The sequence below is a fragment of the Simochromis diagramma genome, unplaced genomic scaffold (assembly GCF_900408965.1).
Source record: "Simochromis diagramma unplaced genomic scaffold, fSimDia1.1 OVJJ01000343.1, whole genome shotgun sequence".
In the NCBI taxonomy this organism is placed as follows: Eukaryota; Metazoa; Chordata; class Actinopteri; order Cichliformes; family Cichlidae; genus Simochromis; species Simochromis diagramma.
The window spans coordinates 7,101,332-7,158,881 of NW_024386831.1; the positions used below are offsets into that span (position 1 = coordinate 7,101,332).

At 43.5% G+C, this 57,550-nt stretch overlaps 1 protein-coding gene across 3 annotated transcripts; it reads left to right on the top strand.

Annotated features, from left to right (window-relative positions):
* The first annotated feature begins 1,053 nt into the window (after positions 1-1,053).
* Positions 1,054-35,158, top strand: epb41l5 (erythrocyte membrane protein band 4.1 like 5). 3 transcript variants are annotated; one of them, XM_040027746.1, is made up of 26 exons: positions 1,054-1,326; positions 2,713-2,924; positions 10,847-10,951; positions 11,877-11,919; positions 12,147-12,225; positions 12,361-12,405; positions 13,357-13,409; positions 15,818-15,938; positions 16,244-16,331; positions 16,533-16,621; positions 16,714-16,783; positions 18,813-18,982; positions 19,628-19,734; positions 20,600-20,618; positions 21,371-21,416; positions 21,611-21,729; positions 27,683-27,834; positions 28,203-28,300; positions 28,451-28,585; positions 28,866-28,933; positions 29,615-29,689; positions 30,311-30,392; positions 31,406-31,486; positions 31,601-31,663; positions 31,869-32,026; positions 33,561-35,158. In XM_040027746.1, exons 2-26 carry the CDS (start codon positions 2,745-2,747, stop codon positions 33,628-33,630), a joined length of 2,316 nt encoding a protein of 771 aa, XP_039883680.1. In that variant the 5' UTR covers positions 1,054-1,326; positions 2,713-2,744; the 3' UTR covers positions 33,631-35,158. The 3 variants fall into 3 exon arrangements, with proteins under 3 accessions (XP_039883680.1, XP_039883682.1, XP_039883681.1); XM_040027748.1 differs by having other exon boundaries at positions 1,055-1,326; positions 31,869-32,014; positions 33,558-35,158; XM_040027747.1 differs by having other exon boundaries at positions 1,055-1,326; positions 29,618-29,689.
* The last annotated feature ends 22,392 nt before the right edge of the window (positions 35,159-57,550 follow it).

Genomic DNA, 57,550 nt, shown 5'->3' on the forward strand with positions numbered 1-57,550 from the left:
GTCTTAGCATCTTCATCTTTGCCTCCTCGCCTGCATCACTGCCGATCTCGCTGCCTTCTCTTTCACTCTCGCTGCCACCAATCCACTTCTGTCACTCACAGTTTTCTGGGGTATAAAAATCTGTTTGGGTTCCAGATGCAAACATGTGGTCAGTGTGCTGCATTAGGATGCAGTGCAGCAGTGCATGTGCACAATTTCAAAGGCACACATGGTGCATATGCACTTAGTTTAGTGATATTCATCCATTTTTAACGTGCAGGGGGATCAGATTTGAGTGGCAAAGCTTTAAAGCTGTAAAACTTTGAACATTAATGTGCAAAAATCTGAAGACAGCTGAATCTTTTCAGATCTTAATCACAATAATATAGAAATGAATCGGGATAAGGCATTGTTTTAGCATTTTAAAGGCCTTTTGACAGAAGTCTGCCTGTGTACCTGTGTACCTGGCCACAAAACCTCAAAGATGGGCTAAATTTAAAGGCACAGCTGTATTCATATGTGCAGGAAACAAAACTCTAATTTCAAATGAAACTGCATCAGTTTCTCAGAGGAGATGTTTGCTTTCCAAGTGCCTCTTTAGGTCTAGGGGCCAAGAAAGTTAAACCTATTTACTTCCAGAGTAATTTCTCGTGATATTTTTCTTTTTCTTAAAAAGGTCATTTTCCGTTTTTCCACAGCGTTCATTACTTTCTGTCTAGATATAGTAATAATGTTTGGGCACACCAATTCCCTTAAATTGTAGCAGTTCCTACAGCAACCAGTAGGGGGTGCTGCTGTTAAACAGTGGCCATACTTTATAATTCGAGTTCAGAAAAATTAAATGAGTGGTTAAATCCTTAAGCGCTGCAGCTTTTCAAAGGCATGCAAGCTGTTGCCAGTTACACGTTTACACATATTTGATTTTACGTGTACCAGCTCAGCAGCCCCTTTCTCTTCTCTCATAAATAAATGAAGTAGAAACTGAAATAAAGTAAATATAAATTGCAAAGAAAATGACCGCTTAATGACTTTTTTTGTTCGTTCGTTCCTTCCAAGTGAGTAGAAAAGTTTAAAAAAGAAAAGGTGTGTCGCTTTAAAAATGCTAATCAAGTCCCTTTCTTCGGGATTTGTCGTGACGTCACTTCCTGAGGAGCGCTTGCCTCCTACTTTTTGTTGGGACCTGGGAGAGAAAATTATCCCGCAGAGGCACCGAGGCGGAATAAAACAAGGAAAAGGAAGATTAGAAAACCAGAAGTCACAAAGTGCGGAAATGTCCGAGGCTTCTGTTTAGCCGACTGCGATGCAGGCGGGCGTCCTTTCACCGTGAATTCCCGCGAGGAGGTTTTTGTAAGTAGCCCATCATTCAGACGTCCTCGGATCCACAAGTGTCTGCTGGAGCAAGTGTACGTCGGCTCTGGGCGCTAAACGCGGCGTTCGTTTTGCTGTGCGGGGCGCGCCTGCCCGGTCGGAGTCGTACTTCTTAAACACGTTCGTGGCTAACGGTTAGCCCGCGATGTATAACGAACGCACACCTGTTGCTTTTGCTTACACCAGGTACTTGGGGCCTTAACTGGGTAAGGTTACCGATAAAGCTAGGGCTAATTTGATTAATTAATGTTGATCCAGTGGATTTTTTAAATTATTTTAGGTCTGTTTCGGACTTTTTTTTAGGAACTTTGGTTTACCGGGTGACCTGAAGTCACAGGAAAAAATAAAATATACTAAAAATACGCACACTTAAGGTCGATTACCATTAGCAGCTGTTTCAGACCAAGTTAAAACGTAAACTCTAACTCTGTTTTGGCGTGTTTAACGTTACTTTGCCTTCTTGATGTCAAATAACATCGCACATATTTATTTTCTAGATTTATTGTTATATAAAAAAAAAAGCCTTATCGATGAAATCCTCCCATCAGTCTTTATAATCTATTTGGGGATTCTGTTAGATGGAAAGAAAATCATCTGTTTGACACCAGGTACACGGTTACCTGCCGTCAGTAATTACAGCCCCACCTTATCAGTTCTGTTTTCTTGACTAAATGAGCAGCATAACTTCATACAAAGTGACATAAGCTGTATTTGAATATCAGATTTTTGACAGCTTAGCATAAAATGTGTCACCTGTGCAGCTGTACACCCTAACCAGAGGACACACCTGTGTTCCTGTGGTGTAAAACTGTGACATCCATCCATGATCTGCTGTTTATCCCAGCCTAGATCACAGATGTCTGCCAGCTGTCTAAGCAGAACTCTCCACACATGTTAGCCAGCCCTCCTGGGATGGCATTTAGTATTTCCTAGTTCAGTGGAGCACTTTACGTGGGTCAGTCACAGGGTTTCCCCCCAGTTAGCTAAAAACCACTCAGGAGGCATCCTAGTCAGATGTCTGAAACACGTCAGCTGACTCCTTTCAGGTTGGAAGAGCAGTCATTCTACTTTGAGCTCCTCCCAACCCTGAAGTGACAGAGTTCCTCACCCGATCTCTACGGGAGAGCCCAAGCACCGTTCAGAGGAAGCTCATTTCCACTGATTCTACCCTGCCATCTCATTCTTTCAACAGCTACTGGAAGTTGTGGCCATAGGGTGAGGTGTACGAACGTAGGTTGAAATGTGGGCACGCCACCGTGGTTAGGCTGACGGCCATGGCTCGACTACAGACCAACTGCACACAAAACTAATACATTTTTACCTTAATTATTAAAAAAAACAAATCTATACACTCTTCGATTTCAGGTGCGTACAGGTGCTCTTCCTCTCCCCCCGTCATGTTAAGTTTCCTGCGCAGGACGCTGGGGCGACGCTCCATCCGGAAACATGCAGAGAAAGCCCGGCTACGAGAAGCCCAGCGGGCCACAACGCACATCCCTGCAGCTGGGGATGCAACGTCTATCATCACCTGCCGTGTGTCTCTGCTGGATGGGACAGATGTCAGTGTTGACTTACCGGTAAGGAGTTTTTAAAGATACTTCCCATTGTGCCAGGAAAAGCCTGTCAGCTCCACATCGCACTCTCTTTTATAATTATGATCCTCATTAGAGCCTTTACGTCTTAGAGAATTTCGCTCGCTCTGCGCTCAGTCTTCTGTGAAACTATCAGAAAGTGGTGGATGTTAAGTTTTGGGAACATATGCAGGCTTTCTCTGGGCTCCACACCGGCTCCCGGTTTGTGGACTAGTTCAGGTACAGAGTCCTGATTTGTTCATGCAGGTTCCTGTTATTTCTGGCCTTTATGATCAATAAAAATATGGTTTAAAAAAAACAAAAAAATTATGCACCAATGCAAATCCTTACAAAGTAATTAACAACTTAACTGTTTAGATACAGGAAAACTTGCTGCTCTGCTACATGTGCTGCACACAGTGCTGAGTATATTATAAAACAGACTGAGAGCTACTCTGCTGGACAAACTATAATATAACACCATTTCTAAATTACTAAAAGTATATTTTTCTGCATTATTCTTCAGGGATGAGGAAAACTGGCAGCTTACAAGAGAAAATAGACAAATTCCCTGGGGGAAAAAGAGCAAATTTACCAAAAAAAGAACTCAAGTTTCAAGAAAATAAGTGGTACTATTATTATTAATTTTTTTTAATTAACCCTCTGATGGTCATAGTCAAAGGGACCCTTTTGGGTCCCTTTTTTGACTATGACCATCAGAGGGTTAAGTCAAGTAATATTTAATTTTTGATATTGAGTCGTATAGAAATTCATAAAACTTTGATCTTCTCGGATTATTGACTCATAAGAAATATTAGAAACAATGTTATAAAACCAACCAACTTTTACAGATGTGACAGAACAAAATAAAACTGTCCTGAACTAACAACACTGCTCACTATGTCGTTGTACACTGTTGAAGAAGACAAGTGTGCGTCTGTGATAGGACAGATATTTAGGTTGATATCAGCGCTCTAAAAATGTACTTAGCAAGGCTGAATAGCACGTTACAAAAATAAAAAATGACCCATTAACCAGCGCGCATGTGAGAGAGTCTTGTTTTTGGACGCGTCCCGATCCTTGCTCATCCTTGAAATCGACACATTGTTAATAATAGCATAAACGCTCCGAGTGAATCATTCTTTGTGACTAATTGCCTTCAGATGGGCTCTTGACATAAACGGTGTTCTTATGTGGTTATGAGCTGGAAAGTGAAAGCAGTGTACCAGTGACCACAGTGTGCCTGTGTCAGTGGAGCAGTCCTGTTAATCCTATGAAGCGCCTGCTCTCGTGCTCCTGATCACCTGTAATTCCATGATCCTCTCTGGAGAACACGCTCGGTCACATGACATGCTGGTCACCACTCCAGAGCTCACTCCTCCCCTTTTTTCTCTTTATTCGTTTCACTTTATTGCCTCACAGACGAGCGCCTTGCTGCACAGTGATAGTGATTGCACTTCTAGGACAGTTTCCCCCTCGTGTGATTATTATTTTCCTGTCGCTTCATGTTCTTCCTCCCGTGAGCCAAAACTCCAGTGAAGCCAGAAGCTTATCTCGAAATCTGTCTTGTATAAATTCCAAGGAAAATGTGCTCGGGAGAAATCCTCCTCACTGTTACTGCCTGATTTCGCTCTCCCCGTTGTAGATGTTGTGGCTCAAACTGCCTGCTGCCAGCAGCAGTGCAGACCTCATTACAGGAATTTCTCATTTGCGAGCAGGAATGTGTTTTACTCAGCATATCTCACAGGTGATGTCACACATCTGAGCCCGTCCTCAGCCTGACCTGCCAAATCCTTAACGTGTAATCCCTCCTACCAGCTCAGTATTGTGCACATGAAGAGAGAGTGCCATTGTTTTCTTACTCGGTCCCTTAGAGGAATGTTATCTGCTTGGACGCGCTCTCTTGGCCTCTTGTTTCTGCTTGGGAATTGATGATTACAGGAATGTTACTACTCCAGCCTGTGCTTGCATTCATACATCTAGAAACTCAGACGTTTGGTGTGTGTGGAAAACTTCTACAAATGCATTCCAGCAGGACCTTTTTCTTTATGTTGGGACTCTTTGTTTTTCCCTCCCCAAGATATGCTTGTATGTAGCTTCTGCAAACACTCCCATCTTATCTTGGCGCACTCTCAATGATTGGGCAGCAGCAGACACACACTTGTTAACAGCCTTACTCAGTACTCCCCTCACTCGTTTAACTTTAGTTTGCAGTTACGGTAATGTCCCCAGTTAGCTGAAATAGTTGTTTTTCAAAACAAGCAGCTCAATCTTGGTCTTGTTTGACTGTCAAACTTTTCTCCAGAAGGCGTTTGACTCGTCCTGTGTTCTTCTTGAACATCCTAATCCCTTTCCTGTCATCTGAGGGTGATTGTTTGGGTCTTCCTCCAGACTTTGTGGTCACACATCCAAATAAACTTGTACTTAAGTGCAGTTGTTTGAACTGATGATCGTGGAATCTGCAGTTGTGCAGAAATGGCTTCAAGGGATCTTCCCAATGTGTAAATGCACAATTCTCATCCTTAGATTTTAGGCTACGTTCACTCTGCAGGTCTTGATGCTCAATTCTGATTTTTTTATTTTTTTGTCTGCTCGTTCACACTACAAATAAAATGCGACAGCAAACGCGCTCTAGTGTGAACGCTCAAAGCGGCGCATGCGCAAAAGAAGACGTCACACACAACGCGCTCTGTTTAGACCCAGAACAAACAGTATTGTTTGATTGATGCACATTAATATAAAGACTTGTTTCGGACTTTACGTTTCCCAATTTTGCTTTAAGTTATAAAGTTTTGTTATTTACATTTGGCCTAATAATGATCCTTATTGCTGTTTTAGAGGAGCGGTGCTTCAAAGGATAGCTGCAGATTTCTGTCAGAATCTGCAGATTATACAGTACAAAGAAAATGTTCACGTTTCTCCAACGTTGTCTTCTCAACAGTTTCACTGGATGGACAGGAAGCGTTCACGTCGTCTTCTCCGGCGCTGATAATTGACGTCTGTCTTGTGTCAGTGACGTAAAAGACAGATTTAATGCGACCTGACCGTTCAAACAGCAGTCGCTTTCTAAAACATCGGATATTTATCGGATTCAGGACCACATACGAAAGTGACTCAGATCAGATTTGAAAATATCGGATTTGTGCCGTTCAAACTGTCATAGCATGATCGGATATGGGTCGCACAGGGTCAGAAAAGTGGGATTTGAAGCGCTTTCGCCTGCAGTGTGAACGTAGCCTTAGAGTTCCTTAGACTTTCCTGTTGTACGGGAAGGTCCAAGGTCAATCTAATGACCACACTCATCGGATTGGTCAGTCCAGTAAGTGCTGTCAAACAAATCCTCTTCATTATGTTGACAAAGAGAAGCTGCCAGTTGTCGTCAGTCACAATATTAACTTCTCATCAACTTAAAAACACTGTAGAAAGTTCAGCACTGCTTATTAATATACATTATTGTGGAATAGAGAAAAATAAAAATGTTTGTGTTTTGTTTATTTAAGATGTATGCTGCACAATAATTTCACCCAGAGAATGAACAGTTAAAAGAAATGATTGTAGCCTCAAACGTCTGTAAACGTCTGGTCACAGCTGTAGTGGATGACTCTGGCAGCTTTGCTAGCAATCCAGCTTAGCCTTCTGTGGTACTCGTGACACAGATCTGCTGCTGATTAATTTTCAGAGTCAAACTTTTTTTTTTTAATCATCAATTTTTATCATTGAAGTTGGAACATTTGTTTACAAAGCAAGCACAGACGCAGGCTATCAGCATGTTAGTCCCAGCAGTCTTTTCTTTCGTGTCTGCTTCATATCTCATCCTGCTTTAATTAGATGTCATAGACGTCTCCCCTCTGTGCTCTGTCAGTGGTCCTGCCCTTCACTACTTTAAAGCCTGCCTAGTGTAGAGCAGTACCTGTTGACAGACGCTGAGGTGCTGCTGAAACTGCGGTCTTTCTGATAACCTCATAATAAGCTGTGTCTCACCGGTGGGTTTGTCACTACAAAGTTATGCAGTTTTTCTCAGTGTAGTCATCAGAAAGATTAGTAAAGATTTGGAATAACAGGGATTTTCCAGTTAATCAGTTTGAGACACAGTCTGTGTTACCTTCTGTGACTGAACTCGAGTCCTGTGATTTTTTTTTGATCATTTGGATCACACAAATATCCGCTACGTTGGAGCTCATTACTCCCCAATAAAATTAAAAATAATTTCATTACAGTGCTGGTAATTTTATTTTGACTCTGACTAAAGCCTCGTTGGGGGATGCCCAGTGTACTGTGTATGAAAAACTGAATAATAATGAAAGTTACTAAGAATACAAAAGTGTCTTTTAAGGGGTTACGGAAGCACAATTAAAACGTTGTGATGTTCAGGGAAGACCTTTTTGTATTTGCCAGAAGCTCTGTGTGTGTGTGTGTGTGTGTGTGTGTGTGTGTGTGTGTGTGTGTGTGTGTGTGTGTGAATGCAGAGTTTATTTATCAGTTTTAATTTGACGGGTTCAAGATGAAAGAGAATTTTCCCGCCTTGCAGCAGAGCCCTTCTGGGAAGTGTTGGCACAATGTTTAGTTAAAAGAACTTAAAGAAAACTTGTTTCCTGTCGCTTTGGGAAGCCTTGATGGTTTGGAGAGGCTGTTGTTTTCCTTTGTTGTTCTATGCTGTTTGAACCGTTTCTCCTACGCTGCCAGCAGCACAGGGAGCTGGACTTTCATTATATTTCATACCAACAGTGTGAGCGCACAGAGTGAAGCAGAGCGAGGTTTAGGAGCAAACGCTTCAGCTTTCGGCCTCCAGATGTCTGCGTTTCAGACACTGTTAATAATACGCATGTTACACAGTTCAAGATTCGTTTCTGGAGTTTTATGGTTCAGTAAAACTTAAGTTCTGAAACGAATCGAGATCTGAAATTGGGAATTTAGCACCAGGAGGTGTTGTGTAAGCGCTAAAAATTAACCATGTTGTTGGTGTCGTAACTTTAATGGTTAACTTCAGAAGTGGCTGAATCACAGACAGTTTTTCACTTTGGAGTTTTTACTCTCAAAGAGGAGAACTTTACACTCATAAGCCCACGTGCTCAGAAAGTGTTGGCCGTCTTTGGATCTACCATCATCACATTCTCAATGATGAAGTCTAACAAACCCAGATACACAAACTCTCTCAGTGACCGCACTGAACCTGACTTTCATGCACTTAAAGCCCAAAACAGACCACATTTCTCTCACTGAGTGAGAACTAAAAGGGAAGTAGCTGAAGTAATTAACAAGAAGCAAGACGGCAAATAGCACTTTGTATTTAAAAAGCCTTTGAAATTTTACAAAAGCATGCACGTGCACACAACAGTCCCAGTTTGTCATGTGGAGTCTTGGGGAAAATGAACTGCCCGCCCTGCTGCAGAGGCCTCACTAACAGAACCTGCAGCTGCCCTTTTAACCACTCGGTCAGCTTTCAGGTTTGTGTGACAGGAGTGTTGGTTAGCTGTTGTTGCTCTCTGCATTTATACTGTGCCGGCCATCGAAGCAGCGGCTCCGCTGCCTCCTGGCCCTCTCTTCGTCCCGGTCTGCCTTTGCAGACTTCTCACAGTGAAGGCTCTATGGTAGAGTTTAAAGTTGACCAATTTTGCTATAATTGAGCAGCCCTACTTCACAGCTGAGGATAATAATGACAGAAGACCTTTGGACAAAGAGCGGGCTGGATTGTAAACGGCTTCATCACTCATAATCGTATGATTTTTACGATGCTTGTAAATGAACGTTTATATTAGAAAACTAGCAAAAAAATCCCTTCTTTGCATCTCTAATTTTAATCTGCTCTGTATTTCACTCACAGCTGTTTGTAAGAGGCTCCCTGTGCTCCTGCTGTCAAGTGTCTGTGCTGCACACATTCATTTGCATTGTTTAAAACAGTGATTTTTTTTTTTTTTTAAACATTTTGAGCTTAAGGTGTAAAAAGGGAAACCAAAAATAAAGCTAAGCCTGTATTCATATTAGTCCCCTCTTCTCCTCTCTGCTAGCGTATGCCCTCCATGCATCACCTTAACGTGGCTTTAGGTTCAGACCCAGTCCTCCTTTGAAGTACCCTACATCTCTCTCAGGGTGGTGTTTCAGTGTCGGTCTAGTTTGCTTGGTGACATATTCGCATCCCAAGTCAGACTTAAGCTAGAGCAGACTAACATTTCTACCACCTGAGCAGTGTGGATTGGCTCAGTGGACAGAGGTGCCCTTCGACTCACAGTAAAAAAAAAAAAAAAAACTCAGATCACTATAGTGTGTTTTAACACACCAACTGGGAACCAGTGGTATAAACATCTGGCACCAGGTGTCAGCTTAGACACACAGTAACTTAGGAAATGCTGTGTGTCCCTTCTCAATGCTTCCTGGTTTCCTTTATTCTTGTGAGACGTCAGAGTGGCTGTAAATACACACTGAATAGGATCCACACCTCACGGGTTTACCATCTCTGGTTCTTGTATGTAAGACCACCCCAGGCCAAAGGATCCTTCCCTATTGGACGTTTATTCCCTTCCTTATGTTTCGTTTACACCACTGCCACCAGTTACCCCACCCTATCACCTCCACTGACCTTCTTTTGTGTGTAGCACCAGAGAAAAGGTCAAACCCATGGATGCTTTTTGAATGGAGTATTTAAGAGAAGACTAAATTTACATGCATGCAAACGCTCGAATCGTGTTTTTCTTTCTAAAATAACCCCGTAACCCTTCTACTCATCTTAGATATTGTTTCCTTTTCTTTTATGGACACATCGCTCCCCCGGCTGCTTGGTTGGACTCGTACTGCAGTAGTTGATATCGGTTAAAGACTTTTGTTGTCATTAAACAATCTGAGCGTCTCAGAGGGAGAACTGTGTGCTCACAGGGAGGCAGAAAGACTGCAAAGACTCTAACAATGCCCCACACACACACACACACACACACACACACACACACACACACACACACACAATGAGTCCTTTGTGCTCCCTCTCCCAGGGTACTGTAGGGGTGCGGTATGCCTCGTCAGCTATGCCAGCTAGCATGGGGCCAGCCCCCCTGTGCTGCCCAGGAGCTCTCTTGGGATCTGTGTGTGTGTGTGTGTGTGTGTGAGATCGAGGCAATCCTGCTTAAGCTTTTTACTTAGTTCTTAAACACTTAACCCATTTCTGGAAATAACATTTTGCACATAGTTGTGCCGTTATAGCCTCAGAAAGAATGTCATGTAACTGGTTTGGTTGCATGAAGTGAGATAAATTGGAAACTCTAGGCCTAGTATGTTAGAAACAATGTTACCTGGCACATGGAAAAGTACTGTGGCATCCAGGGAAGGTTTTAACTAAAAAGGCTTGTGCTCCAGTAACCGGGGGTGGTGAAACCTGGTAAACAGCTGAAACTACACCTGTTTGATCAAATAATTCCTACTTTCTTATTATGGACGAACAGATGCTGCCAGCTCGATCAGGCAGTGGTGACCGATTGGTACCGATTTTATAGGCTGATTCTAAACTCCTGAACACTAGAGGACGATGAGAACTGTGGAGCTGCAGATTGATCTCGGATGCACACAAAGCTTCTGTCATGAGATGTGACTGCTCCTCGTGGAAATGTGAGACTGAGAGGAGAGCGGTGTATATTTGAGATATTTCCCAGTCCCAACGTGAACGCAGGCAGTGACTGGTACGGCCTCGTCAGAGAGGGCAACACCTTTTCAGCTTCTGACAGCTTAACATTTTCTCTAATCTCTTCCACACGAGTCAGAATGTATTCCAGGGAATTATATTATTTCCCATAAAAAAGTTTCAGAGCTGCAGGCATTGCAAAGACTGATCAAATAATCAGTTTTATCATTTATAAACTTCATGGAGGCCGAGGCAACCCTAACTTTCATTAATGTGCTGAAACAAGAACACTGAAGTCTTCTCTTTCGTGTGTTTGCCTCTACAGAAAAAAGCCAAAGGCGAGGAGCTGTTTGAACAGATCATGTACCATCTGGACATTGTTGAGAAAGACTACTTTGGAATACGCTTCATGGACTCGGCACAAGTTCCAGTAAGCATGGAGGGTGTCTTGTGACTCTGTACTGGTTGTTTTTTGTTTATTAATAATTTTTTTTTAATGCCTGACTAAATCTGCAGACTTCCTGTTAATACTTAAAGTTAACATTTTTCCCCCCATTACAGATATTGGATTGATGCATAAAAAGTAAATGTTTACACACGGTTTGTTTGCTTCTCTAACTTTTAGCACTTATGTTATGGAGAAATATACATCTTATTGTATTTGTTGGGTAAGGAGTTCATTTTAATTTATGACTGTATTATAGTAAATATCAAAATTTTTAATATCTATTCTTTATCTGTATGTCGCTGCCGTATAATTCTGTGTCATGCTTTTATTTGATATGATACCAAGTGTCTCTGACAGTCGTGTTTTAGCCACACTGGCATCATCCCACATTACTGCTCTCCCAGGAAAGGTTGAGACACAGACTTTCACTTTCAGGGCTTAAAGGCTTGGTCCACTCTGGGAGTCGGGCTGTCCTCTTACACAAACAGTTTGAAGTCATCGGTCTCTCGGGGACTCTGTTCCTTCACTGGGAAACTCAAAGGCAGGCAAACAGGAGGCAGGTTTAGAGCGCTGGGAGAGGGAGGGCTGCAATAAGGAATGTGGGGGAGAGAGATGAGAGAGTGCTGTTCCTCTGTTATCTGTCTCTGACATGGACACAGACACCTCCCTCTCTCTCTAACATAGTTCATGCCTCGCAGAGCCTGAACTTCTAAGAAGAAACCTCGAAGAACAGCGCACTTATTAACCAATTAACTCAACTGGTCGCTTTGTATCAGTTGACCACACCAGTGCTTTGTTTCTATGTTCAATAAAGGCGCATGTATAGTAATGTTGCTGTTGGCTTTCATGTTAGTTTTGCTAAACCTTGCTGTGTTGATTTAATTGTTGTTGCTTTGTATTCTTTCAGCATTGGCTCGATGTCACAAAAAGTATCAAGAAACAAGTGAAAAGTGAGTATTGCAGCCCAAACACATTGATCCCTGTGTGAAGAGCATGTTTACGTTCTTGGAAGAGAAACTCACCAGCTGGGATTCTCCAGCCGACATCACAAATGGATTTCTTTGAAATGTTAGAGGCCAATACGACTGTGTTCATGTGAATAACACGAGGCACATCATTACAGACTATTGTGTTATTAAATTTCATAAATATCTTTTTTTTTAATTCTTCCATTTAGTTGGCCCTCCTTACTGCCTTCACATGAGAGTCAAGTTCTACTCCTCAGAGCCGAACAACCTGCACGAGGAGCTCACCAGGTGGGCTTAGACACCCACACCTGCATTTCTTTCCTCACATTTTAAAATCCCACTGTAGTGAACTTTAAAGGAAGTTTTGCCACGCACCACTCAGAAGCGTAAAATATCTGATAATTTCCTTCTGCTTTCTTTCAGATATCTTTTTGTGTTGCAGCTGAAACAAGACCTCCTCAGTAGCAAGTATGTAACTTCTGTTTCCTGCACACATGAAGCACTTTTAAGCGTTTGCATGTTTTAAGTTGTCAGGTGTTAAGAATGATGCCTGTTCCCGTATTTGTTCTTTACATTCTGAGGTTTCTTCTGCTTGTTCAGAGCAGAAAATGATCAGCATTTTTCAGCCTCTCTGCTCGAGCTCTCAAAGCATTTTTATACAACATGTCTCATTCACGTGGGAACATTTCCCTGACAGCTGTTAATACAGCTGTGCTGTAACTGTTTGGTAACTAAACAATCCTGCACTGTAGCCTTTGAATTTAAGTAAGAAGCTTTATTAGTTACCAAGGCGTGGACAGCTTTTCAGTCAGGAATGAAAGTTGGAACGTTTGGCTTACTGAAAGGACACGGAGACATTTACATAGGACTTAGCTGCATTTATTTAAAGGTCAAACTACGTTAGGTTTTTACTTCTGCTTCAAAAAAAGGCTCAGTGTGCTCTGCAGACTGTCCTCAGTCATAGTTTCTAAACTCTGACTAGTTAAAATGAACTTCTCCTGCTCAGATGTGATCCTTTTATAAATGTTGGGTTTGCAGTTTTTACCTTGTAAGCTTAACGTTGGGTTACCGAGGAGTTTGTTATTAACAACAGCTCGTCAAACAAGTAAATTCACTGAGTAAGAGAGATGTTGGTAGCGTGGGGGGACGTCTACAAATCTCTATAGTTTACACAGATCTGAGGAGACACTCGACTGTTGATCTCTGGCTAATGTGTTTAAATGTGAATCCTTTGTGTTGGTTTTCTTTGCCCTCTAACCTTCAGAGCCTTACAGGATTATATATTGACCTGCTGGTCATTGGAGTGTAGATGCCTTCATTCAGTCATTAAATGGAGATTAAAATATGGAATTCTGATTCCTGCAGGCTTGAGCTTCATGGGTTTCACTACGATTCATTTTTGCACGTCTGTGTTTTTAGGCTCGAATGTCCGTTTGACACAGCGGTGGAGTTGGCCGCCTTCTCACTACAGGGTAAGCACATCGGTGTTTCACACACAGCTTATGTTTTATGTAGCTGGTGATTGTTCTGGTCTGGAGATTCGGCTTAGAAAGTCAGTGCAGCCAGATCTCACAGCAGCTGGAGAACTTTAGTCCATGCAAACTAAACGAGGCTGCAGAGCTGTAGTTTCAAATGCTAACTTGGTGTTCTTGGTGAGGTTGTGTGCAAACGAGGCTCTCACATCACAGATGCGTATCTGGAACCAGTCATGGCAGTCTTTGACTTACACTCTGAGCTCCTACCTTCACACACCTGCAGTAGCTGTTTCATAAGTCCAGTGTTTACCTGCAATGAGCCATTTCAGAGGTGCTGCAGAGGAGCAAAGACTGAGTCGCTGGAGACATTTATGGAATGGGCTTGCGTGCACCAACCCTTGTGTGCTCACACTTACACATGGTCATTGTGGGTAAATGCCAGCTCATTAGTGCTCGATCCTCTTCTGTGGCCCCCTAATCCAGCACCCTTTCTGCCTTCTCCCTGCCCCTCAGCTGAGCTTTCTGCCTTTATCTTCAACTTTTTCACATTTCTGTTGTTGGTCCACGTTTAGGGATAGGCTAAAGTTATATTTTCTCCCCTTTTATCCCGAGGCTTAGCTCACAGCTGGACTAGCTAAACAATGAAGATCACAAACCTGAGCTGCTTCTGTGTATCCAAACACTGCAGCCGTAATCACGACTCTTTCTTTCCCTTCTCTCAATTTTTCTGTGTGATGGTTTATTTCTTATGCTGGCAGCTGGAAATACCCGTTACCTCATTGGAGACTTTTAGGTGGGTGATTCAGTATAAAACCAGTTAAATCTGAGGAATTCATGCACACAGTAGTGTTCAGAAGTCTCGAGCAACCCCTCATTTCTTTATGTTTTGCTTCCATGGAGCCAGACTTTCCTGTAATTTTCAAAGTGCTCTTTCTTTGGACAATGGCTGCTTTTTCTCTCGCTTTCAGTCCAATCCTTGTACCCGACCGTTTTCAGGGAAATGCTTTTGTTTAAGCCGCGTAACTCTGATCTCCAAATCATCCAGGCACTCAAAGACCCCTAACTCAGTGTTGTGTCTACATATAAGAGGATTTTAAATTTGATTATTGTCTTTGTTACAAGCAGCCGGCCACAGAAACTCTGCATTTATTCTCTTCCTCAGTTAAGAAAATGGCAAAGATAACACAGACTGGCATAAAACAGTACTTTTGCACCGTCGATGTGATTTCCAGAGAGCTGTTTGCTGAAAACGTGGCAGCAAACAAAAGATGACGTGAACGTTTCTACAGCACATGAACAGTATCTGAAAGTCAAGTTCTTAAGAAACAGGAAAAGACCTGACACAGGACCTGAGAGATGCATCTGGAACTTCATCTGATCCATGTACGGAAATGGTTTCAGTGGGCGATCAAGCAATTGTGCAAACTCTCTTCATGCCTTAAATACTGTGTTTCCATGTATGTTTGCACATTCTATAAATTGTTGAACCCATTTCCTATTTTTCTAGAAAAATATAAAGAACAGATTTATTTTTATTAATTCATTTAATTTTTTTCTTTAACCCTTCTAAGCCCATCGGAGCGTGCACGCTCTTATTTGTGTAACTATTTTTAATTCCCAGTAGAAGTGCAGCCACATAAGCTAGCGCTATAATTTCTTTTGCATATGAAACCAAAGGAGTTGCACTTGCATATCATGCAATCAACTTGTCAAAGGTGGCAGTTTCCTTCCACATATGGCTTTGCAAAAATTGTGTAAAAAGCGCTGGCAGCAACAACAAAAACACATTCCACAAACACGCTTTGCCGATCCGATCAGCTGTTCATAGCACTCCCTACGTTGGAATAAACATCAGGGCGAACTATCGCATGTCCGCCATTACCTGCCAAAACTGGAAGTGACGTCATTTTTCATGGGAACGTTTTTTTTTCCACTACAGGGCCTTTCAAAGGTTTACTGGTGTTTTTGAAAGTCATGCTTGACTTTATGGCTTTTTGTATAGTTTCTGAGAGGCTTAATTTCACTGGTGGAAATAGTTTATTTTGATGAACATGCTATTATTATATTTATTTTGTTTTTCCTGCAGTTTATAAAAATTGGTGCATCTCAAAAATGAAACTATGAAAACACTCAAAATACATTTCCTGTGGCTGGAAACTATTTTGGGCAACTTTTTTTGCATTTACAGTTTTGATGGATAAACCTGAAATTTCTGTAACTAGAAATGTGTGTTTACAGAAACATGTTTTTATGTAGTTACTATGGACTTCATGCATACATATTATTAAAATTTGGGATGTAATGGTTGTATTGATGTATAGCAACTTGAAATGTTTGGTAAAATGCTGAATGAGGGGGGGGGATATTCCATCATTAACTGTAAAGATGCGTCTGTGTGTTTGCAGCCGAGTTGGGCGACTGTGATCCATTAGAACACAATTTGGATCTCGTGTCAGAGTTTCGCTTCATGCCTGAGCAGACAGAGGAGATGGAGCTGGCTATATATAACACATGGAAGGAGTGCAGGTAAGTGTTTCGTTGTTACTGAGGTAGTGTGTTAATGAGCACAGGTAGAAAGTCATGTAATGGCTGCGCTGCCATAGACGCCAAACATCTTAGGACTGCACTTTCATTTTTTTTATTTAATTTGCACAAAGTTGTTTTAAATCACAACAGAAGGTAAAGACCCGACGATTAAAGAGATCCCCAACAACCAGATGAGTCCACAGCTGGCTTGGGGGATGAGGAGGCAAAGGGAAAGCACATGAAGCGGTGGCAGGGAAGGAGGGGAGTGTAGTCTGATGCATGTGTTTCCTCCTCACCTTTTTCAGAGGTCAGACACCAGCCCAGGCTGAGATCAACTACCTGAATAAAGCCAAGTGGCTCGAAATGTACGGGGTGGACATGCATATGGTGAAGGTAAGTGACACGGTCTTTCTGTACCGTTTACACACACATCAAGCACACGTAGGATCCCAAACAGGAAGTGCCCTCGATGAAAGACAGGAAGAGAAAGGAATGTGCATCGCAACATTAGCATATGATAAGATCATAATGTGAGCTCTTTGATGTGTCTTCTTTCTTCTCCCTTCCTGTCTTTTCATCACTTCTGCCCTGCAGGCTCGAGATGGTAACGAGTACAGCCTGGGCCTGACACCCACTGGAGTTCTGGTGTTTGAAGGACAAACTAAGATCGGCCTTTTCTTCTGGTACGTTTCATTCGGACCTAATTCACTTTTTTTTTTTTTTCATGCTTTATAGACATGATATTTTGTCCTGCCTTCCTGTGTGACTGTCTTAGGCCCAAGATCACTCGCCTGGATTTCAAGAAGAGCAAACTGACGCTTGTGGTCGTGGAGGATGATGATCAGGTGATCACGAGCGCACACACACGACGCACACATGACGGGCAGCAGACCGTGGAGAATACGGAGTAGACGGGCAGTATCTTCTTAATGTTAATAGAAACAAAGTAAAACCAGGTGTAAAAAAAAAAAAAAAATGTTTAACTCCTGTGCTTACAAGACTAAATTCAATTCAAAATATAGATAAAATGTCTTTAACACCTGCAGTGTGATCACATTATTCAGCACATCAGGTGCGAGCAGGTGTTTTTATGTGTGCTGTGGCTGTTCTGAGTTATCCAATTTTTCACTCTGAGTCATAATAAACTCAAATAAAACCGAATTAAAAAATTTTTTTTTAATGAAACTAAACAGAAGGGAAAAAAAAAATCAAAATGAAATGAGAATAAAAGCTAATTTAACAAAATTCAAACCTTTTATTAACTCTAGTTGCTGCACGTTTGCTCCTGTTTGAATGAACTTTTATCATTTTTCTCAGCTGGTCTGGTGGAAGTAAATTACAAAATACCAGATGCTATAAAAGCTAAACTTTACTTTGCAGCTGTAACTCTACACGGTTCGATCTCATGAAAATCACTCAACACATCTAATGTGTCAGCTTCCACAAAGAAACACGAATCAGGATGAATTTCAGCATTTTGAGAAAAGTTCATCTTACAGTGTAAAATCATTTTCTAAGACCTTTCACAAAATTCCAACAAACATTTTTTGTTGTTTCTTATCAAAGAAAAATCACCCCAAAAAACTTTGTTTGATGTTGTTCCCAATCCATATTATAACAGGGAGGTGTGTGTGTGTGTGTGTGTGTGTGTGTGTGTGTGTGTGTGTGTGTGTGTGTGTCTGTCGTCCGTGTCCCTCGGGTCTTTGACTGAGGTTAATAAAGGAGCCTGCCCCCTCTGGTATTTCTGGTATGCGCCCCCCAAACCTCCCAACACACACACATTCTCGTTTTGTTGTCTTAGCAAGGACATGTAATTGACATAATGCAATGCCTGACCCTAAACCTAATCGTAACCCTGACATTAAAACCACATTTTGAGCATCAAAAAGCTTGTGAGGATCAGCGTGTGTGTCCTCACATGTATAGTGGAATGCCAGTTTCTGGTCCTTATAAAGACGTCTAAACAGGTACACACGCACACACAGTTTTCACCTCCTAACTCTGTCCTTTAACAAATGTATGCTGTAGTAATGTGATACACACACACACACACACACACTTTGACAGTAAACCCGTCTGCTCGGGTGGAGGAAGTGAAGCAGTCACTTCCCCTCATCTGTCACTCTAAATTTCAGACCATTTCTTTCTAACAGCTGGCCAGTCTCTGTTAACTCACGTGACTGTTTTTTGCTGAAACCCCTGTTGTGTAAAGGATGTTGTGTTTTTCCCCCTTGGAGTGGGAGGTTGGGGTGTAGCTTCACGCATGTGTGAAATACCAGAAGTACACCTGAGAATAGATGGAAATGCAGGAACAGTGTGACTGGCACTGGACCGGCTCCAGGTCTTGTAACTGGCTGCAGTGCCAGGCGGGCTTTCATCCACGCCTCTCTGAGAAATCAGATTAATGAGGCAGCACCTGCGCTGGTGGTACAGCCGTTCATTCCTCGCATATCAGGCCCCTTCAGTAAGGAAAGCTCTGACTGTACTCCATCGCAGACGCAAAAAGCTGGAGGTTCGATGACCAAGCAGTCATTCCTATTACACTTCAGTAAGTCTATGCATGGCTAAAGTACATGCGTAGTTGGGGCATGTAATGCAGACGTGGAAAAAATAATCAAAACTTGTTATGCAGTTTTTCCTGCCCCAACTAGTTTTTCTGGTAAAATGCAGGGATTTTAAACTATACTTAAAATATTAGATTCATCTTAAAAATTGTAAATAAAAATAAAGACATCACTGGCTTGTTTGAGTCCTTTTTACCTGCCAGATCACTGCTGCACTTTCAAGTTCTACTCCAGCTGCAGAAGTTCACAATTTGCTCTAATGATGTCAAACTGCTTTAATCGAGTCCAACCCTGTCCCGATTCTCCTCAGGGTAAAGAGCAGGAGCACACCTTTGTCTTCAGGATGGACCACCCCAAGGCCTGTAAGCATCTCTGGAAGTGCGCTGTGGAGCACCACGCTTTCTTTAGGCTGAGAGGACCTGTGGAGAAGAACTCTGCACGCTCTGGATTCATACGCATGGGCTCACGCTTCAGATACAGGTGAGAGATGCACAGCCAGGGCTGTGGTTGTTCAGAGTCTTTGTGTGTATGTGGTCTTAGTCAGTTTTACGTAACCTTACATCCCAGATCATAAAAAATATAATTCCCAAGCTTTTTTAAAAAGGAAATCACAGGATAAAATTAGGATTTTTAGCTCTGAGAAATATGGTTGTGGTGGGAAACATGTGCAGTTAGACTCAAACGTAAACTGGGGATTGTGGCAGACTGCTCGAGATTAATATGTCACAAATTAGATGTGTGTGTTTGTCATTGTGCGCCAAGAAGACCGTCTCAGATTGACAAACAGTACTTAATCACTCTCTATACATGCCAAGTAGCCCATGTGTGTACACACAGATACTTGCAGTGGTACTGACAGGCACTCGGTATCAACATGCTGCAGTAGCAAGCTGCTTCCCAACTGTGTGTTTAAACATTACCCAGTTGGATAAGCTCTGCAGTAATGTTGATTTAACACAGGGGTTGAAGGGGTTTGTTGTTAATGAAAGGTTATCGCCTGGATGCTTTCAGGGTTCAGCAGGGGTCATTGCTGCGCCTGTTTTTGTCACAGAGCATCGTTAAGAAAGAAATGTTTGTTGGGAACAGTTTGCAACTGCAAAGAAATTCTTGTGTTTGCACGATCAGCGGCAAGACTGAATACCAGACAACAAAGGCCAGCAAAGCAAGGCGCTCGGCATCGTTTGAGAGGAGACCGAGCAGACGCTACTCGAGAAGAACCATGCACAGCAGAGGTGAGCCTGAAACGTGACAGTCAGCATTAACACTCACGGGAACAAATATTCATGGAAGCATGCATCACAACATCAGGGGAAAATATTTTATAGTAGAAAGTATTCTTGTGACGTTTTTCCTGTCAGTTTAACTTCTGAAAATTAAAACCACTGACTGATTGGCCACAAAGGATTTCACCTGTGAGTTGAATGAATAAGAGCTGAAGTAGTTGGGAAGGCTTGCACCTGTGCACACAAGGTCCCCCTATGTGCACTGCGTGCCGAGCCGTGCAGTCAGGAACACTGTACGCTTGGGACACAAATGAACAGAGCTTTAGAAATCCTCTACTCCTCGTGTAAAAAGCATACGATGACCTGCTTGCCCCACTTAGGCAGAGCTACGAGCACTCCTCATCACCCGAGCAGTGCCCCCTGGATTAGCTATGTGAAGGCTAACGTAGTCTCCAAGATGAGCATCATGCCAGGGGGCCTTTGTGTTGCAGGGTCAGGAAAAACCGGTTCGTACTGGAGGAAGGATGGAAGGAGAGGTCCTTGAAGAAAAGCTGCCCAGAGTACAGAGTAGCTCACCTTTAAGGGGGATCTTACAGAACATAAGTAACCTGCTGTAACCTCACGAGCCCCTCCCTAAACTATAACACAGGCACACCATGCACCAGTGTAAATGCTGGACATAGCCTCGACCCTTCGTGCAGCCTACACTGTAGCTTTACTTGTGTTAAACTCAAAGACGCTTCTGCAAAGAAATGACTTCAGGGTCTAAATGTTGGTTCAGCATGAACAAGAGTAAAAACAGTCATGTCTGCTGTAAACAAACAGCATTATTCACGTGGACACAGTTCTTAATGTGTTTTCTTTGCTTTTCCAGGACCGTTCAACCCACCAGAGTGAGTACAGAGATGTGTAAATGTGTTCTTGTACATTTAAGATACTTTATTTGTCTTTTTTGTGACCATTTTCACATTAATTTATGTAAATGTTATGTCTCATTTATTGATTGTACGGGGGCTTTCGTTCTGAACATCCATACTGGGTCACATGATATAAATTTATCCGAGTATTTTCACAGTTTTCAGGTTAATCATCAGGTTGAGCTATGATCTCGATACAGAGCCTTTTGTTACAGGTGTTTGTTTGTGTGTGTGGGCTAAGACGTGATGTCAGCTGTAGCTTTAAGCTGTCGTGGGAACTGAGCTGCTGAGTCAAAGCATTTATGATGAATGAGACTACATTACAGCTCATTAGACAGGTCTGCAGTGTGACTGCACTTTATTTAAAGCTGTGTCCAAGACTTGCTGTCTTAATTATGTATGAGGGTTTTCAAATTGCCTCAGGGCAGACGTTAAATTAAAACTTTGTCATAATTTAAGACAACTTTTATGTTTTCATTGTTCCAAAATGTGCCGCATGTGTCCTGGCCTGCAGGCTCGAAGCTCCACGAACACTTTGCCACCAATGATGGTCGCTCACCCAAATTTGCAAGACTTGAAAACTTTATTCTTATTTCTTAAATGTTCTTAGCCTTTTTTGTTTTTGTCTGTCATTTCAGTTACTTGCAGTGTAAAACCAAATAACCTGTATTAAGAATGCTTGAGCAGAGCTGTTTGCTCTTCAAATAAAATCAGTGTCTTTCTCTTAGGGCTCTTTCCTCAGGCAACGGAGTCAATTCCAGCAAAGACAGAAAGGTGAGGAGAAAAGCTGCTGTTTGATTTCTCCACTGTTATCTGGGGAAAGAGAAGAGCAGTGAAACACAGCATCAGGTTTAGATGTTATCACTGAGAGAACAAATGAAGTCATTTTAATATCCCCAGGTTTAATCATCCGTTCAGCCATATCTGTGGATGTGTAGCTTTAACTTGTTTGCTCTGTGCTCCTCCAGGTGACCCCCAGCAGGAGTGCATGGGCAGCCATGCCCGTGGTCAGCCCGGTCGCTGCTTCTGCCTGTGGACCGATGGAGATCGAGGCTCTGCCCAGGAGTCCTGGGGGAGAAAAAAGAAGGTTGGTGCCTGCACATTTAAAGACTCCTCTGGATCTTTAATTTTTTGAGCTCGTCTTTCTCCCTGACGAGCATTTTAGGAAAGTGAATCAGGATTTTAAAGTTGATTCCTTATTTTTGAATGTCGCTGACGACTTACAGCTGCTCATTGCTGTATGAAAGAAAGATGCAGGAAGACACACAGCAAAAAGATTTGGGTTAAAAATAAGGGAAGGCCACCCGATTCCTTTTAAATGTTTTAACTGTTTCCTGATTGTTGATTGGATAAAAAAACAGGCCATGATACTGGCCTCAACGTGCTGCGAGTCCCTCTGTGTGAGAATAGTTTTTTTTTTATGTGAGACCGCGAGTATGGGACGACCCCGGAGTGGACAGGACGTGGATGATCAGTTTTTATCTTTCTACTGTATTTTTTTAATCCCGTCATTCAGCCTCTGAGTGATGTGTAGATAATTTCAGGCTTTTTTCTGATTTGATCTGTTATTTATGGATTTATTTTGTGCGTGTGTGACTGAACACAAATGTGCATTTGCATGAATGTATGTAAGCATCCAGCTTTGTTATAAACCTCCCGTGTTTCCTTGTGTGTTCCAGTATGATTATGTACTGAGGATAATTGTCTGGCAGCACGCTGGTAGGTACAGTCAGACTGAACATGCTCTCGCTTTAACCAATCATTCGCTGTGCACTATCGGCTTTGAGACTGCGGCTTTGGAAATGGGTTTTCTTGCACCGAACAGACAGCAATTCGCCGCCTTTTGCTGTTTGTTCCCTTTTGATCAGCATGGAATGCAGCAAATCGGTGCTGGGAATGGTGTTGTGATTTGGCTGCTGTGCGGGAATCGGCGATGTGATTTCAGCTTTGGATCTATTCTCTTTGATACTGTTGGTGCTTTGTAGTGTGTAGGTATCCTTGCTTTTTTTCTTCTGATGTCATTCTGAGCATCCTGTGAACCACCAACCTCATACTGGAAAACTTTAAGGAAAGTATCAGAACCACAGCTGTGCGTGAATCGGTGTTTATTTACAGATGATCTGTCAGATATATCATATCGTATCCCCAGAAGAGACCTCGGCTTTTACACGAGGATTTCCCAGCATAAACGTGAATGTTTCTGACCCGCGTTCGGGTCAGAAACATTCACGCGCTGTTCGGATTTGCAGCTCAGGCTGAAACCATTTCTGCTCAGCTTCCTGTCACGTCTGTGGTGCACTGGCTCATTTTTGTTTTTAGACTTAAACAATAATCCTGGCTCACGTCAGTGTGCTGCGTTCCTGTGAATGTGGCTTAATGAGTCATTTGTACCCTCGGCTAAAGAGATTCAGAGCAGTTTACCAATTAGTTTACCATTGTGGTAAATGATGCCCAGTAGGAAAAAACCTAATTGTCCTTTAAATTGACATAAGACATAATCTTAAATCAGGCCAAAGCATTTACATGGCCTCAGTCTGCCGTATGCAAATACCTGAAATGAGTTTATGAAATCATTTATTCATTCACTCGATTTTTCATAAAAATCTCAGCATTCCTGTTTTTACCCCTCAGCCATAAAAGGCTGATCGGGTATTGGCGTCACCCACTGGCCGGGCGGCGTGGACGCCCAAGTTTGTGAATGTGATAACTCGAGAATGAGGCGACGTAGGATTGTGATACCGTAAGCCCCTGTACTGAGGGGCTGAGGTAGAGCACCGACTGCCTCCAGTAGTTTTAGAGCTCTTAGGAAAGATTACGTTTACGTCTGATGTTGTTTCAGCGACACGTACGGGCCGGCGATGCTGTGTTCTTGAGGCGATGCTGTCGAGCCTTCAGGGACTTCATTAAAAATGTTTCATCAGCACAAGATCTTAAACCGAGATGACCTCAGTCTGTTTATAACCGACCGAGTGGACACGAGGAGGATGCTTTGACAGTGACATTGTTACATCACTAATGCTTTCGACTAATCCCCCGTGCTCTTTCCTTTCTCCTCTCCAGCTCTGCTTTCTCTCTCGCTTTGAAATCAACGGGGTTTTGGGTTTTTGCATGGACCCCACCCCACCCCCCCACCCCCCATTAACCCGCCTGATAACATGAACAGTCAACAGAGAAATAAGTTGATTTTAAACTGTGATACAGACATTATAGTCTAGGTTATATATAACAGGCAGAATTTCGAAAACCAACTTTATTCAGAACAACAGCGCACACATAACATCGACGTTCAGCATAAAAACACATAACACATATTATTTGTAAGGATTCGAGTGTTATAAAAACTAATCCCCAAATGCTGTATTTTGATATCTTGGGCAGTTTATATGGTGTCATCCAGATTCATTAACATGCATACATACGCTATGATCATCTCTGTGACATGTATATAAAATAAGATTACAAAAGCCTTGATGTTATGGTGAGAGTGGAAACATTGGGGAGTATTTCAGGCGAGCGTAACAGCAAAAAACAAAGTGAAATTAAAATGTGAGAAATACTAATTTAAAAATAACGACTGAAATTTCTACAAACTTTTAAAAAAAGGCGTTAATGAGCCCACGGTGACATCATCAGTGTCCCATACTGCCATGTGTCTTTAAAGGTTGCCCCCTCCCTGACCCTTATTCAGTCCTGTAAGCTGTTTTACTTCTCTGAACGTTATCGTAAGTGTTAGTGGGATCGGTCTCAGCTCAGTCTCTTTGGAAACAATGTAACAATTTAAAAAACATAAAATGACAAATACAAATCAAATCTGTTGCTAAACACTGCACGCAAAACCTAAAGGTCATTGGAAGTTCACCCACTTATCATCCCGTGCCATCAAGTCAGTCCCAGTTTGGACTCAAACTCCCAGGAGACCCGTCGTGGATAAAAGCTTCTGCTCAGGAATATATAAACAGTATAAACATGGATTTGACATGAGCTATCAAACATCAGCCCCTAGAGGTGCAAAGCCGGGTCACCGATGCCCCAGAGACATCCAGTCACTTCACTTAAGTGTTTATGTGACAGCACATGTCACACCACACTTCAGTGCGCGCTGGCAGACGTGTTGCTGTAAGCTGGATGGCATACTCCTGACACCGCAGAGCTCGTCACGCAAACCCGCGTCTTACTGGTTTATCCAGAATGATTTATGCCCATCAGAGCAGCTGCTTTTGTCACTGAATAAATGGTAACATATTTACACAACTTGTTAGTTATTACACACTCTCCTACGTTCATGTTATCAGCCTCCTGCTGCCTTCTTTATTCCCTTTCTTTTCTTTTAACCATCTTCTTCTTCTGCACAATAATTGCTTTCCTCCCAGTCTCACTCTTTACGTCACCTCACACACCCTGTATCTTCACTACCTCATCACCTTCCCTTTGTCACTCTTTCACTGCCACCCTGTTGTCCTCAGGTGTCCTCTTCCCTCCATCCTCCCCGCTCTTTTTCATCAAGGTTCCCCAAACGGAGTGGGACAGATCCGACCAGCTGGCCGCCGTCTCACCAGCTGTACCGGCGCGAACTGGTCTGCACGCTAATGAATGGGAAAGGCTCAGCAGTGAAGTGACTCGCCTCGCCTAGTGCGAATGTACAGATTTGTGATTAAGTGAAGCGTTCCTCAGCAGAAGTCTAACACTACCCACATCCCTCCCTTTCCCTTCAGCCCATCTCTGCACCTCATGCTTCTGCTCCTTGACCTTTGGCTCAGTGACAGTTTTGAAAAGATAACTTCCCATTGCTGCTTTCCCTCTGCTTCCTTGGCCTCTCCTTTCTGTCCTCCTCCCCCCTCTTTTTTTTCCTCCTCCTGACCTTCATGCCAAACCTCAGGGGGGAGGCTGGCAGGCAGGGGTGAGATGGTATCAGGCTCAGTTTTATGAATTCAATTCCAGTCTTGACTCTGTGAGGAAACAGCAGGTCACAGAGGTTCTGGGGGATTTAGGCCGGTCCTCTTCTGCTCCTTTCCCCCCCTCAGTCTCAGAAACAATTTCCTGTGTTTGTAATATTTCACACACTACTGCTGTGTTTAAATTCAGTTAAACATTTTTATAAATGAAATGAATTAGATTTTTTTTTTTTAAAGTGAATCTGTTCTTGCATTTCTGCTGCTCTGTTTAAAAGGGAGTTGGATAAGAGGGTGGGTGTCGTCCATCTGTAGGCAGATTAGTCTGAAAGGGTTTTAGCTGTAGGTGAAAAATGAAGCTAACGGTTCACCATGTCTATTTCCAAATAATGTCTGGATTAGTTAAATTCTGTTTGAAGGTTTTATTGTTGTCTAATCATATTTTATGTCGAGCTTCTGTGAAAGCTTCTGAAATGAACCTGATGCTGCCTCCCCATTCGACTTCTAGCAAGAGATCGAGCTAGAATAATGCATTGAAACGTGCTGCAGTACAGTAACGTCTACCTGCGAGCATGCCACAGTTAAATGCTGAATAATCACGTAAATAACTCAAATGCACTGATCTTACATGGTAATTACACTGTTTATTGCACATCTCAACCAAATGAAGATAAATATGTAATATTACGTAGTTAATTGTTTACAACATGACCAAAGCGTTTGTCTTTAGAAACTGTGTTCGATTTTAAATCAAAGCAGGATAGTTTTAAATAAAGTTAGTTGTATTTCAGATCAGTCTTATTTTGAAATGATGAAATCAGAAAAGGCTCCAACTTTGGATGTTTGTTAGAAATATTTTATTTAACACGGTCACAACTTTGTCATTCAATGTTCAATTGTTTTAAGCCAATTAAAAAAGCTAATAAATACACATTGGAAGTAAGTCGTACATTTACGTTCTCACCAATATAGTGCAAAGAATATTTTATTGTCTGTAATGTGATAAAGTTTGTTTTCGGTTTGGAACAAATCAACTTATCATCACCCAAAAAGCTCCTCATCGTCAGTCTTCGGCCCAGTTTGATACTTTTACATTTGTCAGCTGTAATATTCAGTCAAATCCTGGTGATTGTATAATTATGTCGATATATGTGAGTCGTACCGGGTTACTGGATTACGATGTAGGATTTTTCAGTGATCTTGTATCGGATAAACGTGTGCAAACAGATATTTAAAAACGCTGCTTCCGTTGTGGAGGACTGAATAAAGACTAGGGAGTAACCGGTTGCCGGTTTCAGTTCCAGTCGGTGTGCGTCTCCTCGGTGGTACATGCATCTGTCATACTTGCCTTCGTGTCTTATTCCCCACGCGACGGCTCGATTCTCCTCACGGTGGCTCTTTTAACATATTTATTGGATTTTTGAGCCCACGTACAAAGAATCGCACTTTTCTTCACATCTTTTTGTGTGTTGTTCTTTAACCCCTGTACTCTCCAGGCAGTATGTTGTAATATACAACATTTGTTATGTTTCGCTGTGTCTTCAGGCTACAGAAATATGAGGTAATTACCGAGCTGCTGGAAGAGCTTCTGCTAAGATCCGTGTGTCAGATGTTCTGCTTCAAGCACCTCTAATTCTGAGAATATTGCACCGCATTATTTCCTGCTGAAGTTATTTTGTGGGCAGTGTTTTTACCTCCGGAGACATTTTTGAGTGGACTCAAACGTGGTTTCATACTTATGTTGTAAAATACAATCGTTTTATCACATGTCGGCAACGTGACCCTGTAAGTTAACGTTGGTGATGATGCTAACGGTTAAAGACTATGGAGTACAAGTACAAGTACTTTATGCTTTTCTTTTGGTTTTAGTAATAATTATTTGACATATTATTGGATGTTGGTGTGTTGCTCTTAAACACCTTCTGCTGTATCAGCGCGGATCAGTTCTGTCATCACTGCAGAGTCCGTACATACGTTGTCGAGGTAAGCTGTATGAATCACAATCCTTTTCTTCCAGTTTGTGTTAAAAACCCATAAAACAGCCTCTATTCTCTGTTTTCTCTTTGAATGTATTTATCATTAACCCTTCCATCCACAACTCAGGCTGAAATGGCTGAATCTGCCATGCTTTCTCTTCTTGTATGTCTCTAGTTTGCCAGTGGTTGCTGACCTAATGGAGACGTGCGTCGACGACGTCCTCAGAGGTCCCGTTGTCCCTGCGGTCACGGCTATCGAGGAGCCCGTACAAGCCGCTGCCTATGCCGGTGCTAGCGTCCCTGCAGAAGATGCGCTGAGTCTCGCTGGTAAGGCTGCAGCGAACTGGCCAATATTTAAAAACTCTCCTTAGAAGCCAGGCTTTAAAGAAAACTGCTGTAAAACAATAAATGTCTGTTTTAAGAGACTGACATAACTGCAGTTTTTGACTCTTTGGCCTCGTTTTTCACCGTGACGGCTGCCGCCTGGTGCGACCTTACTGACCGTTGATTCACTTATATTTTTCTGTTAATGCCAGCAATAGTTACACTCAGCCAACACCGTTATGAAAAAGACCCAGAGCTGACTGTTAATAGACATCAGCGTCCTGAGACGAGACGATCACTTGCTAACTATATAAATAAAGCGAAGATAACTCTGTTTGTTTGTCTTTCTGTGTTCATGTGCGGCGGCTCAGAAGCAGCAGCTCGTCTGAAGCAGCTGGAGTTGGAGAGCAGTCCGCTTCTCGCTGCGCCGAGAAATAACATGAACGTCAACGTGGCCATGAACAACCAGGCGAGTGTTTGTGTTATTTCCTCTAAAATCAGACTCTGCTTGCTTTGATGGAGACCAGCAGCACTTCTGTGTAGTTCACTGGCAGTTCAGCATAAACAAACACATGTGCGGCACAGCGTGATGAAGCCTCTGTGACGTCTGACCCAACAGGACGATGTGGTGAAGCTCACAGAGAAGTGCGGGCTGAACAGTGCGGGCAGCAGTCCGTGCGTGACTCCGCTGCGCACCCCGGAGGATCTGAAGAGTAACATCCTGAAGGCTCAAGCCGAGGCTGCCGCTCTCAAGGTGCGCAACAGACCGGGGGGTGAAAAAGAGGGCGAGGAGACGGAGGAGAGAGCCCTCCGATGTACTCTGATTCTGCTTATCCATCAGAGTGAAAGCCTCATCAGCTGACTCAGCTGAGCAGTCTTTAGCTAAGCCTTCAGTATTTTGTAGCCTTTTGTTTTTAAACACATTTAAATCAAAACAGCTAAAGTGACGTTTTGACGTGTGTGTGTGTGTGTGTGTGTGTGTGTGTGTGTGTGTGTCTGCCCTCTGCTCATAAACGCCTGTTTGCTGTGTGCAGGGGGCTTTGGAGGAACACGCTGTGATGCTCGGAGATAAAAACTGTAACCTGCAGGAGGCTTCTGCGAGGTACGTTTTCACTCACCTGCACTTTCAGGAATATGATAACTTCTTATGTTCAGCTTCAGAATCAAAGAAAATAGAATCACGTTTCCACTCGGTCTGTTATTTAACCCTTTAGGATCTTTGCATTAAGCAGCTCTTCAGAGCGCACCGTGCTATCAGCACAGGGCTCACTGTCACCGCGCCTCGTTGTCTTGAAACTCGGCCTTCGTTCCTTCATCTTACTGAGTCATGCCAACTGTCAGTGCTTCATCCCAGCCAATCACAGCGCTCGCTGCTGCTCGAGCTGATTAACCTCTTGAATATTTATAAGGATTATTAGCATAGCTCACAACGTTACGTCAGCCCCAGCTCGGCAGCGCTCCACAGAATGACAAACGAGTCCACGACGGCTCGTAACCGAAGCAGCGAGCGACTCACGCTGGAGAATAAACAACGTTGGATTTGGCAGATTCTGTTGTTGACGGTTTTAGCAAATGTTTCCCGTTTGCATGTTGTTCTAAAAGCATTTCTACTGAAACTCATGATAATGAAACCTGTTTAAAGTAATTTGTTTACTCATGTAGTCGGAGAAGTTTGACCTCCTGTCTTTCTGTGGTAACCACAGTGAATGTTTTATGCAGGAATAAGCGTTATGTGTGTCTCTCTGCCAGGTTGAAGGTGCAGTAACTCGTCTCTTTGTGTTAGCAGCCGCCCTGACGTCCAGGACACCTGGGACCTGCTGAAGCCACCATCCTCCCTGGTCTCATCTGCAGGCGCCAGGTGAGCCTTTGTTTAGAAAAACAAAACATTACTGTGGTTTGTACTTTGTTGCATCAGATCTCTCACACGTTGTAGTTAAGGCCTTGACAAAGACCAGTGACAAAGTGTCCTGGCTTTGTAGGTTGATTGAAGTTAAGGTAAAGAGTTTGATTTTTCATAGTTAGCAAAAGGTGATTTGTGTTACGGTAAGCTTAACACAAAACATGTTGCACATTTAGATCAAATGGTTTAAAATAATGTTAACAGAGATGCATGTAAAGTCCTGCATCAGCCAAACAGGCAGTGAAACATTAATGGGGCAGATTAAAGTCCTTATAGTCTTTGCTGACATCTGCTGGTGTGTTTGAGTAATGCATTCATGCATGTGTGTGTCTGTGTGTCGGCCCGGGTGTGTTAAATCACATGACTTGAGTTCTGCCTGGATACTGCTGCCGTCTCTGCAGAGAGTGACACATAAAAGCAGACGCACAGTTAGCTGTGCTGTGTGAGTTTGTGCTCTTAAAATTTGAGTTTAAAAGTGGCGAAACTGTCTTTGCTGGTTTTGGTGACTCGCAGTGTTAAAAGTTGTTAAAAGTACGCGGTCACATGCTTGTGTGATACCATTTCTTCTCCTGTTTTCAGCGCTGAGAGATTGGCTGAAGATTTAAAAGCTTCTGTTCCCAAAAAGTCCTCCGAGTCGACCAGTGAAGCCCCGGCACCAAAGGTAACGTGACTGCACGCTCACAGGTAATGACTACTGTTGTGCTTTACTGTTGTGGTGGTTCCAATTCACAAGCTCTTCTTCCTTTAAATGAAGCTACAAATAAACATAACACAAAACTAAAAAATCTCTCATCACTTGTATATCATGTTTAACCTGAGTAGCGAAAGACGGTGGTGGGTTTGAAAACGATCTGCCGGGAGTCCGGTGTTCTCACGGCGCTAGTGAGCCTAGCCCCCGGCTAGCTATCGAGCTAGTGGGTAACAGACGTCTCCGAAAACGTCGGAGCGCTTTGAAATATTTGAGGTTTACACAGTTACATTCTCGCCTGAAAATATGTTAAACGTTTATTTTGTGACCCAGAAAGAATAATAAGAGTAATATTAAAACTAACTAGCTGCCGCCATTGTTGGAAACTGAGCTGGGCCGCGCTATGAATTCTGGGACACAGCTTCTTCTTCTTCGGGGTTTAACGGCAGCTGGCATCCTTGTACATGCAGTGCTGCCATCTTCTGTTTCAGTCCGTTATTACACTCTTAAATCCTGCTACTTATTCCTGCGTCTTTCAGGATCTTACAAAGCTTCAAACGACGCGTCGACTATTAAATCAGTCGTCGACGATTTTGATAGTCGACGTAATCGTGACTAGTCGACTAATCGTGGCAGCCCTATTAACAAGCAGGTGAGGTGGGTTGAGAGTGCATATTGATTACTCTGTAAAAGTAGGTTCAGTCTTCAGTGTGATGTAATTGGTAACAATAGCAGGTCGTCCACTTGATCCCGGACTGCTCCAGTCTGATGCCAAAGTATCCTTGAGCAAGAAACTGAAGCGAGTTGTTCTGAGATGCATTCATCTGATTGTGAATGTGTGAATAAAACACTTTGCGTGAGTGGAGTTTATTTACCCTTCAATCTGTGCCCACGCAGCCCGGTGTTTGCGTGTGACTAACACAGGAAGTAGACGGTTTCTTTAGTGTCTGCGTGTGGTAATAAAGAGTGTTTGCATCACGCTGCAGGTTAAAGCAGAGGAGGTCGACCCGCAAAGCGCCGCCCCACTCTCTGACAACCTTATTGACTTCACTGATCCAGCTCCTGTGGTAAGAATTACTGCACTGTGTCCTGAATAATCTGCAGTGAAACTCCCACTGCATGTGTGTGGGTTAAAGTAGACCTTTAGCATGGATGCTAACATTCTTCTGACGTTGTTGTAGCTCCCACCGGTGCAGCCGACCAAACCTCTCATCACACCGCGCTGGATCGTCCCCACAACCGCTGTGAGTTTATCAGCCTCACTTTTTAAAAGTTCACCTGTTTGTTTTTTCCAGGTTTGGCTGTGAGATGTTAAAATGTTTTAGAAGCTGTTTTAACCACGAGGCTTTGGACTTCTCTGCACTTCCATAGTCGCTGTGCAGTTTGGCTAATGTAGAGGCGCTGTAGACACTGACCTCCGACCTTCTCCCTCACCCCCTTCTCACGCAGCCTCCCGGCGCCTTTACTAACGGCCTGCTCGACCTTGACCCCCCGCCTAAGGTCAACCCTCTTCTCCCTTCAGATGGGGGAGCATCCCTCACCTCAGCCCTCCCTCACCTCACTCACACACGTAACGCCGTCTCCACCCTCTCCACCCTCTCCACCAGGTAAAAGTGTTTGCATTTTGAACCCAAAGTTTGCTTTTTACATCGCAGCCGTCGCTGAAGAGCACGAAACGTCTCCTCCTCACTTCACTGAGCCTGAAGTTTCAGAAGAGAACATCCCTGAGAGTTTAACAGGAATCGTTAAGAGCATTTTGTTTGTGGAGGAAGAGACAGCAAAGCAAATTAGTTGTTTTTCAGGTCCTTGAAGCACAGCTTTTTCTTAGTTTTTTATGATTTTGTTTGTTTAATACTGAATCAGTATTACACAATCAGAAATGAAAAACGATACTGAACAGCAGAACTTTAACACATGCTTGAGCTGAAAGCAGGCGTTTCAGTGACAGCAAGTCAGAACATCACAAATCAAACTTTCTGTGAGGATCTCTGAGTTCAAGCAGACGTCTCATTCACGCCTCAGTTCTTCAAAAGTTGTGATTAGAAGAGTCTGAAGGATACGACTCTTTAACCTCGTAATGTGACGGTGTGTCTGGTTCTTTTATGTTTTCCTCACATCGAGCCAGATTTTTAAATCACCCAACTGAGCTCAAGATCACATTTGTGCTTTGTCACCTGTAAATAGCGATGGAGCTGGTTTCACTTTGTCAGACTATAAAAACACGGGTGGACGTTTTAGCGTTTTCATGCAGGTCTAATGAGAAATTTATTGAAAAATAAAAGCTGCAGTCAGAAAAACCCAAAAAACCCACAGAAGGCAAATATACGGAAGAGGATTAGTGCCACCGAAAATTCTGTTGCAGAATTCTGAGAAAAAGTCAGAATTCTGACTTCAATTCTGGAAACGAAGAAGAAAAAAGACGTTTTTTTCCATACTAATAAAAGGACGAGTGATTTTTATTTTCTTTCTTTTGTTTTGTGTGTACAGTAGCTTAAATATATGTATTGGAGCCTTGCATTTTGTTTTCCATACAGTAAGTCATTTCTGAGTCATAGGTTTATACATACAGGTTCGAGCCCCGGCTCGGACAGTCTCGGTCGTTGTGTCCTTGGGCAAGACACTTCACCCGTTGCCTACTGGTGGTGGTCAGAGGGCCCGGTGGCGCCAGTGTCCGGCAGCCTCGCCTCTGTCAGTGCGCCCCGGGGCGGCTGTGGCAACAATGTAGCTGCCATCACTAGTGTGTGAATGTGTGGATGACTGGATGTGTAAAGCGCTTTGGGGTCCTCAGGGACGAGTAAAGCGCTAAACAAATACAGACCATTTACCATCAAATCTGGGCTTTCAATGTCACTTTATTTCTCCAGTGTTTCGGAGCTCCTACGAGGTCGTAAGTGTGAGATATGGATGGTTTATGGATGGGACAATGTAAATTCAGTGCATAACATTTTATTTTGCTGTTGATCGAACGAGGTAAAATTATAAAGCTATTATTAAGTTGTCGCAGGTTGTCAGACTGCGGCTTGTTCGCAATTTAGCAATTTTTTTTCCAACTTACGACTCTTAAAACTGGTTCCTGCACACAAACGTTTTTTCTTTTCTGAGGCAGTAATTTGACCGTCTCTTCCACTCCTTCGTCCACAGCACTGTGGCTCAGCCGCCAGCCTCAGAGGATGGAGCCAAACCCAGAGGTCTCTTGACCACTGAGCTCTGATGAAGAAACGAGCGGCCGCCATCACGCTCTTCATCTTCCCGCCTGGTTTCCCGCTTCACCCGCTCACCCACCCGCACGCAGGCCGGCCGAGTCTGAAAACGCAAAAGAAGAGGCAGCTTGCAAACCGCCGCGACCACAACCGTAGCTACACAGATCAGCAATATGAAGTACTTTTTTTTTTTTTAATGATCTCATGGCGTCGAGCTTAGTCTTTGTAAGATGGTGTATACAAACATTTTAGCCTCAGTATTAAGAAAACCTTATTTTTAATCTCCTGTTTGTGCACCACGTTAGCAACCTGCCATTACCGAGTCCATCCAGTCACCCAAAGCGCTGTCGGCAGCATCTCTGCCTGCTTTGAGACTCTGGTGGAAGCTCTCGCCCTGGTTCTGAGTTCAAGCACCGGCAGTGCAAACCGCTGGATCTCTGAGCTTTCCTCTGTGAAGCTGCTGAACGACACTGGATGATGCACGCACGAGATATAAGCTTGAAGTGTTCGAATATAAGAGATCACGCAGTGCAGCGCGTTTAAACCCGCTAACGCTACATGATGTAGCCACTGGATCTGGAAACGTCACTGGATTACCTTCAAACACTGGACCTTCAGCTGATTTTTATTTTTTCCCACATTAGATGATGATGATGATGATGTTTTTAGTTTTTCAGCTGATTTTTTTTTTTTTTTTTATTGATCCTGTTCCTGCTCTTTGTAGCTGTCGATGCTTTTAAATGCCCCCCCCGCCATCACGAGGACTTCCTGTTTTGATTCCGATCACATCTTATAATGTAAATTCGAATCCACACTTTTACCCCACTCTCGTTCCTGCTCACTCATCATTAAACTTTTAGCTCCTGTGATCGCTGGACTGCGTGGTGGGAGGTGTGTCCGGGTATCTGACTGGATTGGACTCTCCAACATGTCGTAGCTGTTACTTTGCCTTATGTACATGAATGCGCTCTACGTGTCTGACGGGAAAATGCTGGAGATGCCGCTCGTACGTCACCTTTGCTGGAATCGTTTAACCTGTGAAATATCCTGAAAGCTGGTTTTGTATGAGAGCGAGGTGAGGCCTACGTCGGCACCGTGGGAGTTATTAAATATCTTACTTTGACCCTCGAATGGTAGAGTTGTAGTATCTCACTGTTACTGTAATCACCACGTCTGGCCACTCACTCAGGTTGTGGCTCTGTAGTACTTCTCATTATGTCTTCAACAAGGGAAGCCGGCCGTTCTTCGATGTCGTCTTAGCAGCGTTTACGCCTCAGCTCAGTGTAATTGTTCAGATATTACATGTTGTAGCATACAGGTTTAACGTTTTCACTGTAACTGCTTCAGCTGCTGTTGATATGAAGTAGACGTATATTTTTTAAGACTACCTTGGCAGTATAGTTACTACTCTGAGGAGACTTGAGGTGTTTTCTAATTACAGAGGAAGTATTACAGATCAGACTGTGAAGTCTCATTTTTATATAAACTCGTATTTTTCTGGAACACCTGATCATGATTCAGTAAAGTTTTGCCACAGTAGGAGTCGTTGTCTCTCATTCATTTTAAAACTGCGGTGAGTGTAATAATCACACGCTTATGTTCCTTTTGAAATACACTTATTATGTAATTCTTTTCCTACTTTTTACTTTTACTCCCTGCATGTTTAAACAAATATCTAATTCCTGCACATTACATTTTCAAAACTCCTTACTTTTGCTTTAGCGTTGTTGAGCCAAGATCCTCCTGTAAGTTTACCGTTTAAAGAGCTAAAACCTCCAAAGTTTCAGGAGTAATAAGTCATCATAAGAACTAAAAATCAAGAATGTGGGACACTGTTTGTTTGTGATTTTGAGCCCAGTGCGTGCTCCCGACGCAGGGGAAACGTGTTCTGTTGGGGAGACCTACCTTGGCACAAAAGTCCAGCTGCGTAATTCACAGGGAGGGAAAAGAAAGAGCGAACTCCACTCAGAGATGGAGAAAGATGGGACAGGAGAGAGCTCAGACTTAAAGGTAAGGGCTGCTCATTTAAAGCTCACATGTAAATCACATTACGTGTCTTTATATTGTCAAACATGCTGCTAAACAAACTGAGGCAGACTGACTGTTATTTAATGGCTGCATGAAAATCCTCTGCTGGTTAGTGCAGAATAAAGAGGTTAGTTTGATGCACAGTGATGGGTCTAAAGAACAGTTCAGTTAGCGTTAAATGACACGAGAAACATCCCCCATGAGCTGCTTTTACTTTGAGTTCAGAGGCTCTACTTATATTGTGCCCACCACACAAGTCAGAAAGTTCCCCAACCAGAAGCTCTGGATCAACAGTCAGGTGCGACACTTGGTCTCTGGCATTTAGATCAGGCAATGAGACGGAGTACAAAGCTGTGAAGTATGGACTGAGGAAAGCCATCACAGCGGCTAAGAGGCAGTACAGAGAGAAGCTGGATGGCTTCTATTCTTCTGCTGACCCCATCATGCTGGCCACCATCAGCTCTACAGGTGGTCGTCTGGATGATCTCAATGCATTCTACACCCACTTCGAGACCTCCCATACCCTCCAGATCACCCGGACCTGCCAGATCACCCACCCCAGCCAGCGGTCACACCAGACCAGGTGCACAAAGCCCTGAGGAGGATCAAGCCCCGCAAGGCAGCAGGACCAGACAACATCCCAGGACGGGCTCTTAAAGCATGTGCCAATGAGCTGGCTGAGGTTCTTACCTCCATCTTCAACCTCTCCCTCAGCCAGAACACTGTCCCCACATGCTTCAAGACCACAACCATCATCCCTCTCCCCAAGAAAAGCCCCACCTGCCTGAACGACTATAGACCAGAGTGGTGCTGGCCTACATCCAGAGCAACATCACAGACACTCTGGACCCCCTGCAGTATGCCTACTGGTCCAATAGGTCCACGTCAGACACCATCACTGCTGCTCTTCGCTATTCCCTCTCCCACCTGGAAAACAAAGACTCATACATCAGGGTACTTTTTGTTGATTACAGCTCCGCTTTCAATGCTATCATCCCACACAAACTCACTCACAAGCTGGCAACGCTCGGCCTGCACCCCACCCTGAAATTTGGTATGTCGGCCAAGATCCTCAGCAGTTTCTACAGCTGCATTATGGAGAGCACCCTGACCAGCTGCATCACTGCATGGTAGGGCAGCACTAACGCCTGCAGAGAGTAAGTGCGGAGAAGATCATCAGGACTCCGCTGCCCTCTCTGCAGAGGAGAGCTGCCTCCATCCTCAAAGACCCCACACACCCCCAACACGGACTGTCCACACTTCTGCCCTCGGGGCGGAGGTTCAGACGTGTGAAATCCAGAACATCTCGACTCAACAACTCCTCCTGTACTTTTGCCACCTCTGCTCATTTGTCTCCTTTCCGGTAAAATACCCAGAATTTAGGCACCACTTAAAATTACTTGCATATTAATTATACTTTACGTGAACGTATGTATTCTTTTTGTTTCCTGTAAAAACCCGACTCCCTACCCTCGTATTCTAGTGTACCTACCTTTAAGTATTTGTAGTAAAATATAATTGCGCTGAAATTTCAAATACATTGAAAGTGCATGTTATTACAGGGGAATTAGGTTTGTACCGACTGTCACAATAACTATTTAATAAAGTCCACTAGTCAAATGGCAAAGTTGACGTAGGTGAATGAAGCGGTCCGTTTCATAACCAGAGCTGCAACAGCGCCGTCAGTAATGTAGTCCATGTTTTCTACCACTAGATGGCAGACGAGTACCGTTGTTACTCTCGATGCAGTCCAGCGTTGAGCAGAGCTCCACCTTCCATCACTTCACAGATGGCTTCATGCAGAACTGCAAATATCAAACTCATGAAGTCATTAAAGAGCTGAGCCTGCATTTGAGTCCTCGTCTCTGAGCGTGAACAAGGCAAAAGAAAAAAGACTGCATCCTGGTACATAATGATCTATTTCAGCCAACACGGTCTATCTGAAATGACAGCCGTGGCACGCAAAGCACCGACTTTAGCTTATAACACTGAAACCTTTATTTAGTATACTTTAAATGAAATAACTTGTACCTGTTCATCTACCTATTCATGCAAATATCAAATAGGCCAATTGCGGGGCGGGCTCTCGATGCATTTCAGCATGTAGACATGACCAGGAAGACCTGCTGAACTCCAAACCGAGCATCAGAATGAGGAGGAAAGCTGAATTTGGACGAGGCGTGGTGGTTGCTGGTCTGAGTTTTTCAGAAACTGCGGATCTCTTGGCATTTTTCAACACAACCATCGCTTTAGTTTAGTTTCTAATAAGCACTCATTACAATCAAGGTATGCCAAAGAGGTCGAGTCTTGACAGCCTGGTCTGATGAGTCTCTGCCTTTTCTGCTGAGGGCTTACTTTGTCTTTAAAAGTCAATGTTTTCTCCTTTTTTTTCTCCTCTTTCAGAGTCTTAACACAGGCCAGTAGGTCCAGTAGTAGCAGAGGGTGGACCTGTTGACTGCTCTTTACTACTGTTAACCTCTAGGGCGCAGTGTAGCTCCAACAAAGATCCAGGGAACTCGGTGGTTTTTAATCAACACATGGAGTTATAATTCCATCTGATGTGTAGTAATAAAAATATTTAAAGAATCTGAACAGAGTGATCAGAGACTGAAACTGGGATTCCAGTGGATCTCGCCCCCTGGATATACTCTGCCATGTCTATAAATCACATCTGTGTTCAAGATTAGTGTTTGATTTGCTGTTAATCAGATTTCATATGAGTGATGTCTGTATGAGGAACACAGGAGTCATTTGTGACAGTGTGCTTGTATCAGAGGAGTGAGCTCCTTTCCCCCCCCTAGAAGTAGAAGTCATCCCTTTTTGATGAAGCGGTGCGTCATCTCTCCAGTTGCTTCATTATCAGAAACAAAACATCAACATCCTTCAAGGCACGATAAACAAGCTGCAGCGTGCTTATTCTGGAGCCGTGCTCGGTGGCTTTAGCCAAACATTTAATGCAAAGTAAAATAAAAATGAAAAGTCTTCAGCGAGTGTTAAAATGAAAGCAGAGCCTGCTGATATTTGCGAATAGCCATATTGGTTTACATTGGTGACTGGTCTGGCTGCAGAGCAACACATAGTTGGATCATTATGAAGAGGCAGAGCGGCCTACAGCTCAATAACTCAGCCAGGACTGCTCCCCTCAGCAGATGGGCCGACTTTCCACACCTTCCAAATGAATAATTGATTACGTACACGGACCTTATGCCAGGTCATGATTGCTTAAGCATGCTCAAAGCTCTGGGTTGATTCATGCAGATTTGGCTAACAGCCCGTGCCCTGATGTCACCAAGCAGACATTACATGGCTTCTCTTAAATTTTAATGGTCTTTGAGGCCGGCTATCAGAACTGTTGTGTGAATACCAAATGCATTTAGAAACTCAGCCTTGTTTAGAGTTTGGGTTTTGGTCTGATAAGGATGTGTTAGAGCCAGGTTTAGAGGACATAACTGCATAGTTCTTCACAAAAAATAACCAAAAAAGTAAAATGTCAGGTGTTTGTTATAGTAAGTTATTTGTTATTCACTTCCACAAGAAGAGGTGCTAGAAAGAGGAAGTGATTTGTGACAGAAAGAGGCTCCAAAATGTGACCTGTCACTTTTTTCTTTTAATATCAACACTTTGTGGAAGCTACTTTGGATTTTTATATATTTTAGTTTTCTGATGACTGTTTGAAGACGGAGCAACAACATCTGTTCAAATCTTAAGCTTGACACGAATATCTGACTCATGTCAAATATGATTTTTAGATCGAGCATCACGAGTCATGGCGACAAAAACGTCGGCAGTGGCTGACGCGCCGAAAGAAATGAAAACCAAGAGAAACTCGCCATCACGGGTATTTCTCAGACACTTGTAAACCAATGTTGGACAAATTTATGAAACTGTATTTGTCAAAATCTTCACAGGGGACGAGATTTTCAACATTTCATATTATTTTTATGTGTACACAGAAGAATTATGTTTGTGTTTGTATGTGCGCAGATTAACATGTATATCAGGATAATGTTTGTCACTTTTTTCTTTTCATTTGACTGCATCTCATTAACCAACTGTCTCTCCTGTCATTTACAGCCTGTCCTGTTATTTTGTAAGCCTTTGTCTTAAGCTATTGTTCCTTTGTTAAAAATGTTTAAAAAAAGACTTGAGAAGAAGAACTGTTGATGCTCACAAAGCAGGAGATTGGATGTACAAGTTATCACAGAGTTTCCAAGTGTCAAGAACTGGAGTGAGAAGACTCATCAGTCACACAGTGCAAAACAAGCCTGGCACAGGTCGGAGCAAAAGATTTCAAAAACTGGAAAGAAACCTGGACCCCAACAACCCCAAACTGCCGCCAATCACTCAAAGAAGCCCAACACTAGAACGCTGCACAGACTGGACTACGAGGCTGCAGACCAAGAAAAACTCCACTTCTGCAGAAGAGACACCTTCAAGCCAGCCTGTAGCATGCTGAGGACAACCTGGAGAAAGATGATGCAGACTGGAATCAGATGACATGAAACCAGAGCTCTTTGGCCACAGAAATGATGCGTATGTTTGGAGAAAGAAGGGCGAGGCATACAGCCCAAAGCCACCGTCCCCACGGTGAAGCACGGTGGTGGCAGTATTATGTGTCTGGACCTGGGAATCCCGACGAGGTGAAAAGAAGACGTGAAGATTTTAAAAGAAAACCTCAAGCAGTCAACAGAAAAATCAGTCGACCCAAAACATACGTGAAGAACGAATCTCAAGAAACCAAAGTGAAGCTGACCCACTCTCCTGCTACAGAGTCGGTAACGTCCTGACTAGAATCCCACTCAAAATCTGAAGTGAACTGAAGACCAAGGTCCGTGCTGGAAACCATCAAATCTGGAGGAGCGCGAGATTCTCCGAAGAAGACTGAGCCGGGATTCCTCAGGAGACGCATGCGAGACGTGTTGGAAACTACAGCAGTCGACTGCAGCTGTTAGCAGCAGTCGACTGCAGCTGTTAGCAGCAGTCGACTGCAGCTGTTAGCAGCAGTCGACTGCAGCTGTTAGCATCAGCCGACTAATAATTTTGAGCCCTGAAGTTTTTGTGAAATTATTTTGTTTCTGTGTGTAAAGTAAAATTATGTAAGCATCCAAAATAACAAAAAGCTGTAACAAAAATTCCGACTCTGTTTAACGACACTTGGAAAATACTTTTTATGAAATTTGAAATTGAATTTTCACAGGGGGCTAATAACTCTGTCCTCATCTGCACATGCTGATGAGCCCCCTGCCTGATATTGTGCAGATCTACCTCATGCCTCTGACCCGTCCGGGCACAAACTCAGGACCTCTGGCAATACAAGTTCTCAAACAGAGCCTCATGGATTGTAACTATCGATTGATCAAACGGGGAGATTGGAGGCTGGACAACACCTTCGGGCTTTTTGCCATCTTCTTTCAAACTAATCCATAAAAGTTTTTGCAACGTCTTGTGTCACGAGACAGGGAGGCCAGCAGCTCAGCCATCGATGGGTGGTTGTGCAAGGTCCGTAGCAATGTTTCTGCTGTCTGTTACATGTCACAGTAAGATCCAGGTAAGATTTCACAACAGAGTGTTTTCAATGGTGCGGCTCAAAGAGAAACAGGAAAAAGTTTATGGATTCATGGATGGAGTGGCAGCTCTCCACCACTTCATTTAAACTTCCTCTCCAAGCAAACCTGAGTTGTGTCCATAGAGTTTGAGAGAAAAAAGGATGTTTTTCAGAGATGTAAAATCAAATGTTTCTAATCAGACCTGCACCACACAGGCTTTATTTGTTTTGCAAATTAAAACATACTTTCATTTGCTTGGTGCAATCCAGATGCTGATAAAATGTCCTCTATTCCTGGCCCCACATCTGTCTGCGTGGCGTTCTTTCTTGTGATTGTCAGATCCTGATGAAGTTTCCTGTTTCTGCAGAATGAACTGACCTTGGCGGGGGAAAAATCCCCGCCGCAAAGATGAGCAAATGGTGGAGCATCTGGACGGGTGGAGAAAGGGAGAACTAAAGATAGTGCTGCTTTTGACTGTGTGTGTGTTTGCGTACATGTTTGATTGGCATCCAGATGTCGGGGAAATTCAACAGTTAATCTCCACGACAGGGAAAAGCCAGAGTGTCTCTGTTACACAGACACAAACGAGACTCAGTCCATCAAAACAATAAAGACCCGCGTTTTGTTTTTTCTGGCAAGCGTGTTTTCAGGAGACGGATTCCTGTGTCGGAGCGTTTTGATAATAAGCTTACACATCTCCGATATCGGAACAGGTTTACATCCTTGGTGTGTGTGTGTGTGTCACAGAGTTTGTACATGTCTGGTCAGTGTAGAAAGGTATTCATAGTTAAAGCTCTGAAATGATAAAGACGTGAGTGAGCAGTAATTGATCCCTAGAGGGCTGCATTTTGCCAGCAAGTGTGTGTGTGTGTGTGTGTGTGTGCCAGGTGAGATAGTGATGTGCCAGAGTCAGTAAAAAGCCTCATTATTCACACAAGAAAGGACACACACACGGACAGTCATTTTAATTGGCAATATTCATGTCAGCAGTTTGTCTCTCTTTAGGAAAAGCTTATTATTTATCTGTCATGTGTTGAGTATTGTGTTGTGTCTGCTCGAGTCCAGCAGGCTGGATATCAGTGTGTGTTTGTAGACACGCACCGTGTGTCGTGTCTGTGCGCTTGGATCGTTTCAGGTTTCTGCTACACCGCTTCCAGGAAGGCAAACACCTGATCGGAGCTCGACTTGCGGTGCACTCGTTCTTCCTAAATGTCCACGTTTTACCCCTCAGCTGTAAGAGAAGGCCGATGGGGTGTTATTGTCACGCTGTCGGGCAGCCAGGTGAGCGGCACAGACACCCAACTTTGTGAACGGGGTAAGTCGAGAATGACGTATGAACTCTTTCCTCCATAAAGCCGACATGTGATGACCTCTCCTGAGTTTATTGATGCACAGTGAGAGGTCTAAAGACGTCTGACGACTATTCCAGTGGTATCGTCTTGATGCATGCTCAGTCATCCAGGTAAGTACATCTCCAAAAGTTTGGGTTTGAGAGAAAAAGATTGCTCCTAGTTAGGGATGGGTATCGTTTAGGTTTTATCCGATACCGGTGCCAAATCGGTACTTTTGAAACTGTGCCGGTGCTTAAAGAATGGAGAACACAAAATTGGTCCACAAACCTCTCATGTTCAGCTGTTTTTTTGTAAAAAGATAACAATGTTAGCCTTTTCTGCAGCTATAGGGCATATATGGTATCACTCTTGGCTGGAAGCAGTGCTTAAACAATGGAAAAAAACACAAACTTTGTCCAAAAACCTCTCATGTTCAGCTGTTTTCCACTTTTTCTTTGGTCATTTTAGCCTTTTTGGCCAGGGTGAAGGGAGTATCTGCCATCAAACAAGAAGACAGCCGCATGTAGCTGTGATGGTGTTTGCTAGTTCACCTTACATGCATTAATGTAATAACGTGGTTAGCCTACTCAACGTAAATTACACACGAACAACATTAAGCTACTCACGCAGAGAAGAACGGCTGCTGCTGCATCATCATCCTCATCATTTCTGCTACACTGGCAGGGCTAGGGGCCAGGACTCTCCTCTTCGGGTTTTTGGGGGATGTTACTAACTCCGGATCCGATAACAGGCACCACACCCGCAGTAGATGCGCTCGGTGTGAGGTCTCGCAGCAAGCTATCAAATACGGCGCATTTCTCGGATTTAAAAAAAAAAAAACGCTATGCGTCGCCAGGTGTTTCATCAGATTTGAGGTGTTACCTCCTTTGACAGCATCACAGTATCAGCTTAAAGCACTTGTTGCTGCTGAGTTTGCATCTTTTGCTGTGAAGTACAGCCAGACTTTTGACCGCTTCGCCTTGGGCGTTTTTAATCTGTAGCTCTGCTCTAAAAGAACGTACCTACCTGGCCCCGCCTACTATCCTCGGAAACGTAAAATGATTGGCTAGAAGTGTATCACAGCTCAGGAAAAAAAAGCACCGAAATAAAGCACTGAAATGTGCGCTGCTTTTCGGTCTGGTTACTACCGTTTATGTCAGAACCAACACCGGTACCCATCCCTACTCCTAGTAGAGGTCAAGGGGGAAAGAGTTGAAGTGTTGGAAACCTCTCCTCAGGCATGTTTGGGTTTTTTCCCGTCTTTCCTGTGGGAATGTCTCTTCCTGTTTGGGCTGCCGTTCCCGCTCCTGCTCTGTGTTGGTTCGGTAAGTTCATAGTATCTAAAGGCTGGATGCTGCTGCTGTTCCTTCCAGATTGTTCAGGCTAATATGGTGGGAATCAGTCCCTCTTTGATCCCTGTTCATGGTGCTTTTTGTCTGCTTGTTTCCCGCCTGCTTCCCATTTCCCTGTTTGAAGTCCCTGTTTTCCTCAGTAATTTTGCAAACACTGCCAGCTGATATCATCCCCTTCACAGGAAATTATTTATCAATAATCCAGTTGCCTGCCTGCCCGCTCTTCACCGCCACTCACCGACCTGCCCGCCGTTTACCCCTCCAGCAGCTGTACGAGAAACAGAAAGACTAAGGCAGCTGAAACTGAGCATACGTTTTGCAGGATCCTGTTGAATTTTGAACTCCATCTCTCTTCCCTTTCAGTGCCTCGGGTTGTGTTCCTGCTGACAGATCGCTCTCTCGGGGCACCTCCCTGCTCTCCGCTAACTCGTGCCTACTTTTTAATAAATGCTGTAAAACTGCTGTCGGCTTGTTGAGTCTGATTCCCGAGTCCACGAGCTCAAACCTGACACAGACTCTGTGCCTTAGTCAGATCCTGGGTGGAAGAGTCCATAATGTCACACCTCCACCTCTCTCTGACCTTCTGCACATCACCGCTCTGAGATCTTCCTCCTCTGTGACTCTCGCTGTACCGCCTGCTCGTCTGACCACCGTGAACTTTGAGCCGAGTGGCCCCTCGTCACATGCTGTCTTAAAGCCAGCCTGTGTCTTGAACATATATAACTAACTATATATTATTATTTCTAATTATTATTATTAGCAGTTTGTAATCGGTTCTGTTTGTCTGTTAGCAGTCCATTGTCCACAGTTTCAAATTTGGTGTGGTGGTAGATGCCAATAACAGCATCGTTTTAGTAAAACTCGGGTCTTTATTGTTGTTTCCGATCAGACTTGGTGGGACGCAGCCTCCTGCTGATGGACCTGATGTAAGAACTCCCTGCACTGTAACCAGATAATCAATGTGTTAAAGTGATTTATTGATTTAAAAGAAAACTTTTTTTAAGTCTATATTGTGTTTGTAGCCTGATTAGGGACAAAGGTTGGGCATAATAATAATAAACCTGCTCAGTGTAATAGTGAGACCCTCCAGAACAATGCTGTTCTGCTTAAAAATACCCTTTATTTTCCTCTAAAGAAACTCATTCGCTGCTTTTAATCCATCTGAGGCATTAGGAGCAGTGAGCAACCACGGTGAAGCACCCAGGGACCAGCTCTAGTTGTAAGCCACGAGGGCAGAGTGACGGGAGAATTAACCCTGCGAGTGTCTGACGATGGGGGAAAGTAGAAGTCCCAGAGGAAACTCTTGCAGGCACATGGAAAATCTTCAAGCTCCACACAGGAGGGTCTTGTTCTGGCCCAGGCTGTAACCGAGCAGCGTTCCCTGGACCTGAAAACAGAAGGTAAAGCTGAAAACTGCAGTTCACTCAATGATCACTTGGGGCCGGTTCCAAAAGCAAGTCAAGTCTGGGGGGTTTCTTTATAACTCATCTGCTTGGATGATGGAGTTAGGGGCGTGGCTTCTGTCTGATCCTGAAAAACAAACATGAGGCAGCCACAATACCAGGATTTCATCCTAAACTACGGATGATGGCGTCGCCCATCTTCTATGCAGTCCATGGTTGTCTCCAGGACCAGCCAGCTCTGCAATAACGCAGCTAACCACCGAGGACTGTGTTCAGTTTTTATGTAAAGAGACGTTACAGCGAGTCATTTTCCCACCATATGTTGGGAAATTTCTAATTCAGGATATTTTCCACATTTGCTCTTTCTCACATGCACGAAACAGTCTGAGTCAGGCAGTTAGATGTGCTGCATGCACAACGATGCAATCTGATATTATCCGAGCTTCATACTAAGCAGGTGTGTGCATGTCAGAGAACAGCTGATGCTCCATGTGACTGTGTTGGACATTCTACTGAGTAAATCCTGGAAATGTTCATGTGTGAGTGCGGCTCAGAGTCCACAGCTGAGCTCAAGCACTGCTTCCCTCTGCAGCTCTGAACCTCTGTAGTGAAATCTCTCTCTCCAAATGTCAGCCCGGTCTTTTGAAACAATCCACGGTGACAAACACAGTGACAGAGATTCCCCGACACATCAGAAGATGCATATGAATGAGACAGCCTCACCCTGCAGAGGAGAGGGCTGCTGTTATCAGTATAGCAGGTTCAGTGGTTGGCCATGGGCAGGGTTGTGTGTGTGTGTGTGTGTGTGTGTGCATGCGCAGAGGGAGGATAGAGGGGATATTGGGCCTATACGGCAAGTGTGTGCTTGAGAGCAGAGACGAATTCTGTGTGTTAAACACAAACAAGAGTCATTGTGAAAGAAAGAAATTGAGTTGTAGGTGTGTGTGTGTGTGTGTGTCTGTGTGTGTGTGGCTGACGGGCAGACAGCTTGACAGAGCTCATCTGTGGCAGTCACCCTCCTGTGTGTTATCAACAATGCCCAGACGGGTGCTGCCAATCATCCTACATGCCAACGGGACCTCACATCAACCCATCAGCCAGACCACAAAGACACACAAACACACACACGCATGCACAAACACCTGGGTCTGCAGCATCATCTGCATGCACACACACACAACAGGCTGCGTGCTCTCGCCCGTCACTCTTAGTTGCTGTCATTACGCCTGTGCACACTGGGAGCAGGTGTCACTCACAAGCAAAGATGAGGGTGGGACACCCCCTCCATGCACAGCCTCTACACACAGACACACAAACACACAGGGCCCTTTACTGACTTACAAATCCACCCATACGTTGTTCTGTGGGTTAATGCCACACTTTCTTCTTCACTGAGACAATTTCAGAACTATATTCATATGTGGATGCACAACAGGGTGGCAGTAAGAAAAGGCCTGAAGCTGAAGCTGAAGTGTGTGTCAGCGTGCTGGAAACATGTAAAGACTTTGACTGCAGGTACTGTGGCGACTTAAAATTTCTTTTTTATAATATTTGTCACACAGAAAAGTTCTGACGTGGACCCACTCAGGAGCCGGAGGGCAGGTAGTGAAAATAAGGAGTTAAATTTAAAAAATGTACATGGTTACAGAAAGGTTCTGCAATAAGGAAGCAGGTCATCTACAGTGAAATAAGGAAAAGTCCAAAGAGAACGACACAGAAAGCAAACAGGGAGCAGCAGGAGCCAGGAGAGCAAGCGCAGAAACAGGAGGACGGCTCCATGATGCAACAAAGACGAGCCCGCGTGCAGCTCCGCCACGCCACGTTCTGATTTTATTCCATCCTTCTGCTGGCTTCAAAGCAACCTGAGGGCCTGCACCACATCACTTTGCTCTGTGCTCTTCATCCTGCATATTTTTAGCTTCTGAAACTTGTGAAGCTTCTGAAGCTTTCAAAGCACTTATTAGCTTGAGTGGTGGATCAACTCCAGTGGCCACGGTGCAGGTACCCCGAGTGGGATTCAGGCTATACGGAAGACACTAAATATACACAGAGGGGGGAAGATAATGAGGGACAGATGACCTCAGTCAGACAACAGGAAGGTAGTAAACCCACTGTAAGCCAAACTGAGGAGCAAACCTTTAACTAAAAATGAGAGAAACTACATGTTACCTGGAGCTGTACAGCTACACGAGAGTGTGCGATGGTGTCGGTTACCCACAATGCCTTAGCTTCGTGAGGAGAAGAGGAGGAACGAGCAGCCAAGTTTGTGCTAGCAGGAGGAATTTAGCATGAGCACAGCCTGACACGCTAACGTGAGCTCCCAGCTAACATCATCAGTTTTTACTCACACTGTAGCGCTGTTTGGTGTTCATATGTGTTAAATTATTACCTTTGAAATAGAAAACGTGTGTCGTGCAGGGTGACTGGCCTTTTCACAGTGGAACAGTTAGCATCTCAAACATGGTTGAATATGGGGAAACATGCCAGGTCAGATCTGAAACACAGGGAGCAGAAAAGATGGAGGCAGCATCTGTGCTGTCACCCACTGGTCAGACCTCTACAATGGAGAGACCAAACAGCCACTTCATAAATGCATGGCACAGCATAGAAGAGCCACCTCGATGGGACAAGACTCGGCTGTTCATCTGCATCTAAAGGTCAAAGGTCACTCTTTGGGGATGCCAATGTTCACATTTTGGACAGAGAAGACAGATGGTTTGAAAGAGGAGTGAAAGAAGCCATCTATGTCCATTGTGAATGACCATCTTTGAACAGAGGGCGGGGCTTACGACACCAACTGTCTGCCATCTATAATCCAGTTTTGAGATCCCTTCCTGGACGCCTTAACGCCCACTCACATCCTGGGCCATCTGACCTCAGGAAATCACATGATAGGGTCAAGGTCAAATTTATTTATATGGCACATTTCAAACAGCCGATGCTGCACAAAGCGCTTAACAATATAAAAATTGCATTAAAAAGCAACAATGTAAAACAATAATAACAATATAAATCAATAATAGGACAATAAAAGAATTAAAACAATAACTAGAACTAATTCAAATAAGACCAAAATGCTTGGGTCATAGTGTGTTAAAAGCCAGGGCATAGAAATGTGTCCTTAGTAATGATTTAAATTGCTCAAGTGTTTGTGCAGATCTAATATTTAAGGGGAGACTAAAGTCCTGGGACCTGCCACAGAGAAAGATCTATCACCACGGGATTCGAGATAAGTCCGTGGGATGGACAGCATTAGTTTTGAGCTAGACCTCGTGGTTTTTCCTGGAGCATAGGCAGAGAGGAGCTCAGACAGGTAAGGAGGGGCTCGAGCATTAAGTGACTTAAAAACAAAAAGTAAAAGTTTAAATTGGATCCTGTAGGAGACAGGAAGCCAGTGTAGAGAAGCTAAAACTGGGGTTATATGCTCTCTCCGTTTGGTACCAGTTAGCAGGCGAGCGGCTGCATTTTGAACCATATGAAGACGATGGATGGAGGCCTGATCTAGACCATAATACAATGAATTGCAGTAGTCTAATCTGCAAGTACGGAAAAGGTGAATAACACGCTCAAAGACGTTAGCCGGGAGGGATGGCTTTACCTTGGCTAGCTGCGTTAACTGAAACAAGCAGGACTGAACTACTGCACTCACCTGCTTATTCAATTTAAAAGAACCGTCTCAGTGCTATGTAGTGATTTAAAACCAGATTGAAATTTTTCAGAGATCATATTAAAATCAAGGTGGGCCTGCAACTGTAGGTAGACCACTTTCTCCAAGACCTTAGATAGAAAAGGAAGCTTTGAGATAGGCCTGTAGTTGGACAGAACAGTTGGGTCCAGGTTTTGTTTTTTAAGAAGAGGCTGAACTACAGCTTGTTTAAAGCATGATGGGACGCAGCCTGTAGCAAGGGACGTATTAATTAATCTCAGGATAAAAGGCCCAAGAGTAATAAAAGTGCTTTTAAGCAAGCTCGGGGGGAGACAATCAGAGGGGCAGTGTGATGATCTTAGGTTACTAACTACCGCGGTCAAGTCATTAAGGGAGACGGGATCAAACTGCTCTAGGACAGCTGAGCACACAGGAGAAAGACTCGGATCTGAAGCAGCAGACCACGAGACGAGAGCCCTAATCGATAGGATCTTGTCATTAAAAAATGCTAAAACATCATCGCACATACTTGGTGAAGAAATGACTCCAGCATTAACACGTGAACTAAGAAAGCGATTAAGACCGTTAAAAAGTACCCGAGGCCTGTGACTGTTTACTGACACTAAGTTTGAGACAAACTTTGTCTTTGCAGTTTTTACAGCTTCTTGGTGAGCAGAAAGACGAGTCCTTAAAATCTGTAGGGAAACATGCAATCTGTCCTTTTTCCATCTCCTTTCGGCGCGTCTGTAGTCACGTCTGAGGGAGCGCGTATGTTCGTCCAGCCACGGCTCTGATAAATGCTTAGCGCGCAGTCCTGAGCGGAGCAATAGAGTCCAAGATATGTGTGCAGGTAGAATGAATAATGCCCGAAAGGTCCTCAACACTTTTACAGTTGGAGTTCATTATTCCAGAGTCCATAAAGGCAGCAGAAAAAGCGGCGCTGTTAGAGCATTAAGCGCTCGCTTTTTGCGCGCTGGGCCGTACGGCTTATCTACCGAGCAGCACAGCGTTAGAGTGAACAACACAGGAAGATGATCGGAGATGCACAACTCGGATATTTCCGTGATGCACACATCCAGCCCGTGGGAAAGCACCAAGTCCAGTGTGTGACCTTTTTCATGCGTGGGACCGGTAACCCACTGGGTCAAGTTAAAAGAGTCAATAATATTTAAAAAGTCCTTGACCAAAAGTTTAGAGTCACAGCAGACATGGATGTTAAAATCACCAAGGATTAAATAACTGTCGAATTTAAGAACGATTCCAGCCATAAAACCTGAAAACTCTTTGATAGGGGCTAGGTCTCACAATGGCTGATTGTGACCCACACGTGTTTTTACACCTTGGCTCGTGTGATTAGGTAGCTCAATAGGGGATCCATGACCCTCTTGGGGACACTCCCATAGGTCTTAAAATCTGGGACTCTCTACCAGTTGCTCTTAGAACTGAAGAAACTTCTCGGATGAAACATCTTCCAGGAAACTTAAAGAAGTGCAGACGCTTTTCTTTCCGAGCTCCTTAGACTGCAATGACCTGGATGACTGAGAACCTTCACTGACACAGTGAAGTCCTTACAAAGTTTTTTCAGTCAGAGCTGATCTGTCTGACCCCAAAAATCATCAGTAACAAAGAGAGCCGAAACCATCTTCCCATGTTCTGTGCAATCGTAATGCAAGACTCATGGCGCTGTCTTTGTCCCTGTTAGAAGGTATTTAGGTATTTCAGAGTGAAGGATTCTGGGTATGCAACATATCCAGATGTGCTTTGTGTAGTCCTCTGAAGGAACAAAAAGGTGTGGATGATGTGTGTTCACTGTAAATGACAGAAGCCTGTAAGCCGTGCTTTAGTTTCTGTTGCTTTCACGTCTGGTTTCACCTCAGCCCTTTGCATGTTGTAACTTCTCTTCTGTTACTGGCTGAGGAACCACAGCAGCATAAGCACGAGTAGGAAACAGACTGACTTTTGACAGTTGTCTATAAAGCTGTGTGTGTGCGCTCTGAGTACTATGTAGTGTAATACTGGTTAGTTGACAAGTAGGCAGCACAGGGAAGGGGGGGGGGGGGGGCAGTGGTGGTCAGAGGACAGGAAGAAGTGCAATAAACAAATAAAAACAACCTCAATCATCTCTCTGTAGGTAGACAAGCCATCCACAGACTACCAGCAGACTGCCCATATATTCAACCATGCCCGTCCTTTAAGTCTTTTTGCCATCACAGCAGTCGCCCCCTGGTGGTGATTAAAAAGAATGCAAGTTTAAGGCACTTTACTGTTGGCTTGATTCCTCAGTGGACACGACTTTCGTCTTTTATACGATCTCTGATTCGAAACATCCCCACCGTGTTTAAATGTAAGTACTACATGGAAGAGTACGAACAGAAGTACTGAACTGAGACAAACAACAGAAACTATGACTATCATGCACAGTCAACGAGTTTAGAGAGAGTTCAAAGTTTAGCTTTTACTTGCTGTAAATCTTCAATCTTACTGAAGTCTGCTTGTTTAAAATACAATTAAGCCAAACTTCAGATTGTCCATTCATAAAGTGTATTATTCTTTAGTGTATTAGATTAATTACCGACTCTTTTTGTTTAACTCAGTGATAAAAGCAGCAGTAAGAAAAACTTTGAAATGAATTGCCAGTTGTTGTTTTTATTCACGTGCTATTTGATGGAGGCGTTGTCCAAAAGTACTGAATAAAAAGTCCTTTTTATTTATGTTTATTTGCACATCTCAGCTAAATGCCACCAAGTTATTACAATGACGGGAGATAAATCTTTTTTTATGGTTGAATTTGTCGCTCATTGTACTTGGTAATGATATGATTCATAATATTTACCCTTAATTAAGTCTTTAAGTCTTTAATCAGGTGGAATACTACTGCAGATTGACGCCTTCATTCCAGTTTGTTGGCATTTAGCAAACCCCTTTTCATTCGATGAAAGCGTTCATCCACCGAGTCCATTGTGATGGGTTTGTATTGTGTTTTGATTCTTTATATTGTTGGGCTATTTATTCGCCAGCACTTCCTCCAAATCCGTCAGCATCCCTTGTGGTTTGCCGTATCCTAATTGCCACAAACGCATCTGTCACACCAAACAACGTTTCCATAACAACCATTATTGAGATAGGCAACCACAGCCTTTGTAGAGTGTCAGCTAACTCAGAAGGGAACGATGCACACGGACACACATACTGTCCACGCAAACGCCGCAAACACACACTCATAAATATTTCAGTGACGGCATCGGTCACATTTGCTTAACTTAAGATGTTATTATTCCACCGATTCAAACAGAAAATAATGATCACTCACTCATTACCATGTCTATTTCCATCACTCTTCTTCTTCTTCCTCCTCACTCTCTCACACATGCTGTCTGGATAGAGTATCAGGCCTCTATTCAAGGTAATTAGCGAACTGTAATTCTGTCACTCAGGGTCTCTCTCCATCTGTGTGGCTGTGCCATAGAGATAACATCTGCTGAGACGACTGCATGATGCTGTATTCGTTTTGTTTGTCTCTGTTTTATATTGAAAGAAAAATAATGCCAATGAAGAAACAAGGCTTTAGGGTTCAAGTGCAGCAACAGCTCAGTGACGGAGCTCAGAGAACGTCAGCAGTTCAAATAAAGCACAAGAGAATGAACGTCTTAGCATGAAGGGAGCTTAACCTACACCACCTAACCCAAAGAAGCTCAATTCTGTCTTGAGTTGGTTTAAAATGGCTTCAAATTTTTTTCAAGTGCTCCCTAATATAAATATCTCATCATCATGTGGCAGGGATCCTATGGTTTTTGACAGGCTTACCTTGGATCAGTGGTTCAGGCTGGTGGGTGGGATATGTTCTTTGGTTTCATCTGATCACAGAGCTCCAGTCATCTCAGACATGACAATGAGTTCACTGTACTCAAAAGGCCTCCAGGTCACCAGATCTCAGTCCGGCAGAGCACCATTGGGATGCAGTGGAACGGGGATTAGCATCGTCGATGTGCAGCCGACAACTCATCAGCAGCTGTGTGATGCTCCATCTCAACATGAAACATGAAACACGGAATGAAGCTCTGTGTAAGAGCAAGGTGTACCTAATAAAGTGCAGCCAAAGTTAGAAGGAGAGCTGGTGAAAGAGCACAACTGACCAGTCCTTCTTATGCACCATCATTAAGACAGAGGTAGATCTGACAATCACAGTTCGATTTGTGTGTCACTTTAATGTATTCGTCTTGGGTGGAGGGGCTCTCGGGAGCAAGTGGAGAGCCAGTAAGTAGGCTTTGCTAATATGAGGTCAACAAGCAGACAACGAGGTCTAACAGCTCACTGTTCTCAGGATTACGTTGCTACACAAATGCCTACAGAACGCTGAAATGGCTTTGAAACTGCTTACCGCCAGCAGGAAAAACATAAACCGGGGAATAAATTTCCCTCTGCTCAGAATCTGTATCTCTTATTGATGATCGTCAGGGAAAACCAAAGGATTATAGACGGTCTATAAAAACAGCAGAGCCTCTCACTATCCCCAGAGAAATGACTGGTCAGGAGGCAATGGTTCTCAAACATCTGTTTTCTGGAACATGGTCTGCTTAGAGAAATTAGAGATGCAGCATAAATAATGAAGACAACAGACCTCAGAAGAAAACTCTCCTGTAGTTGAACCTTACTGTACGTATATCCTTGATACTCATCCTGCTCTGACTTTATAATGATCCTCATTTATAAAATGGACATAATGAACAATAAGACTTCCACCTAGAACTAAGCCCACAGGTGCAACAATGAGAGAGTTGTTGTCTTTTTGCCACCAGAGAAGGCGCCCCCTGTAGGCCATTCTAAACAGCGCAGACTGACTTTAATTTTAAGACCCAAACGTTTCGACATTTTTTACAGTCTGTTGTCAGAAATGATGAGAATCTTCATCGGTGTCTGTACAGGACTCTTCAGTGTTGTTTAACACAGTCAGTCTGCCATCAGTTTATGGAGTCAAGTTAGTAATTACATCCAATCTGTGATAAACCAGCAGAAATCACAGCACTGCTGTCGTCTACAAGCAGAACTTTACAAAATATACACCAGACAAACACAGATCAGACATAAAATCTGACCACTAAGCACTGGTAACCTTTTATTCGTGGCACTGTGAACAGGAGCGAACATTTTCACCTTAAAGTTGATGTTAGAAGCAAGAAAAATGGGAAAGTGTAAGAATTTGAACGAGTCTGACAAAGGACCGAACTGTGACAACGATTTGGGCAGAGCACCTTCAGATTTGCAGCTCTTCTGGGGCGTTCCTGCCCTGCAGGGGTCAGCATCCATCAAAAGTGGTCCAAGGAATGAACTATGGTGTACAGGGATGATCTGATATCGTCGTGTTGGTGTTGTTCCCACATCATCATAATAAATGTTGTTCCAGGTGCACATTGCAAGTGACCAATCACATTGTTGCGACGTAATACTTTTGCAAGCCAAGCGATTCGTTCATTTATGAATGTTGCAAGGACAATATGTATAATGCTTACCGTTTATTAAAGAACAGCATCCTGGAATGCAAAGAATTCAAATTGCTGGATCGGCGGACAGAGGCGATTTCTCGCAAGTTAAGTAGATTTTTTTTTACGGCGTTTTTTTCCGAAGTCGCAAAAGTATGATGTCACAACAATGTGATTGGTCACTTGCAATGTTGAACCTGGACCAACATTTATTGTGATGATGTGGGAACAACACCAACACGACGATATCAAGATTGTGCGGTGTACAGGGTCATGGGCGGCCAAGACTCACTGATGAGCGAAAGGCGGCCCATATGGTCCAATCCAACAGACGAGATGCTGTAGCTTAAATTGCTGAAAAAGTTCATGCTGGTCCTGGTAGAAAGGTCTCAGAATACACAGAGGGTCACAGTCTGTTGTGTTTCGCCAAAGGCACCAACTATAGACACGTGAGCATCAGAACTGGACCACAGAAGAAGTCTGAAGAAGTCTTAGTCTGATGAATCCCGCTTCCTTTTACATCATGTGGATGGCTGGGTTCGGTTCGGGTGGGTGGGTTCGTTGCTTACCTGGGGGAACACCTGATACCAGGATGCACCATGTAAAGAAGACGAGCTGGTAAAGGAAGTGTGATGGTTTGGGTGATGTTCTGCTGGGAAACCTGGTGCTGCATCCACGTGGGGATGTTACGTTGACACATGCCATCTACTTAAGCATTGTTACAGACCGGGTATATCCTTTCATGGAAACAGAACTCCCCGATGGCTGTGGCCTCTTTCAGCAGGATAATGCAGCCTGCAACAAATCAGAAATGGTTCAGGAACGATTTGAGAAGTTGACTTGGCCTCCAAATTCTCGAGATCTCAATACAATCAGGCATCTGTGGGTCTGATCCATGGAGGCCTCACCTCCGTGGACTGTTGTTAACATCTTGGTGCAGAAACAGCACAGCTTCAAGGGTCTAGTGGAGTCCATGCCTCAATGGGTCAGGGCTGTTTTGGCAGCAAAAGTGGGACCAACACAGTTTTAGGCAGGTGATCATAAAGTATATGTTGACTGAGAAAGCACAGTGTATTCAGGGTCCTGCAGCTCTGTGAAACACTGACCTTGAGAGAAAGAGAGGAACACAAAGTCGAGGCAGGAAATGGAAGATCGTTCAGAAAAGCAAAGAACCAATCATCCGTACTGTGCAGACATGCACGCTGGCAACATATTTGCAAAACATTTCTGTTATTTGAAAAAGCTCAGAGGCTTTCATAGAACAGCAGAGAGTAGAGCAGAGGCTATTACTCATTAGATCGCTGGAGAGAGCTACAGACAGATGTGGGATGATTCAGTCTGAACTTTGGTTTATTGCCATTTCGCTCTGTCTCTACTCACGAAATAGAAGCGCTGCGCTTTGATGGTTCAGCACAGAACAGGAAGTTGAAATGTGGAGTTTGCTTGTTTTTTGAACACGGTGTTGTTGTCCTTGTCATGCGTTTGTCTTTGTGTTCAGGTGCCCCAGTTAAAACTCAGCGCTTTGTTCCTCAAACTAGTGCGAGCCTTCAAGTCTCATAACAACGCCTGCACACACACAAATTTGACAAATGCAAATATGCATGCACAGCACTAGTCAGGGATTTCAGGGTTACTTGATTCACCAAAGGCAATAGGCATGGTGAAGAAATGCACTCCCTTGAATAAGATTTCAAACTGAGCTGATGTTGGGAGTCTGTGCATTTTGAATAATTATCCTGTTTTCTAAAGAACGGGCAACCTTGTCTTAACATGAGAGCGATGGATTGTTTTGCATTAATTAAAATACCGATGCTCTGATTGACAGTAGAGAACATCATGCACAAGATAACGTGTTGCAGGGCAACCACAGCCCTCTGACCCCATGATAATCGGGATAAAGTGCAGTTTAAATGTTCGCACTGTGCTGCGTCACTGTTTCAGTCTCCCATGTCACGATGCTTCTTTCATCAGTCGCCTGCGCCGGCTGTCAGTTGCAGCACAATAAAGAAAAATAAAACAAAAACACAAAGATAAACAAGGTTTCTGTTGGTTGCAGACATTTTCATTTACATGAACTGTGACTGTGATGGGCCAGCCGTAAAACAGGAACACTGAAATTGTCAAAAGTGAGTAATCTTTTTAATTTAGTCAGTGTGTGTGTAATGGCGAGGAACACACTGAATAGGGCAGAATCAGTGGAATGAATAAAAATGATTATCTTATTAGAGAAAAAAGGCAATGTAAGGGAAATCACTACGTTTCCAGTACTCCGACATAATGATGTATATTTTCAGTGACATTCAAAGCTGTTACGATTGCATACACGTACATGTATACATGCATAATAGAGCATCATTTGTTGCTGTGGAAATAAGTAACGGCGCCGGCTGTGTTTGAAAAATCTGCATCGCACACATTGCATCAAAGAAAAACTATTACAATGAGACGGCAGCGCAGCATCTATGTCAATAAAATGAATCTAGCCTCGCTCGCGTTTGTTTCATCTTTCCACAAAATCGAATCATAAATAGTTAAGACAGATGTTCACTGAAGTTCGGAGTAAAACAGACAATAGGCAAGTTTTCTCTTTTAACTTATTATTATGAAATAGATGTCAACTGTGCAGTGCAGAGGCGGTGGAATAATGATGTTATCAGTGTTTAAGTTGGTTTGCCTTCACTAATAATAACACTTTTTTGTTTTTCACGGGAGCTGAAGTTGTCGGAAGTGAAACAGCTGGAAATGCTGTGGAAACTCTAAGAATGTGGGTCCCAGTGTTAGACAAGCAAAGGTGACAGAGACCAGCAGCAAAACCTAAAAGTAAAGCTTGAGTATTGGAGGCTGTGTAGGAGGACCAAGTAGACATCTTAGTGAGGTTTTGCTATAAACTCAGCTAGTCAGTTAGCTTCAGATATAGATTAAAAACTCTGATTCTTACATCTGCCCGAAATACAATCAGGATCTAAGTATAAGACCAGTGGCTTTATTGTTAGAAGCACCTGTCCATTAGTCCAAATACTATTTTCTAACCAAATACCTGCAAATATAATGGCTCCTAAGTTTTAGCTGTTTTCGTTATAGCTAATATGCTAATATGCTAAACCAAGAGGTTGTACGGTCTTAAACTTTTTACCCAGTTTTTGTTTGC

Coding starts and splice junctions, on each gene's coding strand:
- epb41l5 (XM_040027746.1), top strand. CDS start 2,745: ATGTTAAGTTTCCTGCGCAGGACGCTGGGGCGACGCTCCATCCGGAAA. Junction 29,690..30,310: donor GTCTCATCTGCAGGCGCCAG/GTGAGCCTTTGT, acceptor TCCTGTTTTCAG/CGCTGAGAGATTGGCTGAAG. Junction 32,027..33,560: donor CTCTCCACCCTCTCCACCAG/GTAAAAGTGTTT, acceptor CTTCGTCCACAG/CACTGTGGCTCAGCCGCCAG.